The sequence below is a fragment of the Zea mays genome, chromosome 9 (genome assembly GCF_902167145.1).
Source record: "Zea mays cultivar B73 chromosome 9, Zm-B73-REFERENCE-NAM-5.0, whole genome shotgun sequence".
NCBI classification, from domain to species: domain Eukaryota; kingdom Viridiplantae; phylum Streptophyta; class Magnoliopsida; order Poales; family Poaceae; genus Zea; species Zea mays.
The window spans coordinates 91297839-91369927 of NC_050104.1; the positions used below are offsets into that span (position 1 = coordinate 91297839).

Below are 72089 nucleotides of genomic sequence, written 5' to 3' on the forward strand. Positions count from 1 at the left end.
GTCGATGACCAGATCGCCATCCACTACGCCATCAGTGGCCTTCGAGCCGGCGTCCTTTACAGCCACTGCATCAGAGATCTGCCCAAGAACCTCCAGGAGTTATATCAGCTATTTGAAAAATACGCCAAATCCGAAGAGCTCCACCAGCGCAAAGTTGAGTCTCAGAGGAAACCCAAAGACGCTCCACAGTCCAGCCGCACGTGGACGAGGACTCCACAGCCAGACTCCGGTCGGGACGGCCGCAATCAGCAGCAGGTGCACAACATCGCCAACCAGCACCCCGCTGGTGAGGCCCCTCGCCGCCAGGAATATCCCCCCAGGGCTGCGAAAACGGAACTCGCGGACGGGGCCGGGGACGTGCGCAACCGCCGCGCCGATTTTACTGCCTGTTTCACGGTGAAGACTGCGCCCATCAAACCAGAGACTGCCCAGAGACGAAGGCCACCAGAGACAGGATGGCACGGGCGCAACCAGCCGATAACCCTAGAGTTGTCGCGCACACATATCAGCAACCCCCTCCACCATACATCCACGCCCCCGCTCCGCATCCACCGCACCACGCATACCAACACACCAGGAAGTACAAATTGTACCTCCCCCACCCCCACCTCCACATCAGCAACAACAAAACATCCACCACCCCCATGCCCCAAAACAAGAGGACTTCGCCGATCAGCCGTATCGCAGAGTCATTCATATGATCAATGGGGGGTCAAGCACCGACTTCGACACGAAGCGGCAGAAGCAGGACCACTACCACAGCATCAACCATGTCGCCATCACTGGTCCGGTCGTGCAGACGAAGTGGTCCCATGTGCCACTAACCTTCGACGCTCGAGACGTCGATCTGCGCAGCGCCCCCCACATCGACGCCATGGTCATCAACTGCAGCGTGGCAGGCTGGGACCTGCACAAAGTCCTAGTCGACAATGGCAGTCAAGCAGACATCATTTTCCTCCATGCCTTCGACCGCATGGGCATAAGCCACAGCCTGCTCAAGCCTTCGGACAACCCGTTGTATGGTTTCGGCGGCAAGGGCACATTTCTCGTCGGCAAAATAGAGTTGCCTCTCTCCTTCGGTGTAGCACCCAATGCCCGAAGTGAGCAAGTGACCTTCGATATCGTCGATATGGTGTATCCGTATAATGCCATTATGGGTCGGGGCTCCATCAACAAGTTTGAGGCAGCCATTCACGGACTTTACCTGTGCATGAAGATCCGTTAGGCGCCATCACAGTCTACGGCAACCAACAGACCGCGCGCAACATAGAATGGGACTTCGTCCCCGGGCAAAGAAACATGCACTGCCTCACGGCCCAGCGCGAGGTCCCTGCGTCCGCCAGCCCAACAGACAAAGAACACGACAAAGCACAGCTACAGAGCAACGATGGGACCAAGACTGTTCCCCTTGACCAGGCCACGCCCAAGCAGACAGTCACCATCAGCGAAGACCTCACTTCGCATGACAAGGAGAAACTCCTCTGCTGCTTGTCCAAGAACAAAGACGTCTTCGCCTGGTCCGCCCTCGACCTGGTCGGGGTCAGCCGATCCATCATTGAGCACAGCTTGGGAATCGACCCTTCGGTGAGACCGAAAAACAGCGGCTCCGCAAAATGTCTGACGAGAAGACAGAAGCCGCCAAGGCCGAGGTACATTGCCTCCTGGAGGCCAAATTTATCGAGCCAGTGGCTTACCCCACATGGCTCGCCAACGTTGTGATGGTGCAGAAAAAGAGCGGCAAGTGGCGGATGTGCATCGACTTCACCAGTCTCAACAAGGCCTGCCCAAAGGACAACTTCCCGCTTCCTCGGATCGACAAAATAGTCGATAGCGCGGCCGGGTGCGAAGTCATGTCACTCCTCGACTGCTTCTCCGGTTACCATCAAATATATATGAAGGAGGAGGACAAGGCCAGCACCAGCTTCATCACACCCTTCGGCACATATTGCTTCATCAGAATGCCGGAGGGACTCAAGAACGCCGGGTCCACTTTCTCCTGACTCACCAAAACGGTGCTCGAGGGGCAAGTCGGCAGAAATATATTCACATATGTGGACGACATTGTCGTCGCCAGCAGGAGCAAAGAGGACCATCTTGCTGACCTCGCCGAGACATTTGCGAACATGCGGGACGCACGACTCCGCCTAAACCCCGAAAAGTGCATCTTCGGCGTTCGCTAGTGGAAAATATTGGGTTACCTGGTATCACACCGCGGCATCGAGGCCAACCCAACCAAAATTCAAGCCATCATCAACATGACGCCCCCGCAGTCAGCCAGAGACGTCCAGCGCCTGATGGGCAGATTGGCCGCCCTCAACAGATTCATCTCCAAATCCGCAGAGCGAAGTCTATCCTTCCTCAAAACTCTCTGCGGCGCAAAAGACTTCGCTTGGGGACCAGAGCAGGCGGCGGCCTTCGCCTCATTGAAACAGTACCTGTCGGAATTGGCGGTTCTTACAAGCCCCGACTCTTTGCTACCCCTGTTGCTTTATGTTGCGGCCTCGCCGCACGCGGTCAGCGCGGCACTGGTGCAGGAGGAGACAGTAGAGGGCGCGATCAGGCAGTGTCCAGTTTATTATGTCTCCGAAGTGCTCACACCGTCAAAATGTAACATGACGGAACTGGAAAAGATTGCCTATGCAGTCGTTATGTCCTCGCGCAAATTGCGCCACTATTTTGAAGCATTCAAGGTCCGAGTCACCTCAGATAGGGGACTCAGCGAACTGTTCAGAAACCCGGAGGCATCGGTACGGATCGCCAAATGGGCGTCCGAACTCTCCGGTTACCACATCACTTTCGAGCCCAGGACAGCCATCAAGTCACAAGTTCTAGCAGACTTCGTCGTCGACTGGACTGGGCCAATAACACTGCCGGACCCGTCCGCAGAGAAAGTTTGGACAATCCACTGTGATGGCGCATGGTGCCATATGGGGGTAGGCGCTGCTACAGTCATCACCTCACCCGCCGGGGTCAAGCACAGATATGCGGCACGCTTAAGCTTCGCTCTGGAATCTAACAGATGCACAAACAACATAGCAGAATACGAAGCCGTCATCCTCGGTCCTTGGTGTCACCACCTGCATTGTTAGAACAGACTCCAAGGTAGTCGCCGGCTAAGTCGAGAAAGACTATGCAGCAAAGGACCCCGCACTTATGCAATACCTCGCGGCCATCCGAAGTCTCGAGAGACAATTCAAGGGATCCACCTTATAGCATGTGGACCGGGCCAAGAATGAAGAAGCCGACGCATTGGCCAAGGCTGCCGCCAGAGGCGAGTCCCTGCCCTACGACGTGTTCTACCATGTTATCGGCACGCCAGCCGTCTGGAGCCCCGAAGGGCTCCAAATAACCAATGACAGCGAGGGCCACCACATAGTCAACCTTATTATGACCGAAGACTGGCGGGCACCAATAACCCTGTTCCTACAAGGGGTACTACCACCCAACCGATATCAACGAGGCCAAGCGCCTCAAACATCGAAGCTGGGACTTCGCACTGATTGAGGGCCAGCTCTACAAGAAGGGGGTCAGTCAGCCAATGCTTAAATGTGTCACCGAGACCGAAGGCGTCCAAATCCTGCGTGAAGTCCATAGTGGTACTTGCGGCTCTCACGCAGGGCCAAGGGCCCTAGCAGCAAAGGTGATCCGCCAAGGTTTCTACTGGCCCGCAATGATCTGCGCCGCAAATCGGGTCACAAGGTCCTGCGAAGCCTGCCAGAAGTTTTCTCCTCGATCAAGTAGCCCTTCGCAATTCACAAAACTGATCGCCCACACATGGCCTCTCCAGCGCTGGGGCCTGGACATCGTCGGGCCCCTGCCCACGGCTCAGGGGAACCTCAAGTTCACCTTCGTCGCTGTCGAGTATTTTACCAAATGGATCAAGGCGAGGGCTGTTTCCACAATAACATCAAAGACTGCACAGAAATTCTTCTGGCAAAACATTGTTTGCCGCTTCGGAGTACCGTCCGAACTCACAGTTGACAACGGCAAGCAGTTTGACAGCCAAGACTTTAAGGATTTCTGCTTCTCCATTGGCACCAAGCTTGCCTTCGCCTCAGTATATCACCCGCAGTCCAACGGAGTTGTGGAACGCGCCAATGGAAAATTTTTCACAGCTGTCAAGAAGATGCTCCTCGACGAAAAAAGGCAGGTGGGCCGATTTGTTACCTGAAGCGGTCTGGGCGCTAAACACGACTGAGTGCAGGGCGACTGGGTTCACCCCTTTCCGCCTTCTATATGGATCGGAGGCCATGACCCCACAAGAAATAAAACATGGGTCCCCGCGAACAGTTTCGTCAGCTGTCCCCGACGTGGACGAACCCACTTCGAAGGATCTTATCGATGGAGACCGCGTCTTTGCTCTACAGGCTCTAAATAAATACCAAGCCCAGACAAAAGCATGGCGCGACCACGCAGTCATCCCGAGGGAATTCAGCGAAGGGGACCTCGTACTCGTCCGAACAGCTCGGACAGAGTCCAGGGGCAAGCTGGAGCCCAAGTGGGAGGGCCCTTTCATTGTCAAGACGAAGGCATCCCCCAGCGCATATAGGCTCGCAACGCCAAACGGCAAAGACTTGGAGCATTCCTGGAACATCGACAATCTCCGCAAATTTTTTGTTTGACTCATCAGGGCCAGCTCGCCCTTGTAATTCGCAAAAACAATTTTATTCTGGCCCGCACTCTTTTCCTCCCGGGGGGTGAGGTTTTTAACGAGGCGGAGTCATGTAATATACAAGTGAAAAATCCCCCACAAAAATCTACGTCGAAAAAAGACCGCGCCGACGGTCTTCGACATTCGACCGATACAAAGTCACCGCGAGGCCAAGCGCTAGCTACCCTCGCGTGCGACACTCCGCGCAAAAGTCGCCTAAGGGTGTAGCCGGACTAGCACAACAAGTGCGAAAAATCGAAGTCTTCCTCAAAAAAGACTATCCGCGCAAAAGTCGCCTAAGGGTGCAGCCGGACTAGCACAACAAGTGCGAAAAATCGAAGTCTTCCTCAAAAAAGACTATCCGCGCAAAAGTCGCCTAAGGGTGCAGCCGGACTAGCACAACAAGTGCGAAAAATCGAAGTCTTCCTCAAAAAAGACTATCCGCGCAAAAGTCGCCTAAGGGTGCAGCCGGACTAGCACAACAAGTGCGAAAAATCGAAGTCTTCCTCAAAAAAGACTATCCGCGCAAAAGTCGCCTAAGGGTGCAGCCGGACTAGCACAACAAGTGCGAAAAATCGAAGTCTTCCTCAAAAAGACTATCCGTGCAAAAGTCGCCTAAGGGGGCAGCCGGATTAGCACAACAAGTGCGAAAAATCGAAGTCTTCCGCGAAGAGTATCCGTGCAAAAGTCGCCTAAGGGTGCAGCCGGACCAAGCACAACAAGTGCGAAAAAGACTACACCAAACTGTCCTCGCAAAGACCAACTACATGCGCGCCAGACAGACATAACAAATACACCAGACCAAGTGCGCAACGCCTTCGTGAGCATAGCCGAATGTGCGAAGGCACACAACCTCATCATACAAGCCATTACATATGTACAACGAGGGCATCACACTTTACATCGGCTCAACCTTCGGAATAATTCCCATCTCCCTATAGTTAAATAGCATTATCCTCAGCTCCTCACCCGCAAAAAGACCTCGTAGCTCCCCCTCACCTACACTCGCAGCGGCCGGCAAGGACAACAGTTCCTGCCTGCCAGCCCTGCCCACACGAAGTCGACCGCCGTCCGCCTCACTCACTCTACGCTTCGCAACCGCCCTTCGCCGCCTACGCCCCGCACTTGGACCAGGCACAACTTCAGCATCCACAGCACGCGGTGAAGCCTCCGCCGCTGCCACATCCAAGGCCGCTAAGTAATCCAAGTCCTCATCCGACGACTCTTCAGTCCACTCAACCGAACTCCCAGAGTCACCAAAATCAGAAAACTTAGACGCAGTTTCATCCGATTCATTCCCATCATCCACGGTCGAAGCCGTCAACCAGCTTCCGCGATATAGGACGATTCGCTCGCTATCTGAGGCGTTAATTTACCTACTAAAATATCGCCAGTTTCTACCCAGGATCCCAACCTTACAACTCCATTTCTGTCCAAATTGCGAAGTAAATGTTCTTCTAGATGTGGTATTTGTTTAGTGATTTTTTCAGCGGAGCCTAAATTAGCAGTAGCGGTTGCGTGCGCAGGCCCAAAATCTTGAACCTGCGCAACAACCAAGGTTCAGCAACATATGCAAAATTCCCTAACTACCCACACCCACTAAGCCACCTGCGAAGACCCAGCCGTCGCGGGATCCTCCGCTGCCGGCTCCGCCGCCATCTTCACAGGATCCTCAGCCCTCGGCGCAGCAGTTGGCGACGAGCCACCGCCGGCCGCAGTGGCTGCGGGGGCATCAGGGGCGCCTTCAACGGTTTCTGGGGGCGGCGCCGGGGCGACCTCGGACACAGCCGCCACCGGGTTCGACTCCGAATCAGGCTACGCGCTGTTCAAAGCCCCGAAGTCCTCCACTTTCTCGTTACGCGCCGCCTGAGACACAGCACACAGATTCAGCAAGCCCACATATAACCCACATTCAGCAACACTAAACAAGAGTCAAACATTACCTGACCCCTCGCCGTGTCGGACCGCTCCCTGACCACCTCCCGACCGTGGGGACCCCACATCCGGTCGAAGAGGGCTCCCGCGGATTCCTTCACCATAGGGTCCTCAACCTTGTAAATCTCGCGCTCGAAATCCTCATCAGATTGGTCGAAGACCTCATAGTGCTGGCACCCTTCGCGGGACAGCGCGTTCATCGCCCCTTCACAGGTGATCAGGGAGGCATAGGACATAAACCCCTCCACAATGGCGGGGAGCGCCAGCAACTACTCCTGCAGCCACTCAAGGCAGCGAAGTCCGGGCTCTTGGTCTGGCACTTCGAAGTCAGCGGTCTGCGCGCCCAGCTCGTGGTATGAATCCATAAGCTGTTTGCGCGTCCGCTCAGCCTCCGAGCGCGTCGAAGCCTCGGCCCTCTTCACACGGGTCTGCAGAGCGTTGAACCGCTCCTCCCATTCCTCGGCGCGCTGTCTGGCAAGGCTACCCTCCACCCGCGCCAAATTGGCCTCCGCCTGCGCAGACTGCGCCTTGGCGAGGGCCTCATTAGCCTCCCTTCTCTCCTCCGCCAATTGGCGCCGGAGGTCAGTCCTCTCGCCCTCCAGCACGGCCACCTTCTCCACCAGCTTGCGGCACTTGCTGTCGGCGACCGACTTTTCCCGGACGGCGTCAGCATGTTGCGCCCGAAGTCTCTCGACTTTGGCAGACAAAACCGCCGTAAGGGCCCCCGATGCCACGCGGTCAGCGAAGTCAGCCGCCTACAAGACACACATAAGACCACAATCCAAACGAAACTGGTAAAAACCGAAGTCTAGCTCAACTTACCTGACTCAATGCCTCCTTCAGCCGGCGGGACACAGCGCCCGCCTCGTCCTTGACGGCAGTGAGCGCCGGAATCTCACCACCGGCGCTGAGAGCGCTACCCCTCGCCCTAGGCACCACGACAGCCGCCACGGTCGCCACCGCAGGCGGAACAACAACAAGTTGCCCTTCGCCCGACCCTGCAACGCATCAACAGTTAAAAAACCCTCAGGCTAACGACTTACCAACGAGATAATCGTCCACGCTAATCTCGGTGGCGAAGTCGGCAACGCGCTTGCCCGGCGGAGGCAATTCTCGGGCCTTCGCAGCTCCGACCGGGGCAGGCTTGGTTCCGCCTTCACGGCCTCCGGCACCCTGCTGGACCCAGGGGCGGCAGACTTCGCCGCCAGCGTCGGTTGGCTACCGCCGGGGGCAGCAGCCTTCGCAGTCCCCCGTGACCTCTTCGGCCTAGCCTCAGGCAGCCTGACGACCGCCTGATGCTTCTGCGCAGCTCCCTGACGATCCTTGTCCATCACTGCCGACACAACAGCAGCAATATTCCGTCCATAAGAAATCACTCTCCAGTCACGAAACATGCGAGATGTAAAAAAGTCTTCGCCGGCCGTGCGGGGGATAGGAACATTCTTAGGCCACCAACCCCCGGTAACCTTCAGCATCCGCGTCGAAGACTCCTGGAGCTCGGGCGAAGACATCCTCCCCCCGGGGGCCGCGCATGTCCTCATCAATTCCCTAGCAAAACCATCGGAAACCCCCAGTCCTCCCGTAGCAGTACCTAGATTCCTCTTCTTAGAGGATGGGGCGGCCGCCGGCGCGGGGTCGTCTCCAGTCTCTGCCGCCGGCTTCTTCCCGCGACGATCCACATCGTCTTGCCCGGGATAACCGCCATACGGCAGACGGTTCAACTCGAAGACCCTGTTCAAGCGGTCGTTGGACCCGCGTATATCCCAGCTACGCTGGCCCTCCGTCTTCGGCACGTACCAACCAACAATCCGCACTGCCCCATCCTCCACCTCACGAACAAATGCGGCAGGATCGCGGCTATGCAGATCCAGTGCGAAGGCGGGACTTCACACCAGCATCCCACCATGGGAAGGCATCTGGCGAGGGCATACTTCGCCCAGCGCCCAACCATGCGCCAAAGGCCACACCCCATACACCACAAACTCCTCAACCAAATCGCGCCTGCTACTCAGGCCGGCCGCGCACCGCAGGGCCCCTCTGTCTGCATCCTCCTTCGCCACTTCAAACTGCGGGTATGCTGAGTAATAATGCGAGCACATCTCGGCCACGGGGAGCCCCGGATGGTCCTCGACTGTGCCCTCCGCAACGTAGAACCAAAACTCATACCAGTTGCCCCATTTATTGTGGGCGCAAGGAACCAACTCAACGACCTCCATCGAAGTCTTGCCGGTCTTCGGCGTAAATGTACAAGACCCAAACCGAGCAATCTTATTTCCGATCATCCTTTTCTGCCAGTGCAGACAATAGTACTTCGCGAAGACTTCGACCGATGGCTATCCGCCGTACGAAGTCGTCGCCCAGACATATTTCAACAGGGCCACCACGGCATTCGGCGTCAGCTGGTGGATCTGGACGTTGAATCTGCGCAGGACTTCTCCCACGAATCGATGCGCAGGCAGGCGAAGACCAGCGGCAAAGAACGCCTCGAAGACAACCAACTCGCCTTCTGGCTCGGGGACCTCCTCCGCCCCCGGGACACGAGCGACTCCGCCGCCAAAGTAACCAAGCTGCTGCATATCTTGCACGCGGACCGAGGACATCCGCGACACACCAAAATCCACCGTGTCGCCGGCGCGCAACTCCTCCGCCGCCACAGTGCTCAGCGTCTCCTCAGACGACGCGTCGGCCGGCGGCGTAGCGGCAGCAGAAGAAGAAGAGGTCGGCATCGCTACGTACCGTCGGCGGCGGCGGGCGGTCTGCTTCACATGGGCCAGATCTCCGGCGAACAAGAGCAAGGAGGGCAGACGAGCAGCAAGAGGTTTGAGAAGGCGGTTAGGGTTTTCGCGGAGCGCGGAAAGATAAAGAACGCGCCCCCCCCCCCCCGTCCCCTTTTATACACAGGGCGCGACGCTTCGGGAAACCCGCAATCCAACAGTACGGCGTCAATCAACGGTCATGTCAAAACCCCCCGCGGAACCACTTCGAGCGAGGGCAGCGTCTCCGCCATCTAGCGACGTCTTCGGCACCAGATGACTTAGTCGAACTGGTCCCTCGGAGGGCAAATGTTGGGGCAAGGCGAAGACGCCACCCTTCGCTCGAGGCCTTCGCCGTACTCGCTACACCAACGCTGACAAGACAACGGGCAGACTTACCCTTCGTCTCATACGCCACCGGACGAAGACTTGTGACGAGGTCGTCTCATCTTGCGACCTCATCCAGAATGGAGGCCCGCGTGTGATCCGACCCATTGTAACAGGCCCTGTGTGGCCGTTGCGCGTTACAGGCCTAATTTGTAATGGCCTCCCTGTAATTACGGTCTGTAACCCCGCTTTATGGGAATATTCCAGGGATAACCTAGGTGTCTGAGGGCACATGCGTCCTTAACACGGGACACTGGGCACTCAGATACCTATAAATACCCCCGCACAGTGCCCTTGAGAGGCTAGATTAACAGAGCTATTGCCATCTCGTGCGAAAACCCTGTTTACGTTACTACACACCCCCGTTGGATCAACTTGCGCCGGAGAGCAAGTTCCAACAGAGTCCAACCCCAACTTCAAACTTGCCAAAAAGGGAAAACTGATGAAGAATGTTAAGTATGCAAGGTTTGAGTGTTTGATTAAGTTGCATACAACTTTTACTATACATTTGGTACTTTGGTTTGCTCTCTAACTTGATTTGTAGAGAAAGTACCATTTTCGAGAATTTGATAAGAGAATATGATAGAGGTATGTTCCTGAGACTTAGTATATTGGATTACTCTCTAGTTATGTGTGTTTGTCACAAGAAAGCCCTCCAAAGAGTTGAAGTAAATTGGAGAAAGAATAGAGGAAAAAGTACTTAGAAGGTGTTGTCTAGGCACACCGGACCTTCAATAGGACTGGTCTGGTGGCGCACCGGACCCCCAACATGAACTGTATGGTCTCAGAATTTTGGGCTCAAAATCTCCGGATTGTGAACAGTGTATGGTCCGGTAGCGCACTAGACCTCGGCCATTGGCTACTTCGTGGGCGCTCTGGCTCAGCCCAATGACTAGCTGATGTGGCCTGGTCCGGTGACCACTGAAGTTGGAAGCTACCAATCAGGATCCCATGTTGGGGGCGGATGGACCTGGTCCAGTGGTGCACCGGACCGGTCCGATGCCCCTCTGTGTAGATCAACATCCCCATTTTTTCCAACGGTTGCAAGGGACATGGGGGCTATAAAAGGACCCCCTCCACGACTCGAAGGAGAACATCTAAGCAGCATACAAGTGTAGACTCATCGTGGAACAATTCTCTATCCCTCTCTTGTGTTATTATCTGTAGATTTGATGTTTGGCACAATTATAAGCCAAAGCAAGAGATGAGAGATGCTACTGTGAGTGAGCAACATCTTGAGCAAGTAGTGTTATTCTACTAGAGTGTTGTCAAGATATTGTAAACAGTCGTGGCCCTATTGTAACCCTCATCAACATATAGTGGAAGACACAGTGTGTCACCTGGTGACGAATCTGAGCAAACAGAGGAAGGAGTTGAAATAGGTCCAAGTCAGGTTGGCTAACTCCAACGTGGATTTACGCAAGCATTTCTAGCTTGGCCAAACCAAAGGATAAAATATTTGTGTCTCTATCTCTTTGTGTTGTTTCTTATTTGCTTTACTAGCACTTCACTACTTATCTTTGGTATAAGTTGTTTATGAAGTGAAGGCTATTGTGAGACATGGACTTCAAATCCATTGTGATTTACTTGACTCGACTCATTTCACTGTGTTTCATACCTCGAGTAGAGTAAGAACTTCTAAGTTCTTGGTGGAAATTATTGTTCGCCTATTCACCTTTCTAGGCGACATCTAGATCTGTGTTTCCCACAAAGGGAACTTTCAACTATATCAAACACAATATCTTTGGTTCTGGTGTTATAAACATAACCGAAGGTTACTGACATTATTACTTTTTACATTGCTTCTATCTGCTTTTCTTCGAAGCCACACAATGGATGCATGGCATATTGCATTCTGTTTTCTGGTTCTTGCATCTGTCTAAAAGCCTTTGCAAAGATAATGTCTTTTGCACTGCCTATGTCTACTAGAACATTGTGTACCACAAAGCCTTCGATGGCACAAGATATAACCATGGCATCATTGTGCGGGTAATTCTTGAGTTGAAGGTCTTCTTGATAGAATGTAATTGGGACATGAGACCATTTTGATCTGATGTAGGGCCCTTGAACCCTAACATGTCACACTCTTCTATGAGCTTCTTTCTTCGGTTTTTTGTTACTTGGTTCAAAGCTTGATTCTCCCGTAGTGGGAAGGACAAGCTTCCTTAGGCTTGATGACGAAGTGCCATGACTTGCCATGCTTTTCATCGAGGTCTTGGATTCACCAGAGGTGGTCGCCAATGTTGGTCACTTATTCTGATTCCTGAAAGGCATCCGAACAAGACAACACATTTAAGAATAAGGAGCCTTCTCCTATTTTATCTTCAAGATTGAATATAAATTGAAGGAAGAAGGTTATTAAGACATAAATTTTGATCGAAATGAAATAAATAAACATTCTCAAGAAAATTATTTACTCATGTATCTTCCATATTATCCTCTTTTTATTACAAACGAGTACAATGTACCTTCGAAGACCTGGATGATAAGATATGAGATAATGGACCTTCGGACATGGAGCTAGTCGGTGGTACGTGAGCTTGTCACTGTGTATGGGCACTATTCACCTATTTATAGGGTCACCCCAGTATACAAATTTGTATGAAATTACAATTATAACCTTAAATCCTTACAATCAAGTACGAAAACTATTGAGAACAATGTCATCATTTCTTCCAAAGCATTAGCGGACATGCTTCTGTCCTTCGTCTCTGGCTTAGTGGCTTTGGGTTTGGTGATGTGCTTCGGCTGAGTGCCCAAACCGAAGCTTCCTCTAACTCTCTTCTTACCTATGTTGACATCCATCGGCAAAACATAGGTTACTTATTTTTGCAATCATATTGTAAAATAGTTAGCATTACTTAGCTTTGAGGACCTTCAGCAGATGCATTCCCCCAACAGTATACACACAATATGTAATAAGCTTTGTTCGACCGTGGTGTACTAAAGGTCCTTTCAATATGTAATTGTTGAAAAATAGGATAATTTGTTTTAATTTAATCCAAAATAAGTATGACCATGATGACATACATGTATAGAAAAGGAACAAATCTAAACCTGTAGATCATGCCAATTAAAATTAAAACTTGCACTAGCAAAACACTCGCATGATGAGTAGACATACAAGCCATGGCGACGAAGTTGAGAGACATGATGATATGAGAGACGTGATGATAGAGAGATAGTTGTGCATCTGTTCCTTGCAGATGATCGAGTAGAGAAATCGTTCTTTCCAACGACGTGAAACACCCGCACGACGAGTAGACATACAAGCCATGGTGACGAAGTTGAAGACAACAAGGAAGCGACCGAGTAGTCACGCAGAGCACTTCCTAGAACCTTTTTTACCTTCTTTTGGTATAGGGTCGCTGAGGACGAAGGTTTCATATACCTACTCTCCCATTCACCAGTGCACACCGATGATCTGCACTAGTGTGTTATGGTTTTCGATGGCAACACCCTACATATTTATAGGACGAAACTATGTTTGGGTTATGGCTATTCAAAACCGAGTCAGTTCCATATATCCCAAAAATCTACACTAGATATAGATGTCGATGATCTGCACCAGTTAAGGATGTTGATGATCCCTCAGTAGACAAGGATTCCAAAATTAGTCATAAAACAAAACTGCAAAAGGAAGCCATAGGCACACAAGTCTTGGTGAATGGAAATGGGTCTTAAAGCCATTTCTATATTATTTTTGGTGTTTGATGAGCATAACAACCTATTGGACTAACTAATTTGCTAAATGATTGGTTACATAATTAACATATTGAATTTAGAAGACCAAATGTAAAAATACAGTTCAGACTTGAAGAAAAAAGGGCATATTGAGTAAGGAATAGACTTTGGACTATTTCAACATTTGGATAGATTCTAAAAACCCTAGCGCATTGGTATGACTTCTAAGAGCTGAGATACAAGTCATACAAGCTAGAGCAACATCTCCGACACCCCCAAGTGATACAAGTGCATCAAATTATGTAGTATGCTTAGAGATAGCATCCATTTGAGTGATAAGTGATAGAGCACTTGTGTTTGAGCTGAAGTGTGGAGTTGTTGTGATCTTTGAGCCTTGGAGCTAAGCTCCCATTAAGATTATAAAGCGATCAATAGCCTCTAAGTTGTGGAGAGCCTTGCAGAGACTCCGTCTCACATTTAAGCTGAGAGAAAGGAAACTCATGTTTGATCTTTTTGGTCACTTGAGTGAGGAAAGGGTTGAGAAAGACTCAGTCCTTAATGGACTCCTCAACTGAGATGTAGGTTTCTTTGTGAATCCGAACTCCGGTAAACAAATCACTGTCTCTTTGTGTTCTTTCTTTGTGATTTGTTTTGAGTCTTTCCTCTCAGAGATTATATTATCATTTTCATATTATATTGTTGCTAAGTTCAATTTCACACTCATACTTGTTGGCAACATATTGCAAGTATTAGACTTAGATTCATCCTAGAATAACCCCACTTATTCTAACACTTAGTATCATGTTTCTTGGATCAAGTTTTGTTGTTTTGAGTTAAAATTCAGGTCCCACCTATTCACCCCCTCTAGACGACTATCAATTGGTATCAGAGCTCGACACTTCATTTAGAGTCTTACAACCTAAAGTGATGTCGGAACAATCCGAGAAGTACAAGATGGCCACCTCGGAGGACAAGGGGAAGGACAAAGAATTCGTCCACTCGAGGTCAAAGAAGACCCATGAAAAGAAGGGTACAAGGAAGCCCAAAAAGAAGATCATAATCTCCGATGACGACGACACATCCATATCAAGCTCAAGTAGCGATGACGAGATCGTCTACACCAAGTGACAACATAGGAAGAAATCAGTTAAATCTAATTATTCCCGCATGTCGTTTAATTACAATCATGTTTCTTCTAATACGACTACTTCTCTACTATCGGTTTTACATGGAAAACCCCCACAATTTAACGAAACTAATTATTCCAAGTGGAGCCATAGTATGAGAGGACACTTATACTCACACCAATCAAGTTATTGGAATATTGTTGAAGTAGATACGGAGATACGGAATAGCAATGACAAAGACTATCACAAGCGAAGTTGGAGCAAATAATCCATTGCAACGCCTAAGACTCCATGTTCTCCTCTCCTCCCTCAACAAAGAAGAGTACGACAAGGTTGACGGGTGGGAGAGTGCCAAGGAGATTTGGAACACACTTAAGCTGGCCCATGAAGGAAACAAGGGCAATCTACAAGGCTAGTATCAAGCTTCTGGAGGGGGAGTTTGGGAGGTTTGTCATGCTTGATGATGAATCACCACAAGAGATGTTCAACTGCCTTAAGAAGATCATCAACAAGCTTTGGAGCCACGGGAGCAAGAAGTGGAGCGACCACGAAGTGGTCAAAAAGGAAGTTACACTAAATCGTGAAAGTCCCAATTATAGAAAGATCAGCTCGCAAGTAGTTGGCAAGATTATATACCCCATCTGTTCCAAATTAAAATTCGTTTTAGGTAATTATTGGATTTATACAATACTTGATGTATATGTTTTATGTACGTATATGTCTAGATTTATTATCATCCATTTAAATATAGACATAAAAATCAAGAACTAGAAATGAATACTATTTTGAAACAGAGGGAGTATTATAAGACAAGCTATGAAGAATAGAGTGTACTGGGAAATTGTTCAGTCCTGCCTGAGAGTGCACCGCTTCTTAACGAGTGCTCGAGCGATCAGATAGCATTTGGTGATGAAGTGGATTCTCGAACACTGCCTCCTGTATTCCTTGTGTCGTTGGAAGTGACAAAAGAACGTGTCCCTGCTTGGGTGTCACTCTTCACCGACAAGCCCGAGGAGTTCGCCGTCGACGAGTGGCCTGTAGTGTTGTCACTCACGGACGAAGATGTGGTACTCGACCGGTAACCACTTGAAACAGGTGGTGCGTACGTTGCCACAGGCATCTCTAGCGGGAGCTCCGGCAAAGGCACCTCAAACTGCAGCACGTTCATTGCCTGCCGGATGGAAGGCCTGGACGCGTAGTCTGGATGCATGCACCACAGCCCCACGACCAGCGTTCGCTCCATCTGCTCCACGTCAAACCCGCCGTCGTGCAGACGCGCATCCGCTACGTCGAGGAGCTGGCCTTTCCCGTGCATATCCCAGACCCAATGCACGAGCAACACCTTGCTCTCGTCCTCGTGCGGGACAACGGGCTTCCTACCGCAGGCAATCTCGAGAAGGACGGCGCCGAAGCTGTAGACATCGGACTGGACGCTCGTGCGGCTAGTCACCACGCACTCCGGGTCTATGTATCCCTTGGTGCCGGCGAGCATGGTGGTGTGCGCAGCGTGGCTGTGGTTGATGAGGCGGGCGAGGCCGAAGTCGCCAAGCTTGGCGTTGAACGACGAGTCCAGCATCACGTTGCTCGGCTTGATATCCCGGTGCACCACGCACTGCTCCCACTCCTGGTGAAGGTACAGGAGAGCAGAGCCCATGCCAAGAATGATGTCGTACCTGACACCAAAAAGAAAACGACATCAATTGAAAGAGAGACCACTTCACATTTGATTGATCATGCATGTTCGACCGTACCTGACTGGCCAAGCTAGAACGTCACTCGTGCTGTAGAGATGCATGTCGAGGCTGCCATTCGTCATGAGCTCGTACACGAGCAGGAGCTCGTCGGCCTCGTGGCACCACCCAACAAGCTGCACAAGGTTGCGATGCCTGAGACGGCTTATGATGGTCACCTCGGAGATGTACTCCTTCCTCCCTTGTTTCGACGTCTTGGAGACCCTCTTGATGGCTACATGGAGCCCCTGGTCCTGCAGGTATCCACGGTAGACTGATCCAAAACCGCCCTCGCCGAGCTTCTCCTCGTCTGAGAATCCGCGTGTCGCTCGTGACAATTGGCTGTAGGTGAACCTACGAGGCCCCGTCCCCTTCTCAAACTCATCGTCCATGTCTCCCTCGATTGGAATATGTGTGCCTTCTGGTGCCTCTTGTATTTGCTTCCCATTCTGTCTTTTTAGGCATCTGCGGCGATAGCTAAGCCACACCACTACGACAAGCAGTACAACGACGACCCCAGTGGATACCATCACTTCGGCTATTAGGCTTGTCTTTCTCGTCTTCGCACTTTTGTTATCTGTCATTTACAAACACATTAAGATAGATGCATAAAATGTAAATAGTTATATAATTACATAACCACAAAAATCAACTGCAGATGAGGATTCTCAGTGGTTTTGCAGAAACGCCATGCATAATTAGAGTGCAAATATTGTCGATGACTATTTCAGCAGTGTATTTAGGAGGTAAGTCACGAGAGCAAGAACTTAAGGTAATGTGTAAGGATACATGAGAATTTAGATAGGTTCGACCTCTCGATGCGAGATAATACTCTACGTCATTTATGCTGGTGGCTATTGCTTATGATTTGATCATATGCCTTCCTAGGACATCCCTATCCCAATAGAGGGGGTGGTTACATGTTTAATTGGAGTCATTTACAAATTGCGTATCATGATCAGTTATCAAATATGGATAATCGCTTAGCCTAACCAAATCTATCTCCAACTATCAGGAGTCATACCATTATGACTACATGATTTTGTCTTATTTACAATATATCAATCTGGTGGCATAATCTGATTATATCTTTACCATCTTAATCTTTCGAAGACTTCCTTTCATGTAGGGGGTTTCTTTCTGGCTCGTGAGCCAAGTACTTAAGCACCTTGGCCGATCTCTTGATTTTCATAGTTAATGAACCTAGGATACCCCTGGTGTATATCCTTGACAGTAGCCTTTGAGGCTTAAAGTCCATGACTCGAACACTAAAGACTCTCCACTTAACTTTGTATGAACAACTTATTCTTGTTGTGGTAGCATGACTATGCTTTTTGGCTAAGTCCTCGGCCTGGCCAAAACAGCCTCTGAGTCCATAGACTCAGGCTTTCACTGTTCAGGACTCTGTCACTTCACTAGTCTTCCTTATTGGCTTTGTAGTTTCATAGTGCTTCAGTTCACAATGTCATGGTGATTATAAAAAAGGCCTCCCAGTGGTTTTGACCACCCTAGGCAAGTTGTTAGCATACTAGCTTTCTAGCGGACCCTCGCAATTGCCACTTTATCTCCTAAGCTTTTGAGTAGAACCCTAGCTTCCACTACCAATTTGAGTGATGACTTCCATGGCAGTGTCGCATCTACATGAACTCATAGTTGTGATGCTCAGCATGAAGGATTTGAAAACATTAGGGGTAGCAAGGTTGCTTCGGGAGAAAAATCTCATTCAATGCAAACTTCTAGGTAAGGACCCATTCCCTATGCCTGATGTGAATCATATCATAATCTTTCCAAGCTCTTATATCATGGATTTGGCCTCTTGGCCTCACAATTCTACCGTGATTTGATTCACTAGTATTAGATCGAACTGATTCATCTCGATCCCAATTCCATTCTTCACATTGCAATCTTCGTACACCTCTACAAGGCGTTCTTAGGAATTCGTCCTTTCTTTCCCCTCTTTTATAGTTCAAAAGATACATAGTGGACTTGTACTACGACAATGAGGAGATCAATACCTCAAAGAAGTCATTATAAGTCATATTGAAGACCTTAAGACATGCTAAGAGTCAAATACACTAAGAAGTAGGAGTCTGGACGCAAATACACAAACAAAAGTGAAGTCATCAAAGTTGAGACAAAGAGGCGACTGAATTTGAAGTGTCTCATAATTTTGGATCTACTCAAATTGACATGGCATCAACTCAAGATTGTATAGCTTTTAATTAGGTTTCCAAAAAGACGAAGATCAACAAAATCAGAGTTTAGAGCTAAAAGTTATCCCCGCAATATGAAATTAGGTGGTGTTGAAAAAACAACACCTAACAAGTCTAGTGTGCAAATATGATCAAATTTACATGGCTTCAACTCTAGGCTGTAGAACTTTTCATTAACTTTCCAAACATCCAAGATCATTAAAATCAGAGTATAGAGCTAAATGTTATACCCAAAATACAAGAAGGGTTGTGTTGTGCATAGGACAGCAGAGGCCCCAACGGCTGTTTCCAACGACTAGTCCACATGGAAGGCATCATATAGGTCTAGTGCACCATAGGTGGCACACACAGCAGGTCCAGTGTGTACGCAGACTGCAACAACTTTTTTGCAATGACTCTTTTGGGCTTGGGGCTATGAATAATACCCAACCGGTCATTTGCATGCGTGGAGAGCTGAGAAATATAGTGTGTGAGTTGAGACACCAACCCATAGCTCAAAACACTGAAGTGTTCGATAGAATCAATATGTGATTAGCATAGGAGCTTTGTGAATTGATTAGGTTAGTTAGACCACTTTATAGCACTTGCTCTAGATTTGTTCTGAGTTGATTAAAGTGAGGTTAAACACCCAAATAGCCCTCGGCTCTTGCGTGAGTCATTGTAATTGTATCGAGTGGGCGAGAGTCTTGCGAGACCACAACAACCATGTTTACGGTGTGGCCACTAATGTGTACCTGAGAAAACGAGACCCACGACATTTTGGCTAGAAGGTTGATAGTGAAGACGACGGAGAGCATCCAAGAGAGGCCTGAAGTGGAGCACCACTTGGGCATGGAGAAGGCCCGCGACTATCTATGAAGTTATCTTGTCCACGTGCTTGGCCCTCATATGGGCCTCCCTTTATGTAGGGGCACCAACAAGGATTATTAAGAACCTTGTGCGGTTCTTGATACCTTGATAAAAATATCAGCGCGTCAACGTTAGTTTGCTTCTCTATTTCATTTAAGCTTCCACATTTATATTGCTTCCATTGGTTGTATGCTTTACCTTTCCTAGCTTAGATTTTGGGCTAGTTAGTAAGACTAGAACCTAGGTTGCATAACTTTGTTTTGCAGTAGAGATAGCAACACTTAAACAAAGCATTAGTTGCACTAGCTTGTTTGGTTATGCGACTAGGTTTTATTTAAGTCGTTAAATTAGAAGCCTAGATTAGCTTGAGAAATAGAGGTCCTAATTCGCCCCCTCTTAGGCGTCCATGTTCCTTTGAATTGGTATTAGAGCTAGGCTCATTAGGAACCTTTTTGGCTTAACTGCCATTGAGCTGACACAATTAAGAGTGGGGTGGATGGATACCCATAGGTCATCTCACTTTAGCGGCACTAACTTTCCTTATTATAGTGCTAGAATGGCTTGCTACCTAGAAGCTGTAACACCCCAGGTGTTACTATACGTAAACAATGAATATGGACGTAAGTACGGGAATATTAATAAGAATAACAGTCTCTCTGTCTTAATCTGTTTCGTCTGTCGTGAGTTCGACATAGTTTTTATTTTTATCTATTCGGGCTCTTCCTAAATTTTCGTGATGTTTGGAACATAGTTGTTTCGAAAATCGGTGCGTCCGGTGACTATTTAAAATTCATCGCTCGCGCAAATACGAATTTGGAAATTTAGTCCAGTCCTCCGATTTCATCCCAAACAGATTCAATAGAACTCGACGACTAAAGTTTTCAGTGCCAAATAATTCAGTCCTCGCTCTTTCACAGAGAAATCGCATTTAAGGATTTTAAATTGGATTGTTTCCTCGGCACACTATTTTGGCGATGAAATCATGTGTGCATTAGCAGATATGGTTTTAGCTAGTTTTAGTCGAATCACGCAGAGCAAATTATTGAAGCCGAAATCCATTTAATTCGGTTCGTTGCTTCTCGCCTCGATCTAAATCATAACCCTAGAACTCAGATTAGGTTTGTGCGGCTCGTGTCGCAATAATTCGGACTGGCGTGTGTTGAATTTAAAATTCAAGAGTAAAGCTGAGTCAAACACAGATTGTGTAAAATATTGCAGTATAAATTCTAATCATGATAAATCATAGCCATGGGATTCAAACCGGAAATAATTATTGTGCTAAAAATACACTGGAGAGAAGATTATAGAATAATTAAAAAAGAAATTAAACAAATCCCAAAAAATCTGCAGCCGCCCTCCCTCCGATTTTTTCCCGCCGCTCTTCTTCTCCCTGTTAATTCCTCAGCCGTCGGTCTTATCCCCGTCGTGGGATATTTTCTGCTCACTTCCCTTCTTCTCCCACGCGCACAGGCTCCTCCCTCTGCGCATCTCCCTGCGCCCTGCTTCTACTGCACGTGCGCCTGGCTAGCCCTAGCTCGGACCGAGCCGTCTCCACCCGTCCGCGCTGTGCCCTGCCCCTACTCCTCGCTCCTCCCAGCGCCCGGCCGGAGTTCCTCTTCTTGGCCATGGTCACCGTCGAGCTTCCTGCTTGCGCCTATATCCCTCCCATGGCACGCCCTCCCTGCTCGCCCTCCAGCTCGCCCTCCAGCAGCGGCCTTCCCCGTGCCGTGCGCCCCTCTCCGCAGAGCTCCCTACTCCCACTCGAGCTCCCCTGCGCGCTCTGCTCCCATGCGTGTGCTAGCTCGCCGGTAATCCCGGACCCAGCTCGAATCTCGCTCCTGTTCGCCGACCGCCCCTTCTCTCTGCTCCAGCTCGCCGGCGCTTGGTTTCCAGCTCGGCCTGCGCCCTACTCTCTGCTCTCGGCATCCCAATCTTGGCCGCGCCTCCCCTGTCCTTGGAGCTCGCCAGCGCCATCACCTCGCCGGTGTTTTCTCTGTCATGCCATGATGCTTGGCCGCGTCCTGCGTGCAGAGTTGTTCCTGTCGCGTCCTTGGCGAACTCGCGTCCTCCAAGTAGCTTGCGCGCTATCTACTCGATGAAATGTGAAACCAGGTGGCCGATCTCGCTCCCGCCGTTAACTTCGCTTCGCAGCTCGCCTGCTGTTATGGTGCTGCTATGCCACGACACTCGTGCCGGTGCATCGTCACCTGGCCGAGAGTTGTCGCCGCTAGCTCGCTTTCATCCAAATAGTCACCGCGGATGCTTGGGTCTCTAGTCGCGCGTCTTTCTATCTCGCGCTCGTCTCGTCCGATGCCTCGGCAACACCGTGGTCGTCCTCCCTCGTGGTGTTGTTGTTTACCCCGCTATTGTAGTCGTGCCTCATGCACTGCTCGTTTGTAATACCCAAACCAAGTGAGCATCCTGCGCGACTCAAGTTCGGTTCGTCCAGATTATTCAGTCAAGGAGAGATTCCAAGAGTTGTGGATTGAGGAGAAAGTGAAGCTCAGTTCAATACTCGTCAGGTGTTTGATCGAAAACTTCAATCGGAGACTGTCGTCGTTCTCGCAAATATTGACTCGAGTTGATTATGGTGAGCCGATTCACTATTTTTACTATTAATTTTATGATCATGAAATAAGACGCTTAATTTGCGTATGAAGTTAAGTTAGAAATACCAGTGATGCGAGGTGTGCTTCGATGAGTTTAGTTGCCGAGTATATTTGAAATAGTTCTATTTTGTAGAGTGTGGTATTTCGGTGACGCGTAGGTTATGTTTAGTATTTAAGCAATTACCGATAAGTCTGTCGATGCTAATTGTGTTCAGTGCGCGTAAGATGAAGTCGATGTCCTGCACTAGTAGTTAGTATCATCTATGTTGGTGATCGATAATGTTGGAGTCGGATATTGATTAGTTTGATTGATAGCTATGAATAAATAGTTGTTATCTTGTTTTTGGTTGTCCAAATTAATTGGAGGCGAACAACATTATTTGGTCCGCTTCAGTTGAAATCTAAAAAAAGACTACTCAATGGACATGGTTCTTTTGTATTTTAAGTCTTTAGGATTTAAGTGGTGTACAAAATTCATTAATATGATTCCTTACTCTAAATTGTCGGTATTCAAAAATAGTGAATGAAAATGTGACGAGTAATTTGATATTGGGTGTTTTGACAAAAGACTTGTACGCTAGAAAGGTGTGATAATTGGGCGTAGTCGTATATCGATAACTAGTGTTTCCGTATGAAATGGTACAACGCCTCGCCGCTAGGTGTTTAATTCGCTATTGTGTAGCATTATTTAGGTTTGTGATATTCCTGTTTATATGCATTCATGTGCATTATGCAAATCATTTAGGTACGTTTATTGACTACGTGATATGGAGGACCAAAGTTGAGTCGACCACAAGATATCGCTACGCATGAGCTTCTACAAAAGATAATGCTGATGAACGAACCTGAAGATGGATAATCTGAACGAGTGCCAAGACAAAGAATGATCGCCAAGTGGTCGCCACTTAACCAACACTAACCTAGTGTTCTTCCAGGCAAGCCCCGGTGCATTTGCCACCTCCTTGCTGTTTTAAAATCTTTATCACCTTATATGATGCATTAGGTGATAGGAGTTGTGTGCTAAACAATTGATGCATTTCCTTCCTTGAAAAATTTATTACCCTTCCTTGATACCCTTTTTGAAAAGGATTTTTATGATGCTTAGCCTTGCTTTAGAAAAACAAAATGTTTTGTTTTAAAATAAAAAGTGATTCTTCACATGGAATGGGATGTTTTCAAAAATAAAACTTATGATGGTGGATCCATCATGGCTGTGATGGTTCAACATATAAAAAGATGTACCTCTGCTAGGTACCAAACTTTGGGTTTTAAATAATAAAGCTGAGACCGGACATGTGACTTGCACGAGAAGGAGGTCTCGGTGTAGTGTCTCTGTCTGAGTCGATTAAGGACTGTGCCGATGTAGGCTTGCGGATTGAGGACCTTTTAACTGGCCACATGCCTCGTCACGGGTAAGCTTTGCCTTGGGCAGACTAATACCAGCAAGGCCAACACGCAATGAGAGTGGAGAGATGGCGAGAGTAGCGTGTACCCTCCGTGGCAAGAGGCTGGATGGTGGTGTATCTGTGCTCTCGGTTGGCGTGAACCCGGTCTGGTCTTAAGAAACCCGGTAGCGAGTTGACATATGCAAGGGTTTAGTGCTACATATGTCATGTGGTTGGAGATCCCCAGCTAGGTATTAATCGATTCGGATTGTCGTTACTTCTAGGATATGAAGACTTGGTCACTGCCCTACACGTAGCAATCCAGTGAACTGAAGGGATGATAAAAAGACGGCTAGTATAGGCCAAGTGCTTGAACTAGGATAGAAAGAACTCTAGATGTAGGTAATTTTACTTAACCTGACAAGTAAAAATGGATTTTTAAGGATCCACTCATAGAAAGCTTTTCTGCAAATAGAGTCTTTGATTCTTGTTGAACCATACCTTGATTCCCAAAAGGCCAGCATATCCTTGAGAGTCTTTTTCTTTAGACGGTTAAGACTTGCGAAAGTACATTTCGTAGTCAGCGTTTTTGAACCCATGTTGTTGCAGTTACTAGAATTATGCTGTTGTGGATGGTGTTAAGCGCCGGTGGGCATGACCTTCTTATAAGTCTAAGTACCTCTCCTATACTTCTTATTGAGGACTGTCACTAAGCTAGCATATATTTTAAACATATAAAAGTTTATACATTCAAAACATAGTGTAATCACTCCGATCATGTACATTGTACACTTGATGTAACTTGTAGAATTTGGTAATAAAATTTCCGCTGCAAAAATATTGGTGTGTGTTTGTGTTTACTTAATTTTGTGATCCTGGTTGTAAGTGGTTTATTCGCGGTCCTTGGGTCACTCGGACAGATCCTGTTAAGTTATCTGGTGCACACGCATAGCCGTCTGAGGTCTTTGAGACAAGGGCAGGTGCATGTGGGCACAATAACTTGGGAGGTTCTGCCACAACTGATATCGAAGCAAGATTAAGTATAATACAATCACATACGTATTTCAAAACAAAGTTTTGGTTTCGAAAAAATCTATTTTCAACTAAACACATTGTTTGGTTTTGAAAAAACAGATTTGAAAACTATAATGCTAGCGACATCCTCTGTTAAGCCCTAAAGTAAGGACTATCAGGTGGCTTAGATTAAAACACTAACCCACAACCGGGTGGATATTGCATACATGTGTAATGTTGTTTTTGAGGCCATTCAATTTTGAATGGATCGACGCTCAGGTAAGGTGAGATGTGAGAGCATGACCGAACAACCATCGGTCTAGGGGAGTGCTTAATTGTGGCGCTTGACTATACACATGTTCTACATATGTATATACGAAAGCTGCGATGTGGAGTAATTACTTTTCGGGGAATTCAGTACCCCATGGATGTGTATGGGTATGCAGACATGGGAATACTGAGAAGTGTAATGTACTTGTAACGACGCACCTACGTTCAGGTAAGAAGGTAAGTTACCATAATGGGTTGCCCTATGGTTAAAGTGTGGCAGCGGCGCCTATGCATGGCTCGACGCTTAATGATGAGCTGGCCACCATATAGCAATATATGGAGTATAAACTGTGATAAACTGTCATGTGTGAACTGCATCATGGGAAATTGGGCTGTGATGGAATTTTCTGCAGGTACACTAACCTCGAAAACGTATGTGTAGCTGACGACTAGCAAATTACCGAGAGAGTCATAAGTATGCCACCGATATAGAACGCTATTGCCACATTATGTTGGCAAAATTTGTGAGGACGCATAGGACGAGCATGCATCCTGATTGTTGCATCATGTTTGTCACCTATACACCCAAAATGCTTCTCTTATCTTTATTCCAGTAGCCGGTGCTTGTAGATAATGTGGTGTAATGTTGTATTATGAACTTCAATGAAATAGTTGTCCTCTGTTCCTTAGGTTGTTTAGGTGTTATACGTGTTTGCCCTTGTACTTGATGTGTCGATAGTGGGTTGGTGACTTGTTTGCCTAAACCCAAAACTAGGCCATGTTCTTATTAAGTGAACCATGACCCAAATTTGAATTTTTCCATTATCACTCCATGACCCAAACTCATACAAATAAATTCTTAGATAATTTCTTTGTTGGACATAAAGTGTACCTGGGCTTAAAACAAGAATCTCGAGTTATATCTCCTTCCAAAACCATTCCCTTGTTCGGTTGGTGCAAGTGATATCTCTATTCTATTTTGCCTCTCCTGGAGGATTGCATTCTCACTTTATCAACCTAACTCAGGAAAGACATGTCCGATCATTTTCTTGAGTTTGATGCCTTTGGTTTCCTCATATCTATCAAAGGCGTACCAACTTCATCTTGTGATTGTTTTCCCTCTGCATGTAGTCAGATACTAATCATTGACCTTGTAATCTCTGCGATGGGCATAGAAATATTCTTGGGCTGAAATAATAGTCTCCCATCGTACTCCTTTCATTAAGTTAGGTTATGGCCATGTCTTGTTCATTTCATCGGGCCATGATCCATTTGGCTCTCTACTTGTAACCATTCTTATAGGTGGAGTATCTCTTTGTATATTGTCACCCTTGCCCAATCCATTGGTGTCGTGTGAGATTTATTATTGGTTACGTCTGGTAATGGTGTTATGAATAAAACTGATGGTGCCGCGACGAAACCGAGGGCCTCCTATGGACGATCGGCACACGATTGTACTGCTCGGCACACATTGGTATCACAGTTAGTAGTCATAATCCATTATGAGACTATATCGATATGTTATCTCTGCACAAATTGTTCTTACCATGTGAGGTTCATTATTGGTGGCAGTTCGATAATGGTGTCATGATTAAGGACTTATGGTGCCACAGCGAAACTGAGAGCCTCCTGTGAATGCGCACACAGGATTGTGCTACTCGTCGGATGCTGGTATCAAGGTCTCTTGTCATGATCCGTTATGGAATTACACTGATGTGTTATCTTCCGTGGACTTTCGCTTGAAACAATTTCTATATTGTTTTTCGAGTTATCAGGCAACATCTATCATCTCTGTCGAATCAAAAGAGTATATAACTCTGATGTATTCCTTAAGTAAATTTCTTACCAATTCAGAAGTCTTCATCAAAAATCGAAATTTGCTTTCTCTCCTACTAAGATGCAGGAGTTTGTTCATTCGCTCTCTTATTTAATCCATGCATTCCCGAACCAAGTCAGTTCATCCCGCATGGAAGAAATTGATGAACAACCTGACCAAATGGATTTTTACCCAAGTGCATGATCTCTTGTTAACCAAAGTGAACTCTCAACCTTTGGATTGTCGATGAATAATAAGAGGACTTACCCAATGTCAAAAGTAGTTCAACAAGTTGGTTTTACTAACTTGTAACTGCCCAATGAACAAAGGTTGAGTTTAGAGATCGTTTTATCGAGTTGTCTAAACATCGAATATGGACGTAAGTACGGGAATATTAATAAGAATAACAGTCTCTCTATCTTAATCTGTTTCGTCTGTCACGAGTTCGACATCGTTTTTATTTTTATCTATCCGGGCTCTTCCTAAATTTTCGTGATGTTTGGAACATAGTTGTTCCGAAAATTGGTGCGTCCGGTAATTTCAAATTCATCGCTCGCGCAAATACGAATTTGGAAATTTAGTCCAGTCCTCCGATTTCATCCCAAACAGATTCAATAGAACTCGACAACTAAAGTTTTCAGTGCCAAATAATTCAGTCCTCGCTCTTTCACAGAGAAATCGCATTTAAGGATTTTAAATTGGCTTGTTTCTTCAGCACACTATTTTGGTGATGAAATCATGTGTGCATTAGCAGATATGGTTTTGGCTAGTTTTAGTCGAATCACGCAGAGCAAATTATTGAAGCTGAAATCCGTTTAATTTGGTCTGTTGCTTCTCGCCTCGATCTAAATCATAACCCTAGAACTCAGATTAGGTTTTCGCGGCTCGTGTCGCAATAATTCGGACTGACGTGTGTTGAATTTAAAATTCGAGAGTAAAGCTGAGTCAAACACGGATTATGTAAAATATTGCAGTATAAATTCTAATGAAGATAAATCATAGCCATGGGATTCAAACTAGAAATAATTATTGTGCTAAAAATACACTGGAGAGAAGATTATAGAATAATTAAAAAAATAAAAAAATCCCAAAAAATCTGCAGCCGCCCTCCCTCCAATTTTTTTTCGCCGCTCTTCTTCTCCCTAATAATTCCTCAGCCGTCGGTCTTATCCCCGTCGTGGGATATTTTCTGCTCACTCCTCTTCTTCTCCCACGCGCACAGGCTCCTCCCTCTGCGCATCTCCCTGCGCCTTGCTTCTCCCGCGCGCGCGCCTGCCTAGCCCCAGCTCGGACCGAGCCGTCTCCACCCGTCCGCGCTCTGCCCAGCCCCTGCTCCTCGCTCCTTCCTGCGCCCGGCCGGAGTTCCTCTGCTCGGCCATGGCCGCCGTCGAGCTTCCTGCTCGCGCCTATCTCCCTGTAACACCCTGAATTTGGGGTATAAAATTTCTTTTCTAATATCCACCAAATTAAGGTGTTACCCTCTCTTTTCCAGGCTCTTCTTTCTTTTGCCTAAAGAGTGAGAAAATATTTTGTTTTATATCTATGTGTAAACCTAATAAATTAAAACCCTAGGGGGTGCTTTGGTTGTTGCATCATGCTGGAGTATATTTTCGCTTTGGTTGAGGAGTGAATTTGTGAAGCATGTGTTTAATAAGGAAATAAAGAAAAGGAAATAAGTAAGAAATGGAGAAATAGAAAGCCCCAATGTCCCCAGCTGGACCGACCCCTCTTCCCTGTGGCCCATCTCTTCTCCCCATCCTTTCCCTGCTCGGCCCACTCTGTGCCTCACCCCCTCCGCGGCCCACTTCGCCTGGCCTGCTCGACCAGGCGCGCCCGCGCCGCCCAGTGGCTCTCCCCCTCCGCGCCTGCACGCTCAGCTGCTCGGCCCAGCGCCATGCTCTCCCTCCCCGGCCCACCAGGCCACTCCCGCCCCTCTCCTCCATTCTCCCCTCTCTTGGGCCACGTGGCCAGCCCACCTCGCGCGCGCCACACCCCCTACAGCAGCTGCTGCGCCCTAGCGCGCGACCGCGCCAGCAGTGCCCCATCCCCGGCTCAATAGCCGCGTGTGCAGCCCACCCGTGCTCGAGCGCCACCGCGCGGCCCAGCGCGCCCCAGCCGCTGCGCGCGTTCGCAACCCACCTAGCGCGCGCCCTAGCTCTCCCCAGCCACACGCTCGCGCGTGGGAGCGCCGCCGCCGCTAGAAAATTGCCCACGACGTGATTTTCTCACCCGAACCACCCACAACGCGCTCCTCTTGCCCGTTCTCGCTCAGCAGCACGACACCCACGCCCCTCTCCACATTTTCTCTCCTAGAGCCACACCCTCGTCTACCCAACGCCCATGCCAAGCCACTCCACGCACAGCAACCACCCGAAGTCACCTTGCGTCGCGCGCCGGACCTTCACCGAGTCGACCTGCGCTGTGCTACGCCCGACGCCCAGCACGCCGGAGTTCCATTCGTCTCGACGTCGCGCACCCGGCGCCCATCCAGTTCCACCTCATCGTCGGCGTCCGTGCCGAGGTGAGCTCCGTCTACCCCCTAGCCTCCCACCGCTTGTAATCTAATGAACGTTGGCGAGCTCTTTGTGCTGTGTTGTGGTGGTTGCATCCCGACAGCTTCACCCAGCCACAACTCGCCTTGCCGCAGCGCCGCAGTCCGCACCCATCGTAGCCCTGCAGACCGCGTCGACGCCGGCCAAGCCCCGCCCCGTTGAGCGCGTCAGGCGCAGCCGTGCCGCGTGTGGCGTCTAGCCTGGTGAGCCGTGTTGCTGTGTTCGACCCGCTGCCCGCGGATGGCGCGGTTGGTCCGGCCATGGTGTGGCCCGTGTGTGTGCCCCGACACGGCCTCGCGCTCGCGTCTAGCGTGGCCCGCGTGTGTGCCCCGGCGCGGCCTGTGCAGCCCTAGCTCGGATTTTGCGTGGCCCCGGCGCAACAGCAATCTCGCCGTTCTCATGCCTCGCCGCTAACTAGTCTGGTCGTCCGCTATCGTTGCGGTGTGAGCATCGTCTACGCGTTGGTAACCTTGTTTCACTATGTCGTCCGCTGTCGTTGCGATGTGAGCATCGTCTACGCGTTGGTAACCTTGTTTCACTATGTCGCACGTTTTAAATAATTAATTATATTTTTGTTTGACTAACGTTAGTCAATTAGACTTTTCAATTAAACTAATTTATAGTAGTTAACTCATGCTTTATAAATCCATGTCGACATAATTAATAGTAACTCAAATGTATTGCTCTAATATTTGTTTAATATAAATGTGATGACTATTTAGTTTTTATCGTGTTTCGCGTGTGTCATTCGCGTGTATAGCGCGTGCTGCTCGCTCGCTTCGTCGTCTCTCAGTAAAATGTTATTTGCGCGCTTTAATAACATCACTTCGCCATATCGTTCATGTTAATCACTTGATTAATTGTTTAGTAGTTAGTTATTAAAACAACAGCTCAATCGAATCTAGTTTATAAATTTAATTAGGCGTTTGTAGATAGCTGGTAACGTGTTGATGCTGACTTAAAGGTTATATTTAACACTTGGTTAATATATATAAGAAAAACGACGTAGTTTAGTAGTTTCGCATGTCGCGCCGTTTTCGCGAGTCGCGCTCTTTTTGCGAGTCGTCGTTGTTGGTTTGCGCGTTTGCACCGCGCGCCTGGCACGCGCGTTGTCGCGTGCTGTTCGCGCACATCGTCATGCATCATTTGCTCTTAGTCACACGTGGTTGTGCGCGCTTTCCGTGTGCTCCTTCGCACGAGACGCGCGCGCTGTTCCCACGTGTGACGCTCGTTGCCAACGTGTCGCATGTTTTAGTTGAATAATTGATTATTGGTTTGTTCCAGGGTTAATAAAATAACAATTTAATTAGAACGAGTCTATAGTTGTAACTCGTGCTTTTATAAATATAAATGTTAATTAACTTGATTAATACCAGCTTAAATACTTTTAACTAATTATTTGTTGGTTGTTGTTCGCGCACGACATCGTTTGCGCATCATCGTGTTGTTCGCGTGCGTAGTCGCGTTGACTCACACATGTCGCGCGCTATCGAGCGCATTGTCTCGCGTGCCGCAGTGTTGTTTCGCGCATGTTGTTGCACGCGATTCACGTGTGTCGCGCGACGTCTGCGCGTGATAATAAATTGTTTTCCGCTTATAAAGGCTCATGTTAATAACGTTAATTCGTCAGGTCATATAGTTTAGATACTTAACTTAAGGTTCGCTCGACTAATATTTATTAGATTAATATTCTAATTAGATTAAATGTGTAGTGTTCAATTTGGCTTTTATAATAAATATTAACATGGCTAATATTAATTTAACTACTTTCTATTTAATTAACACTTGTTTAGTATAAATACGTCACCGATTTAGTTTTTCTCGCCTGTTGCGCGTGCTGTTCAGCACACGGTTGTGTGCTGCTTCGCGCGTCGTTCACGTGTTGTCTGCGCGTTGTTCGTGCGTGATGTGCTCGTGGTCGCGTGCTGATTCATGCGTCATTCGCGCTGGTCGCGCGCACTGTTCGTGTGTCGTCAGTGTGCTATGACGCGCATGTCCGCGCGTCGTTTGCACGTTGTCGTATTGTTTTGTGCGTCATAAATTCGTCTCGCTTAGAATCTCTCGTGCTAATTATATTAGTTATTTATATGACAACTGATGGTGTAGCAGATTTGATCAAAACTAAATAACAGTTATAATTTATATTTGATCATGTCGAATTAAATGTCCTGATTATTATTTGCGTAGCGTAAACGTTATGACTTCTCGAATGTAGCTTCGACCATCACGTTTCTTATCCCCGCGTAACCGTAGAAGCGCTCTCTATTTTATACTGCATATTTTTATCACATTTTATCTTGTATGGTGTAATGTTCTTATGCACATATATATATATATAAGATAAAATGTATGTATGTATATATATATATGTTTGTTTGCTTGTGCCTGTTCGTCTTCGCTTTGCATTGCAAGTAGATTGCGATTCGTTTCTGAGCTTCGAGGAAATCGACGGCCAAGCATTGGAGTCCAAGTGGTCAGGTTCTTCGAGTTCTACAAGGTTGAAGACTCTGAGCATCTGTTTGGTGAAGGCAAGTGTCCTCTGACCCATTATGTCCTATTTACTTTATAATTCACGGCCTCGCATACCATGATCAACCTAAGGATTTGACTACCTTTGTATTTACCTTGTCCTTGATTACATTTTGAGTTATTATGGTTAGCTTCATGCTATTGCTTTACTTTAATCAATGAACATGATGTGAATATTTATGATATGATGATGTTATCCCGATGATGATATTGTTATACTTTAGGGGACTCAGGCCATTTTCCTTAGTACCTCTTCGTAAGGACCTGTTCGTGGATTGACCACCCGGGATAACAGTGCAGCCATGAGGGTGGAATGGGACGCCCTTAGCTGATTAATTAGATGAACCTGGGGGTATAGTTGGCTTTGCCGGAGGGCCCTCAATGGGGGCCGGGGGCGTAGTGCTCGCTCTGCCAAGGGGGGGTACAGAGGTTCATTCGATTTGGTTTTGTTAGTCACCCACCTTCGGGAGGTGTACTACGTTTGTACGACTGGCAAAACCTAACAAGCAGCTATTCACCAGGGGAGTCTTTGTAAAGGCTATGTAGTGATACCCTGCCACGCCACCTAGGTAGTGGTCAATGGGGATTAGCTCTCCCCGGGCAGAAAGGGAATCATGACTCGTGGGTAAAGTGTGCGACCTCTGCAGAGGATTAGAAACTGATATATCAGCCGTGCTCACGGTTATGAGTGGCCTTGGGATCCTCTTTGATTAGAGATACATATGGTTCAATATACAATGGTTCTATTTATTATTTTGGTTCGATGATGATAATGATGTTTCCTCGATGAGGAAATGGTTCACGGGTTGGTTATATGATAAAACTTGGCTTCCACTAATAATAAATACCTGACCAATTAAAAGTAACTGCTTGAGCTTAACCCCACATAAAGCTAGTCCACCTTAGCCAAACAGGACATTTGCTGAGTACGTTGATGTGTACTCACCCTTGCTTTCACAAAACCCAGGTTGCCTTTGGTGCAATCTATGCTCAGGTAAAGAAGAAGGTGTCGAGGCGGATCTCCAGGAGTTCCAGGACTTCGACGAGTTCAAGGATTAGGATAGCGACCTCCCCCAGTCAGCTGCCTATGGTGGGTTTATTTACGTTGGCTACGTTTCTATTCTGTGTACTTTTATTTATATTATGTAAATGACTCTAGTCTTTCATATTATTAATTACTCTTTATTGTTATTCGAAGTATTGTGCTATGATGAGTCATTTATGTAATCGCCGTGTACGTGAATTTCTGATCTCGGCACGTACATGGTTCGCATTCGGTTTACCTTCCAAAACTGGGTGTGACACTCCCTCCTGTGGCGTGCCCTCCCTTCTCGCCCTGTAGCTCGGCCTCTAGCAGCGGCCATCCCCGTGCCGTGCACCCCTCTCCCCAGAGCTCCCTCCCCCCGCTCCAGCTCCCCTACGCGCTCTGCTCCCATGTGCGCGTGAGCTCACCGGTAATCCCGGTCCCAGCTCGGATCTCGCTCTTGTTCGCCGGCCACCCCTTCTCTCTGCTCTAGCTCGCCGGCGCTTGGTTTCCATCTCGGCCTACGCCCTACTCCCTGCTCTCGGCGTCCCAATCTTGGCCGCGCCTCCCCTGCCCTTGGAGCTCGCTAGCGCCAGCACCTAGCCGGTGTTTTCCACGTCATGCCATGATGCTTGGCCGCGTCCTGCGCGCAGAGCTGTTCCTGTCGCGTCCTTGGTGGACTCGCGTCCTCCCGGTAGCTTGCGTGCTACCTACTTGATGAAATGTGAAACCAGGTGGCTGATCTCGCTCCCGCCGTTAACTTCGCTTCGCAGCTCGCCTGCTCTTATGGTGCTGCTATGCCACGACACTCGTGTCGGTGCATCGTCACTTGGCCGGGAGTTGTCGCCGCTAGCTCGCTTTCATCCAAATCGTCACCGCGGATGCTTGGGTCTCTGGTCGCGCGTCTTTCTATCTCGCGCTCGACTCGTACGATGCCTCGGCAACACCGTGGTCGTCCTCCCTCACAGTGTTGTTGTTTACCTCGCTATTGTAGTCGTGCCTCATGCGCTGCTGGTCTGAAATACCCAAGCCAAGTGAGCATCCTGCGCGACTCAAGTTTGGTTCATCCAGATTATTCAGTCAAGGAGAGATTCCAAGAGTTGTGGATTGAGGAGAAAGTGAAGCTCAGTTCAATACTCATCAGGTGTTTGATCGAAGACTTCAATCGGAGACTGTCGTCGTTCTCGCAAATATTGAGTCGAGTTGATTATGGTGAGCCGATTCACTATTTTTACTATTAATTTTATGATCGTGAAATAAGACGCTTAGTTTGCGTATGAAGTTAAGTTAGAAATACCAGTGATGCGAGGTGTGCTTCGATGAGTTTAGTTGCCGAGTATATTCGAACTAGTTCTATTTTGCAGAGTGTGGTATTTTGGTGACGCGTAGGTTAAGTTTAGTATTTAAGCAATTATCGATAAGTCTGTCGATGCTAATTGTGTTCAGTGCGCGTAAGATGAAGTCGATGTCTTACGCTAGTAGTTAGTATCATCTATGTTTGTGATCGATAATGTTGGAGTCGGATATTGATTAGTTAGATTGATAGCTATGAATAAATAGTTGTTATCTTGTTTTCGGTTGTCCAAATTAATTGGAGGCGAACAACATTATTTGGTCCGCTTCAGTTGAAATCTAAAAAAAGACTACTCAGTGGACATGGTTCTTTAGTATTTTAAGTCTTTAGGATTTAAGTGGTGTACAAAATTCATTAATATGCTTCCTTACTCTAAATTGTCGGTATTCAAAAATAGTGAATGAAAATGTGACGAGTAATTTGATATTGGGTGTTTTGACAAAAGACTTGTGCTTAGCTTATTATTACTTGATGTTTGAGGTAGATGCGATTACGCTAGAAACGTGTGATAAATGGGCATAGTCGTATATCGATAACTAGTGTTTTCGTATGAAATGGTACAACGCCTCGCCGCTAGGTGTTTAATTCGCTATTGTGTAGCATTATTCAGGTTTGTGATATTCCTGTTTATATGCATTCATGTGCATTATGTAAATCATTTAGGTACGTTTATTGATTACATGATATGGAGGACCAAAGTTGAGTTGACCACAAGATATCGCTACGCGTGAGCTTCTCCAAAAGATAATGCTGATGAACGAACCTGAAGATGGATAATCTGAACGAGTGCCAAGATAAAGAATGATCGCCAGGTCGCCACTTAACCAACACTAACCTAGTGTTCTTCCAGGCAAGCCCCGATGTAGGCTTGCTGATTTAGGACCTTTTAACTGGCCACATGCCTCATCATGGGTAAGCTTTGCCTCAGGAAGACTAATACTAGAAAGGCCAACACGCAATGGGAGTGGAGAGATGGTGAGAGTAGCGTGTACCCTCCGTGGCAAGAGGCTGGACGATGGTGTATCTATGCTCTCGGTTGGCGTGAACCCGGTCTGGTCTTAAGAAACCCGGTGGCGAGTTGACATATGCAAGGGTTAAGTGCTACATATGTCGTGTGGTTGGAGATCCCCAGCTGGGTATTAATCGATTCGGATCGCCGTTACTTCTAGGATATGAAGACTTGGTCACTGCCCTACACGTAGCAATCTAGTGAACTGAAGGGATGATAAAAGATAGCTAGTATAGGCCAAGTGCTTGAACTAGGACAGAAAGGACTCTAGATGTAGGTAATTTTACTTAACCTGACAAGTAAAAATGGATTTTTAAGGAACCACTCATAGTAAGCTTTTCTGCAAACGGAGTCTTTGATTCTTGTTGAACCATACCTTGATTCCCAAAAGGCCAGCTTATCCTTGAGAGTCTTTTTCTTTAGACGGGTAAGACTTGCGAAAGTACACTTCGTACTCAGGGTTTTCGAACCCATGTTGTTGCAGGTACTAGAATTGTGCTGCCGTGGATGGTGTTAAGCGCCGGTGGACACGACCTTCTTATAAGTCTAAGTACCTCTCCTATACTTCTTATTGAGGACTGTCACTGAGCTAGCATATATTTTAAACATATAAATGTTTATACATTCAAAACATAGTGTAATCACTCTGATCATGTACATTGTACACTTGATGTAACTAGTAGAATTTGGTAATAAAATTTCCGCTGCAAAAATGTTGGTGTGTGATTTGTGTTTACATAATTTTGCGATCCTGGTTGTAAGTGGTTTATCCGGGGTCCTTGGGGCACTCGGACGGATCCTGTTAATTTATCTGGTGCACATGTATAGCCGTCTGAGGTCTTTGAGACAAGGGAAGGTGCATGTGGGCCCAATAACTTGGGACGTTCTACCACAGAAGCTATTGATCTAGGTGTTCACTCATGATGGGATGAAACCCCCTTGTAATCCCAATAAGCTCACAATGAGTGAAGAAAAAGAAATTCATTTGAATGCTCAAACTAAAAATTACTTGTATGAATATATTAGCGTGGACATATTCAATCAAATATATACAATGAAAAATGCTAATGAGATATGGCTTAAATTACATGAGCCCCATTATGGCACAAGCAATGTCCATGAGCAAAAAACATTGTCTCGCTTTGAATGAATACAATTCTTTTACCATGAAAATTAATGAGCTTGTTCAACATATGTATTATGGATTAAATTAAATTATTAAAGAGATTAATTATATTAGCATTAATATGCTAGATGATGTGAACATTGCACGAAAGATCATCTCCCCATTACCACAACATAAATATGGGAGCAACATCACCATACTTCATAATATGGAGGACTTGAGCCAAATAACCCCGGTGCTATTGATCGACTAGAATGTGGCATTTGAGATGCTACGATAGATGGGTGAAGAAAAAGCTGCTTAGTCTGGGACATGCTTTCACATGTGAAGAGCATAAAAAGATGAAGGGCAAGAAAAATGTGGAAAACTCAAGTTTTAAAGTGAAGAATAGAAATCTAAAGAAGAAGATGATGAAGATGATCAACTCGCTTCATCATCCTTCAAGGACGAAGATACAATATAATGGGTTAGAAAGGTAATGGGGATTATTCATGAGATTAATCTTGTTGATGTGCCCTTGCAGTTCGACGCTATTATCTTTAACATTGACATGAAAGAACAAAGAAAAATAGGATGCTTCACTTGTGGGGAGAAGGGTGATTTTTGGGATAATTGCCTAAACAAGACCACACCCAAGAAGAGAAGGAGCAAAGGCAAAGGGCTCACTTCATTCAAGATATGGGATGATACATCAAATGAAGATGGCACCCCACCTAACAGTTGCGGTCATCACTCTTCATCATGCTCATCTCACAAATGCCTTATGGCACGAGGTAACACAAGTAATCCATTCTCTAGTGAGTATGATAGTGATAGTAGTAGCAATGATCAAAACCCTCTCTAGTTGAATTTACGCATGCCATAATTTTTTTGAGGAAGTATGCATTTAACAAAAAGGTTAATTAAAACTACGTAAGTCTAAATTGATTAGCTCACGAAATGATTACACAAATTTGCTAGAGAAATTTAAATCCTTTGCAAATTTGAATGTTGAGCTAACAACTAAAATTGAGCATTTAGAATCTAGTGCACCATCCTCAACTATCGATGAGAGCTCGATTAAAAATAATGAGAAACTTAAGGCTAAGTTAGTTAGCTTAGAAAATGCTATTGATAACTTGCTACGTAAACTAGAAATCCTTCGCATAACAATGAACTAACTACAAAGCTAGAAAGCATCAGTAGCACCCTAGAAGCGTCTAAATTTGGAACTCCTAAAATTATTAAGAAGGATACTTCTACTTCTTGCTTGGATTTAATTGATAATAACCCTAACCCTTGCAAAAAAAGTCTTGGTTGGGAGTGTAATTGTAGAAACATGCTTAGATTAGATTTTGCAAGGGAAATGTGGAATTAAGGCAAGAAGTGGCTCACCTTGGTAAGACCCTGTACAACAAGAAAAGCAAAGCCATACAAACCCAATCTCACTAGGATAACACCAATGTGGGTGTGAAGAAGCTGGATGAGGGAGAAATTGTGATTTGTTAGTTATACCACAAGGAAGGACACAAGTCTTACCAATAGAAGGTAATGACCGAGGGAGATAAGAAAAACCAAACAAGAAAGCTCTCAACACCTATACCAACAAGGTGGACAACAATCATACAACACCATATCTTCTTAAGAAGAAAAATAACAACAAGGTGATAGCCATCAAGGTCAATAAGGAAGCCAGCAAAGGTAAATGGGCCAAACAGATTTAGGTGTCAAAGGACATTATTTCAAACATGAGAGCACCAAAAAATTTTGGGTCCTAAGAGGGAAGTGAAAAGTCTGATGGACTACAGGGAATTTGGAGACTTGGAAAAAATGGGATGTATATCATGGGGTACATTATATTGGATCAAGTTTATTGCCAAGTGGGTTAGTTATGATTATGGACCCAAATTCCCCGCCCATGATGAGGTAGATTTATTGTTATTCCTTGTTTTTGATATGCTTATCTTCCTTTATGCAGCTAGTTTACCTTTCATGCCTAGTATTGCTTTCAATTGTTATGTTTTTCAATTGGTATATCATATGCTTTCAATTGTGCACTTTCAATTTGTATTTACTTTCAATTGATTAGCATGCATACTAGGAGAATTATATCATAGGTTTGCTCGGTTTAATTCCTACCCTTGGAGCAAAACCTACATGGTTTTAAAATGCTAAAGAAAGAACAACACATAGCTTAATCAAATTCCTAAATGAATGATATCCACACTTTTATTTCAATTGTTATTGTTTCAATTGCTTTTTAATGAAGTATCTTTCAATTCAATACCATGAAATTTTTAGTTAGTATAAATAAGTGCCAAAGTTTAAATTATATATAATTTGCCCCTAAGGATCAACTAAGGTAATGATGTTATGGCATTATCCTTTGAAGTGGTATTTTGACCTTAAAAGTCTAAGTGCATGTCTCCTACAAGTATTCACAACTTGTATGCACACTTTTAGGGGAGGTTACTCTATAGTTTGATTTCTTTGAAGACTAACACAATTTCCAAGCTTATCATGTATGAAGTAGTCTCATTGAAGGAAAATGGAATCCTTAGAGTAAGACAACGCACTTCCACTGTAAATTGGTGCATTAGTATTTCAATATGATAGATCTTCAATCGGTATTATTTACATACCTTCTCCATTTATATAGACTATAATAACATGTTAGATTTCATTTAACCCCCATATTATGCATATGGTTTAAATTTCTTTTGGTATCTATATACTATTCTTTATCTTCTAAATATGTAGAGAATAGGGGGTCTACTCTATATATCCATATGTCAAAATTATTGGATCCTATTTAGTTCTAAATTAAAGTTTTTCAAGGGGGAGAGTTTTTCGATAGGGGGAATATATATATATATTTCACACTAGGGCGATTACTTCACCATAGGGGGGAACTTTCTTCAAGGGAGAACATCTTTTTATGAAGCTACAAGGTTTTTACCCTTCCTACATGCTTTAAATGTCTTCTTTTTTGGTTCTTGATTCCAAAGGGGGACAAATTCAAGGACCAAAGGAAACCAAAGTGTAGTATATCAAATACCAAAATCACTCTCTTTTAAAATTTTCATAAGTTTTAAAGTGATTGTTTTTGTTGGTTTTGGACCAAAATAGGAAAGATGTGGATTATGGAGTTAGGGGGAGGCTTAAGTCCATAATTCCACATCATGGGGATAATTTTGCATCAGCAAGAATGTTTATCAAATGTTTACAGTTGACATATCTATCCAATTGATACCACATACATCTTGTCTAAGCACATGCATCCTAGCAAGTAGATTGCATATTTTTATTTGGTATTTAAACTATTTGCTTGCTTTTGTTGTGTTGTCATAAATCACCAATAAGAGAAATATTGTAAGGAAAATAAGCATTATAAGTCATATTAAAGACCTTCGAACATGCTAAGAGTCCAATACACAAAGAAGTAGAAGTCCAGATGCAAAGAGACAAACAAAAGTAAAGTCACCAAAGTCGAGACAAAAGGATGCTTGAATTGGAAGTATCTCATGATTTTGGATCTACTCAAATTGACATGACTTCAACTCTAGGTTGTATATCTTTCCATTAGTTTTCCAAAAAAGTCTAAGATCATCAAAATCTAAGTTCGAAGCTAAAAGTTATGCCCATAATACGAAATTGGGTGGTGCTAAAAAACGACACCTGATAGGTCCGGTGCAAGGCCTGGTCCGCAAATCTGATCAAATTGACATGGCTTAAACTATGGGTCATAGAGATTTTCCTTATCTTTTCAAAAGTCCAAGATCATCAAATTTGGAGTTTAGAGCTAAAAGTTATGCCCAAAATACAAGCAGGAACATGTTGTGCATAGGACAGGTCTAGTGTGCCATAGGATAGGTCCACAACTAGTGCACAAGATAGGTCTGGTGCATACGCAGACTGCACCAACTTTTTGACAATGGCTCTTTTGGGCTTGTGGAGCTACAAATATCACCCCAACCAGCCATTTGCATGTGTGGAGAACTAAGAAACATAATGTATGAGTTGAGACATTAATTCATAGCTCAAAACACTCAAGTGTGTAATAGAATCACTCAGTGATTAGCATAGGTGCTTTTGCGAAGTGCTTAGGTTAGTTAGACCAATGCATAGCACTTGCTCTAGGTCTATTCCTAGTTGATTAGAGTGAGGTTAAACACCTACATACCCCTCAGCTCTTGCATGAGTTGTTGTAATAATATCTTGTGGGGCGAGAGTCTTGCGATACCACACCAATCGCATTTGTGGTGTGGCCGCCACCGTGTACCAGAGGGACCGAGGCCCACGGCATTTCAACCAGAAGCTCAATAGTGAAGACGATGGGGAGCATTAGAGAGAGGCCTAAAGCAGAGCACCGCTTGTGCATAGAGAAGGCTTGGGTCTATCTACGGAGTTACCTTTGTTTAGGTGTTTGGCCTTCACGTGGACTTCCCTTTGCATAGGGGAACCAACGAGAATTTGTAAGAATCTTGCATGATTCTTGATACCACAATTAAAATTTTAGTGCGTCAACGGAAGTTTGCATCTCTATCTCATCTAAGCTTCCACATTTATATTGCTTTCTTTGGTTGTATGGTTTACCTTTCCTAGCTTAGATTTTGGGCTAGTTGTTAGGAGTAGAACCTAGGTTGCATAACTTCGTTTTGCGTTAGAGATAGCAACACTTAAACAAAACCTTAGTTGCACTAGCTTATTTGGTTATCCACATAGGTTTTGTTTAAGAGGTTAAATTAGAGGCCTACATTAGTGCGAGAAATAGAAGTTCTATTTCATCCCCCTCTTTGGCATCCACATTCATTTCATGGTGGTGGGAGGATGTTTTTGCAAAAGACCACAAGCCAAAGATGTGAACGCCATTTTGTTGGCTTCAACTCTCTAATAGAAAAGGAAGGAGTGATTGTTACCAAAACCATCTATTAAATTGCTATTTGGTACGGCTTATAAAAAATGTGAAGCCATAGTACAAGCCGGTGGAGAGAAGCCCTGCCAAAAGAGGCCATAGTTGTGCAAGTACCGAGGCGTCCGCTTTAAGCCACTAGCTGCCATGGAGAATAAAGATGATATCAACAGGATGTGGCTGGGAACTCCACCATCGACAAGTTTAGAGTCCAGTTGAAACGAAGTTGGCAAAAATGGCTAGAAGGTTGCCCGTGTCCATGCAGACTTGGTTCCAATATCTTAACAAGCCAACTCAAATAAATGAGCCAACTCAAGCTCAAGAAAAATGGCTAGAAGGTTGCCCGTGTCCATGGAGACTTGGTTCCAGTATGTTAACAAGCCAACTCAAATTAATGAGCCAACTCAAGCTCAAGAATGAGCCAAGCTAAGCTATTCCCCCAGCTCGCTTCATTAATAAGCTGGACCGCGTTGTTCCTCGAACTCGTTGCATTAACTTTAGAGCAACTCCAGTAATTCTCTAAAAGACTTACTAAATCAATAATTTAGTTAGTTAACATAAAAACTCATCTCCAACGGTTCTTTAAATGAAATTACTAAATTTAGCAACTTCTTATCTAACCTCATTTCCTCTCTACATTTGACAACCATTTAGCAACTCTCTATACAAAAATATTGAGTGCATTATGTAGATAATGAAGTTAATTGATGACATTTGTGACTTATTTTTTTATGTGGATAGATACAAAATAAAACTACAACCTATTTTTAGAGAACTATTGGTGAACTCATATTTTTTACTCACAAAGTTATTTAGTAACTTTTTAAATCTATGATTTAGAGAGCTAAAATTTACATAACTATTGAAGTTGTATGTTCTTGCATGTTGTTGACACCTTTTCGGGCGCCAATCACTATAACAAGAACCGGCGGTGGTGCCCTCTGCAGAGGCGCGAACGGTCCGCGGCCAGGAGCCAGACAGTCCATGATCTCGTACAGGGGCTTGGATTCCCTGCCTGATGGCCGGACGGTCCGCGCCTAAAGGCCGGATAGTCCGCGTGTGCGCAGGGGCGGCAAAGGTTGTCGGCGGCGCCTGGATCTCGCTCCCGGGAGGGACCCATCGGGGAGGAGAGATCCTAGATGTTGTCTAGGCTCGGCAGGTCGACCTAGACTGCTCTAATCGACATAGAGCCGAAGAGAAGCAGAAAATTTGGGGATTGGAATACTAAACTAGAACTAAACTTTAGCTACTCCTAATGCATAAGGTAAAAACGAGAAATAGACTTGATTTGATCGATTGTTGGGGGTTCAATCAGTTGTAGACCTTCATCTATATAAAGGGGGAGGTCTGGATCCGCTTCAAACCGTTTCCCGAGTTAATCCCGCAGTTTTAGGTAACAAATCCCGCGAGAAACTAGGAACCCTAATTGACTCTGCGCACGCGTGGGCAGTCCGCGCCACCACCGCGGACCGTCCGGCCTCAGGGCCGGCCCGTCCGTGAGCTCCTTTTGGTGTCCAACATATGCCCCCTTGCCTTTTGGTGAAGGTTGACGAACCAAAAGCATATGAACTAAATCTGATGTAAGTCACCAGCTTTTCAAAATGGAGATCATTCAATAAAGCACTAATGTATAAAGGCCGTTTCGGAATGTATCTTCCTCGGCCACGACCATTTGATCAATGGATCAAAAGGAATATAATAGAGGTGCCCCCAGTCTGGATAGACAAAGGGACTATACATGTGCCATGGATTCATCGTCGTACCATTCCATATTTGAACAGGATAATATACCGATGATGAATAAACGGGTGTAAAGTACCCTGGTCTCATAGGATGAACAAGCGATGCTTGTTGTGTCGCCTTTTGGGCCATTTTGTTCGGCCGTTTCGTTTTAGCAGGTAACCGGGGTTTCTTCGTTGACCGATCACATGGAACAGTCTTCTTGCTAGCATTTTTTGCTAGCAATTGATCGAAAGTAGGGCCGATATTTACTAGCCGACCATGTGCGTCGTGTTGTCTTTGACCTCGCGTCTCTTTCCTTGCTTTGTGTGTACGCTGACGCCTCTGGCCATGGGCGGCCTGTCTGGCTGAGCCAGTCGGACCATCTTGATGAGCACCGGACTGCCCGCACATAGGTGCCAGACCGTCCGTGATGCTCAGGTCAGGTTGTCGTGCCCAACTCCTTAATTGTGTCTGACCCCCGGCGCTTCCGGATTTGTTAGTCTTATTGTCCAGAGCTTTTCGAGCAACCTCCTTCTATGATATATTTGACACGCGAGGATCGTCAATGATGATGTCTTTGCTTTTGCTTTTATCGGCCATTTCGGGCCGAACTAAGACCTTTTCGCATGCGACATCTATTGTATTAACAGGAAATGGCTGTGTGTCTACTTGCATTTCCTGAAAAGCCAACCGGCCCTCATTTATGGTCGTTGTACCTATCGACGAAAAACATTATAGTCATTGGTGGCATGAGAAAAAGAATTATGTCACTTACAATAAGCACGTCTCTTTAATTCATCTATAGGAGGGATAGTATGAGTTAATTTAATGTTGCCATTTTTAAGTAGCTCATCAAATATCTTATCGCATTTGGCAACATTAAAGGTAAATTTAATCTCATCTTGTCGATTCTTTTGAACCAGCTGTAAGGAAGAACATGCTGAAGATTTGGCCTTTGTTGGACAAATAAACTCTGCGGTATATACATCTGCGGATTCATCATCTGAACTATCACGCTCAATTAGATGTATAGTACGAACAGCCGATTTTGATGTCTCTTTAAATCAGTTTTCACAAGCTAAAGCCCGCTGATGTAGTTGGGCTATCGAAAAGAACTGAGTCCCATCTAATTTGTCTTTTAAGTAGGATAGCAACCCATTAAAAGCTAACCCTGCTAGCTCTTTGTCTGTGACATGGATCCAAAAGCATCGGTTTCTAGTGTCCTGGAACCTCCGGATATAATCATTAACCCATTCTTCGCGTCCTTGGTGGACTGAAGCTAAGTCAGCTAGCCCTAATTCATATTCCCCAACAAAGAAATGTTCATGAAATTTACTTTCTAACTCATTCCAGAAATTAATGGAATTAGGAGGCAGGGCGGCGTACCATGCAAAAGCGGTACCGGTATGGGATAAAGAAAATAACCGAACACGAAATGCTTCTCCATTGGCCAATTCACCTAGGTGTGCTAGGAACTGGCCTATGTGTTCGTGTGTGCTTCTCCCATGCTCACCAGAAAACTTATAAAATTCCGGTATCCTTGCCCCTTTGTGGATATGGGTCAGCGTCAAACCGTTGATTATACGACTTTTGTTATGATTGCCCCACTCTGGCTAAACTAACTCCGAACTTATCTCGAAATAGTTTAGTCATGTCTTCCCAAATTTTTTTCCATTGCACCCGGTGGCAAACCACCAGATCCTGGGCTGTGGGGCTCATTTGGTCGGGTATTAGTATACCGACCTTCTTGCCATGACCGATCGATAGTGTTGATCGGTCTGTGATTGTATGGTGTGTTATGGTTTAAATATGTAGAGGGCGAAACATACTGCTCCTGTGGTGTGTAATAATTTGGTGCATGGTGTGCAACAACAGGTTCTGCATATGCGTATCCATTTTGTCCGGTGGTAAATCCAAACTGACCGGTTGCGTTCGCCATTATCGGAACGCCACGTGGTAGTCCTGGTGCGGCCCCGGACTGTCCGGCAGGGAAAGTCGGACGGTCCGCATAAGGGCCGGACGGTTCGGGCAGAAGCTCGGACGGTCCGACCGCGTCCAGGGTTGCCGATCTGCCAATCAGGGACGGCGGTGGTCCTAGGGCGGTCCCGGACTGTCCGGCAGAGCAAGCCGTACGGTCCGCGTATGGGCCGGACGGTCCAGGAAGAGGCACGGATGGTCCAACTGTGTTCAGGGGCACCGATCTGCCATGCAGGGACGACGGTGGTTGTATTTGCCCTGAATATGAGTTCATCGGCATACCATATAAAGGTTGGGGCTGCGAATCCCCATTTGTTGTCGATGCATCAGACATAAATACCCTATTACTAGTTTCATATGATGGAAAACTAGGAGCAACAGACTTTTCCAACGTACGTGTTAATTTTCTAATTGACTCTTCTAACCCTATAATCTGTTGTTTCATTTGATCCTGCCGCTGATCCACATAATATTTAATAGATTGAATATCGTCGGGTTTACTTACGTTGGGGACTTGAATCGAAGATAGAAGAGATGCGACGTCGGTCTCTCCATGTTTGATAACCTTTTGGTGGCGATCCACTGTGTATTGTGGTAAGAATTTCTCCTTCGCTTGACGCATGTAGTCCTCATATTGTTATTGCTCATCGGCCGTTAGATTTTCAACAGTCGTCTTGAGGATATTATCTGAGGAGATATCGGTATGATCTTTAGAACCGGCCACTTGAGGGCCTGATTTTTAGTAGATCTAGACACCAGATTCCCCAACGGAGTCGCCAAAAATATGTTGACACCTTTTCGGGCGCCAATTACTATAACGAGAACCGGTGGCGGTGCCCTCTGTAGAGGCGCGAACGGTCCGCGACCAGGGCTCGGATAGTCCGCGACCTGGTACAAGGGCTTGGGTTCCCTGCCTGACGGCCGGACGGTCCGTGCGTGCGCAGGGGCGGCGAAGGTTGCCGGCGGCGCCTGGATCTCGCTCTCGGGAGGGACCCCGTCGGGGAGGAGAGATCCTAGATGTTGTCTAGGCTCGGCAGGTTGACCTAGACTACTCTAATCGACGTAGAGCCGAAGAGAAGCGGAAAATTTGGGGATGGAATACTAAACTAGAACTAAACTAGAGCTACTCCTAATGCATAAGGTAAAAACGAGAAATAGATTTGATTTGATCGATTGTTGGGGGTTCAATCGGCCGTATCCCTTCATCTATATAAAGTGGAGGTCTGGATCCGCTTCAAACTGTTTTTCGAGTTAATACCGTGGTTTTAGATAACAAATGCTGCGAGAAAATAGGAACTCTAACTGACTCTGCGCACGCGCGGGCAGTCCGTGCCACCACCGCAGACTGTCCGGACCGTGGACCGTCCGGCCCGTCCGCGAGCTCCTTTTGGTGTCCAACACATGTATTTGATTTCAGCAAAGCAATTGCATATAAATACATAATATATGTTTGTGGCCCACCTAAGATCCAACTAAACCATTGACCAACGGTATAGATTATCATGACGAAGATTCCTTTAATTTTCTTTTTGCAATAAAATAGCTAAAGATAATAAAGACAGGGAGAGGCACTTGCCGGTGTTGTTGACGTTGACGACGACGCCGGTGAGAGTAGACTCGAACGACCAAGAAAGGATCTGGTGTCGTTCGATGAAATCACCGGTGGCTCCCGAGAAACCGACCGCGGCGTATGGCGGCAGCCCGGCGTCCTTGAAGTCCACGATCGCGCTGACGTTGTAGAGGCCCAGCTGCGGCAGATCGTCGAACCGAAGGGTCGCCGACAGCGTGCTCACGTTGGCGTCGTATCTGACCCACGCCGACATGGTCCCGTTGAAGCTCCCGTCCGGCAGCGGCGTGTACGCACGGGACGTGATGCTTTTGACGTCCACGCCAATATGGTTCATGGTGTTGTTGGGGTCCCAGTCGTTCCTGAACGCGTCGAACTCCACTGCGATGGTCGGCGGGAAGTCAATGTTCGTGCCGATGGGGTTGTTGAAGAGACCGAGGAAGCCGCCGTTGGAGTCCTCCGGCAGTTTTGGGGGCCACGGCCCGACGTAGAACGCCATACCGTCGGCCTGCAGTGCGCAGCAAGTGTCACCTTCATTCCAACGAGTGCTCGGAGCTTACCAAGCTGGGAACACGGAGAAAGCTTAAAGAGAAGTTTTTTTGGGTAAGTTGCCTGATTGGTGCTGTTGTGTGGCTTGATAGCGAAGGTGAAGTTGGAGGTGAAGCTGGCGACCTTGGCGGTATCGTCCCAGAGCTGCAAAGGCTGCCCGTACGCCACCCGGCCGGTGCTCCAGATCGCGTCCTTGGTCAGGTCGATCCGATCGGTGCCTCGACTGCCGTTAGACATGTACTTGATGTTTGCGCTAGTGAGAACGCCGGGGATGGAGAAGTTGTAGTCGAAGCTAATCGAGGTGACATGGGCAATACACAGCAGGTAGACGAAGCTGAGGAGGGGAGTGCTCTTGGCCATGGCCGGGTGCTAACAGCTCTTTGTGCAAGTATGTACACTACGGGGTTATTATGATAAAACTCCGATCGGTGGGAGGTAAACTCACGCGAACACACAGTGGATACAATCGTATTTGTTGCTGTCGAAGGGCTGCTTACTCTCTATTTAAAAGAAAAAACAAACGTCTGTACATGGGAATAGAAGACCGAGGCAATCACGGCATAATCATGATTGATGGTTGCCATCCCAATCACCTAGACGTTGCCGCAATCTTTGCCCTGCCGCTAATGGCGCTAGCCGCCTGTTACTATCTATAGTTAGCTTGTGGACTTATTCAAACATTCTCGTCCTAAGTCCTAGAGCAACTACTTTAATTTCTTCATGCCGATCTGACCACGAAGCTCATGTAACCGAGTGTGCCCAAGTGCTTTTGTCAGTATGTCACCTAGTTGTAGCTCAGTGCCGACGAACTCGACGTCGATCAGCTTCCTGTCACAGCACTCCTGGATGAAGTGAAACTTCACGTCAATGTGCTTACTCCGGTCGTGACGCACATGGTTCTTCATCAAAGCAATGGCGGACTTGTTGTCCACCTTGAGCTTGGGAGCGAGTACCGCTCCTACGATGAGCTCAGCCAGCAGCCGTGCCAACCAGACTGCTTCGCACGCGGCCGCAGCGGCTGCGATATACTCCGCCTCACAAGAAGACAGAGCAACAACCTTTTGTTTCGCCGATTGCCAAGCAACCGGCCCTCCAGCCAGGAAGAAGATGAGACCGTTGGTGCTCTTTTGGTCATTGACATCTCCTGCCAAGTCACTGTCAGAGTAACCCAGCAGCAGTGGCGCTCCTTCATTCTTCCTCCTCGGATGGTAGTGCAGGCCCCAGTGCAGCGTGCCTGCGACATACCGAAGAATACGCTTGACTGCAGCAAGGTGCTCTTGACGCGGCGCCTCCATCAATCGGCTAAGATATCCCACCGGATACGCCAAGTCCGACCTAGAGTTGCACAGGTACCTGAGACTGCTGATAAGACTGCGATATTCTGTGACATCCACACTCGGTGTCGTCCCCTCCTTGAGCAGCTTCAGCTTCGGCTCCATGGGTGTGGCACTGGCATTGCAGCCAGCTAAGCCCGCCTTCTTGAGCACTTTGGTGGCGTAGGCGCTCTGACGCAGCGTGATCCCTTGTGCTACCTGGGTGACCTCGAGCCCCAGGTAATAGGAGAGGAGCCCAAGATCACTCATCTTAAAGATCTTCTGCATCTGCACCTTGAACTTCGCCACAGCTCCTGCATCGCCACCTGTGATCAACATATACGCCCACGATCAGGCTTGCTTCTCCCTTGCCTCAGTGTACATTCCATGCTCATCAACACAGCGCGCGAAGCCAAGGGCCAGCAGCTCGGCATCAAGCTTCTGGTTCCAGGCGCGTGGGGCTTGGCGAAGCCCGTACAAAGCTTTGTGAAGCCAGAGCACCTTATACTTGTGCTTGTCGTCGACGAAGCCAGGGGGTTGCTGGACGTAGACTTCTTCTTGGAGCTCCCCGTTCAAAAAATGACGACTTCACGTCCATGTGATGGACAACCCAGCCGTAGTGGGCTGCAATGGCGAGTAGCAAGCGCACAGACTCCTGTCGTGCAACCGGCGCGAAGACCTTGTAGAAGTCGACGCCAGGCTGCTGCACATAGCCCTTGGCAACGAGGCGGGTCTTGTACTTGACAATGTTGTCATTCTCATCACGCTTGACTTTGTACATCCACTTGAGGCCTATGGCACGGTGACCACGCGGGAGCTCGGCCAGCGACCATGTCTTGTTGTCACGGATCGACGCCAGCTCCTCCTCCATCGCGGCAACCCAATTTGGGTCACCATCGGCCTCCTTCAAGGTCCTGGGTTCCTCCACGCTCACGACATGTAGCTTAGCCTCCTCGTCATGGTGCACCAGCCCGGGCGCTGCACCCACGCTATGGATGTTGTCCAGCGTCCGGTACCAGAGCTCCCTCTTTCCTTTGTCATCAGTGTCGAAGTTTAGGTCGGTGGTGAGCAGCGTCGCAAACTTGATGAGTGGGCCGGCAGCAGGTGTTGCTATCCGCGGAGTCACAGCTCGTGGAGCAGTCAATGGTGAAGTAGGTGTAGACGTCGTGCCCGGTGCAGCCTGTGTGCTTGTAGAAGGTGGTGTGCCCGGTGAGGACGGTGTCCCCAACGATGATGACATGGGTACAACCACCTCATCGTGGCTCCTCAGGTTGTAGTCGTACTCCATCGTGAAGGAGTCCTCGCTCCCTATCGTCAATGCTTCTCCCTAGTTCCAGCGCGCGCTCTCGTCAAAAATAGCGTCGCATGAGACATGGACGCGCTCGGTGACGGGGTCGTAGAAATGATACGCCTTTGACCCGAACTGGTAGCCGATGAAGACGACCTTCTGCCCGCGGTCATCGAGCTTGCTGTGGTGTGGACGCAGGTTCTTGATGTAGGCAACACACCCGAACACCTTGAGGAAGCGCACGGGCGGCTTCTTCTTGTACCATGCCTGGTACGGTATCAGCCCGTCGAGCACGCTGGTGGGCGCCTGGTTGAGGAGGAAGACAACAGTATGTACCGCCTCTCCCCAAAAGTACCCTGACATGCTCCATGCACGTAGGATACTCCTCGCCGTGTTCACTATCATCTGGTTTCGCCGCTCTACAACGCCATTTTGTTACGGCGAGTACGGCGCTGAGTAGTGCCGTTGGATGCCTTCTCCTGCATAGTATTTGCCAAACTGCAAATATGTGAACTCACCACCATTGTCGGTACGAAGTACCTTCAGCTTCTTGCCGGTTTCACGCTCAACACGCGCCTGGAACACCATGATTGCTGCTGGTGCATCTGCCTTTGACCGCAACAGCGTGAGCCACATGTAACGGCTCATGTCGTCGACCAACAACAGGAAGTAGGCATTCCTGGCCGGTGTAGGTGGCGAGATCGGGCCACAGAGGTCACCATGTACGAGTTCGAGCTCCTCCTGAGCCCAGTACTTGGCAGCCTGCGAGAACGGCGTCCTCTTTTGTTTTGCTAGAACGCAGTCCTCACAGGCTTGGTCGACGCGGTCAATCGCCGGTAACCCATGCACCATGTCCGCACGTCCGAGCTTGCACAGCGACTAGAAGTTGAGGTGACCGTAGCGATCATGCCAGCGCCACACCACGTCGCCAACCCACGCAGTGAGACACACTAGGGCAGCGATGTTCATGTCGAGGAAGTACAGCTGGCTAGGTGATCGATGCACTTTCGCCAGTAGTTTGCGCTGCAGGTCGTAGAGGCGTAGTACGCCCGACTCGATGGCGACCTTGAACCCGTCCTCGTCCATATGGCCGAGGCTCATGATGTTGGTGGTGAGGCGCGGGATGTAGTAGACCCCATCAAGACGACGGTGCTCGTCGGACTTGCACACGCAGAGGACAGTGCCCTTGCCCTTGATGTCGACCACCGACCCGTCGCCAAATTTTACAGTGCCGATGAAAGCGGTGTTCAGCTCGGCGAAGACAGCCCGCGAGTCTGTCATGTGATTCGTCGCAGCAGTGTCGAGCACCCAGCGGCGAGAAATCGTAGTCTCCTCCTGGCTGAGATGGAGGAGCACCTTCAGTTCATCGAGGTGGACATGAACCGATAGCTTGACGAGGTGCAGCGGTGACCTGTGAGGTGAGCACGACATTGTTACCTCGGCATCGGCGGCGATGTACATGAGCGCGTGCTCATCTTCCTCGACCTGCGCGACATGAGCCGCGCCCTCACTACACGACGGTTCACTTACAGCGACCTACGGTTGGTTGCTAAAACGGCCTTCAGCGACCTACGGTTGGTCGCTAAAAACTTTTAGCGACCCATAAGGATGGTCGCTGTAAGTGCCGTCGCTAAAGGCTTTAGCGACCGACATCTTTTTAGCGACCGACCGTCCGTTGCTAATATTGTATATTTAGCGACCAACCGTGGGTTGCTGTACTATAGATTTAGCAACCAACTGTAAGTCGTCATACTATACATTTAGCAACCAACAGAAAGTCGCCCTTTTTACAGTTGTTATTAATAATAATATACATTTAATTAAGCACCACAAATCACATATTTTTATACACAAATCATAAAGACATACGCAGTTAATCAGTATACCACAATCATAGATCCATCACATAAACACAAAAGCACCACAATTATAAATTCACAAAAGCATCATAATTATAATATCATTCACAACTAGATCAGTTATGGATAGCTAGCTAGATCATTCACAAAAGCTCCAGAGATGATCAGTCACAAAAGCACCACAGCGACATCACTCCAGCTTGAAGTAGTTCAAAAGCCCACAACTACATCACTAATGTTTTATATCACTCCAGCTATTGTTCAAAAGCCCACAACTACATCACTCTAGCTGCTCCAGAGCTGATCAGTCACAAAAGCATTTGTTCACTCTAGTAGCTTTTGATGCTCTATTTTCACACCCATAGCAGAACCTTGCAACTAGCTCAAATGACTTGGCACCCCAGGAATGTCATTTAGTTTGATGATGCATTCTTCTTGGTCAGAATTTTCTTCAATTGACCATTCAAGAAAGGCACTTTTGAAAGTAAAGGGAACTGCAATGAAACAGACACTGTTATGGAGGAAATAATCAACATGTAAAAAGGTTAATTAAAGGCATACAAGGCAAGAAAGTGAAGCAAAAGCATTGGAACAGAAATAAAAGGTTATAACCATTTTCATATTCTTTCATAAATGCCAGTAGAAGAAGCTTTACACAGGAAATACCAAGTCAAACAAAGTATGATGAAAGTTTCATTCAAAGCAAGGAACTGTTAATTGTTGCAACAGGATATGGACAGAGAACATTTGCTAGACGGGAACAAGCAGCAAAAGGGATATAACTATTTTTGCTTTATTTCTTGCACACACCAGGAAAATACAGGAATCCAGAATATGACCAGGAAAAAACGACAGTACCTTATGAAGGTGGAAAGACATATCCCCAACCTCAACGGTGACATCGCTAGGAAGTCATGTTGTGCAGAACCTAAAAGGTTCACAAGCATAAAAACAATCGAAATTCAGATAAATTTGTGTATTCAGTAAGAACTGGAAAATGAGACTCCTTATGGTAAAAACAATGATGGGTGGCCACCTAGTGGTTAATGCCAATTTCAAATTATTTGTACAACCTATTCCTGCATATAAACAATTCGAGCGATGTCCTATATATTGCAGAGTCAGGTGTAGATATATATATATAGAGAGAGAGATTTTGCAATATATTTCTCACAAAAACACACAATATATACCAAACAGGCGTTAAGATAAAAGCACATGTTTTTGTTGTATACTACCACGAGCACAAAATCACGATGATCCCTCTAAGTACAGGCACATCACTTCCCAAACTAATAGGTTTAGAGCACACATTAAGAAAGAAAAAACTCAACCATATGCAACTAGACATTTGGAGAAACATTTCAAATGCCACAAGTCTTCATCACTCAAGAATCAAAAACTAATAATTCCTACTTAGCCAAACAAGAACAAAATCAAGTGCTCAATTGCAGATTTTCTGGACAGCACACAGTAATCAATTGTTTTGTTCATAACTCACAAAATATTCATCCAAAAATAGTGAACTAAGACTTTCTGGAAAGCCTAAGAAATCCTATACAACTTTGGTATTATCATCACTATGAGATTAGACACTTAAAAAGGTCAATCAGTATTAAATGATAATGCTGTCCAGATTTGGACGGAATTCGACTACTCACTTCAAAACTCCATAACTGGAGATTTAGGCATCCAAAACAGGTGATCCAAGAATTTCTAGAAAGCTTATAAAATTGTCTACAACTCATTTATAAACATCTTAGGTTGTATGAAACACCCGACTAAATATGATCTTGGGAAGCATGACTAGATCATACCAAAGTTCCTAGTAGAAGCGACAGCACAGATCCAATCTTGAGATAAGATGCATGCTTCTACTCAGATAAACATACCTTAAATATGGGTTCCACTTTGCTGATCCGCAAAACTATTAACCCACCGAAAGGCCTCGTGCGGAGAAGAGGATACGAACTTCAAGTCCGTTTGGGTTCTTCTAGGCTTCATAAAGCAGGAGAGTCCACTGGATATTTTTTCAAGAGGACAAGCATGCACGGTGAAATACCGGAGACCAGAATTATATGATACCTGCACGGTCATTTCATATATATTGAACTGGTTCCAAATGTTGTGGAGTGTGGACACAGTAGAAGTGAAAATTATAGACGCGAGTTTTGCAAGTCAATGAGATAACTTACAGATACAATATCCTCAAGCTTAAGGATGTTAGAACCCCATATTAGGGCTTCAGTGCTGAGCCTAGCATCAAAGCAATTGCTACTAGATCCTGATCCAGACTGTTCATTTGATGAACTTTTTGTTTTGTTATCTAATGTAAGCTTTCCAGAATAAATTTCAGACCCTAGCAAATCAGATTTCTCATCTTCAATTCTGATAGTATGTGTGCTCAGCTTTTCTGAATCCTTGATGGCATCATCAACATCCTTTTGCTTTGAGAATATTGATGAGTTGCTTGTTTCTGGAGATACAGGAGAAGGTTGTTGGTCAGCTGCAGTGGGAGAACGCTTGCTATTTGTACGACGAAGTATCTTATGGATTAACCCTCTTAGTGAAGTTAGCTTCTGCTCATGATGATCAGACTTCTGCATCTCTGACTTCTAAGGATATATCCAGTACATGGATAACATCGGGAGATGTTGCATGTTAGAAAACATATGAAGCATCACTTAGGGAAGCTCATGAGAAGCCCACTCATGACTGAACCTGTAAATTGTGAGTTTGTGACTGGACATCAGCTTTACAAAAGGATGTTCTAAGTTATTAAACAATAAAACAAATGCTAAAAGCATATGTAATCTAATCTGACTAAAATATTATAAGTTTTTAAATGACTGTTAGTAGATGTACATGCACCTAAATAGCCCCAAAAGTTTAGATTTCTAGGGTCATACAGTTTAAGAAGCCATGACTGAGTACTGACTTTACTGCCATCTGAAGCACCCCTGGCGTGGTGTTCTCCGCACTCGATCGGCTCTGATCCAATCCACCCCGACGCGTGACGGAGAGAGCACGCACGTACAAGCAGCAGGCGTGACGCGATGCTGCACACGGACACGGCAAGCACATCATTACATCAACGCATCGCCGTGAACTCGTGACTCATGAACTGGCATTGCCGTCGGCGTCGCCCCTGCACACGCTGCCATCCCCGTCCACCTGGCCCTTGTGCTCCAGAGCCGGCCGCCCCATCCTCTGCGCCCGCACGCAACGCCGGGAGCGAGGCCGAGGCGTCGGTGGCGTGGCACTGGCACACGGTGCGGTACGTCCGTCCGGTCTGGTGCCGGTGCCAGCATCCAACGCGGCACTATCCGTGTCCTCATAGCTGCAGGGCAGGCAGCAGCCGCTGTCCATGGCGCCACATGCGCTGCACCTGGAGCCGTCCGTCGTCCCCGTCGCCTCGCAACGCATTAACAAGTGCCCCGATTCCACGGTCGACGGTCGGCCCTGCGATGCCCGGGGACACCGTCATGTGCAGCTCACATGCTCCTAACCCCAGGCTGTACTGTGCCTCGCTTGCCCAGCCAGCCAGGGCCCAGAGTTTAGATTTCTAGGGAGTTAGGGTTTGGGTGCTCGGTTTGGCACCGCAGGAAGGGAAGACGGGGTTGGGAGTACCTGGTGGTGCTTGTCGCCGGCGAAGGGTCTCAAGAAGACCTGGGCACATGCCGCCCAGTCGTCGCCAAGAGGAGAGAGAGGGGGGGCGTCGGCCACCAAGAAGGGGAGGGCGCCATGGGAACCAGGGAGGAGATGGTGAGCAGAGGGGGGGGGCGAGCTGCAGCACCAGAGAGAGGGCGTGAGGGAGATGAGAGGGGCGGCGGTGGGAAGATGCCAGGGAGAGGGTGGAGACAGGGACGACGTGGGAGAGAGAGTTAGGTAGATGGGCCCTAGTGGGCCTTAGGGATAGGGAGGGTTTTCTTTTTTTATTTATTTCGAAATGTATTTTTAAATTACTCAAAAATTCATAAAAAATTTACCAAATAAATACTAAACATTTGAATAAATTATTATAAATGCAAATAAATAATAAACATTTGAAACGATTTTCAACTCGAATCTAATATCATATAAGCACAAAGAACACAATTGCATACTATAGTCATGTCCATACATAAACAAACCATGAAATAAACATACAAGCAATATTAAAAAGAAATAAATCATCACATAATTTAGCGATCAATGTTTACTTGTTTTAATTAATTTTTAGTCACTAACATCTACAGGTACGTTCAGGCTATAAGATTAGATAGTGATCCTTGCTCTATAGCGACCCACTGCTAGTCCCCGACGACATCTATAGCGACCAACCATAAGTTGTTACATTTCTAGACTTTTAGCAACCAACCGACCGTTGCTACAAAAGGATTTAGCGACTGATCGCCGGTCTCTAACCTTTAGCAACCAACAGTTGGTACCTAATAAGGGTCGCTAAAGATCAACCGTCGTGTAGTGCCTTCTTCCACCCGCGGCAATTTTTGGCCCAATGGCCAGTTTTGCCGCAGCTGTTGCAGCGATCGCTCGGGGGCGGCTTGCTGCCAGCATGCCTGGTCGCTGTGTTCTGGCCGTCACGGCCGCCGCCGCCTCGTCCGCGTCCGCGTCCATGGCGCTTGCCGCGGCCGCTAGACCCAGATCCGCTCCCTGAGTTTTCCTGCTCACGGTAACTTTTGCGGCAGGCCTCCCAGTCCTCCTCACAGAGCATCAGGCGCCCCATGGCGTCCGTGACCTCCTTGGGCTTGGAGCGTTCCTCGAACACGAGCAGCCGTCCGACGACCTCCTCGATCGACACCTTGTTCAGATCGAGGAACATCTCGAGGGAGACCGTAGCCTGCGACAGGCTCTGGGACTACCTGCAACATTTTCTTCACTACCTCGGCATCCAAGATGTTGTCCCCGAGGGTGCAAAGATTGGTGGCAAGCGTCATGATGCGGATTCCGAACTCGGTGACGCTCTCCCCCTCCTTGAAGGCAAGTATACCGAATTCACGGCGGAGTTGCTGCGCGCTGGCGTCGCGCGCGCGATCGTCCCCGATCTACAGTACCTTGACCGCGTCCCACGCCTCCTTCACGCTCCGCTTGCGGGCGAGGGTGCTCCACATCTTGGAGGGGACTGAGCGTAGAAGGCCGGCCATCGCCTGACGGTCGTCATGGTACTCACCTTCGTCGGGGTCTTCGTCGATGTTGAGGTGGACGGCGTCCCATACATGGAGTTTCTAGAAATTCACCTCCATCACCAAGGCCCATTCTGATAGTTGGTCCGGGTCAGCATCGGCCACGCGACGTTCGCGGTAGATCGCTCGATGATGCGCTCAACGATGCGCGATCCGGAGTCCCGGTGGCGCGAGCGGCGGCTGCTCGAGCGATCACGATGACGTGGCGGCGAACGTGATGGCTGGACCTTCTTCTCGCCAGAGTCATCACCGGTCTGTAACTTCTTCTTGAGAGGCGACTGCGATACCATGACTACGACGGAACTCGGCTCTGGTACCAATTGATAAAACTCCGATCGGTGGGAGGTAAACTCACGCGAACACACAGTGGACACAATCGTATTTGTTGCTGCCGAAGGGCTACTTTTCTCTGTTGATTGTACTCTCTATTTAAAGGAAAAACAAGCGTCTGTACACGGGAATAGGAGACTGAGGCAATCACGGCATAATCATGATCGATGGTTGCCATCCCAACCACCTAGACGTTGCCGCAATCTTTGCCCTGTCGCTAATGGCGCTAGCCGCCTGTTACTTTCTATAGTTAGCTTGTGGACTTATTCAAACATATTAAAGCACACCACGATACACAACTGCAACCAACACCGAGGAACTTTCAGTCGCGATGTAACTCTTGCGTCGTTTCACCGAAATTAAATTTTCGCCAGCTGACAACTTACCAAAAAATTAAATTATTATTTTTGGTTGATAATAGTAAAGAATATCAGAGGCGCTGGAAGAGATTGGAAAACACCGTGATGCCCCTGGCCGGTGTGCTGCATGTTTATATATGGGCAATAACAACCATTGTCGTGGTTTACATTTGGATAATCATGAGTCTGTTTCAGATAATCACGCAGAGTTGGTTACACGAGATAAACTCTAATACAACCGACTATATGAGATAAGATTGATATACTAACTCCGCGTTATCTGTTACAGGCGTTTTGCTTTACACGCCCCCTCAATCACAACTTTCTCAAGTTGAGATTGTATTTAAAGTTTTCTAATTTCTTCACTGTAAGAGCTTTGGTAAAACCATCTGCAATTTGATCTCCTGTGGGAACATAGTCAATGTCCAGTAATTTCCTGGCGACACGCTCCCTAACAAAATGATAATCCACCTCAATGTGTTTTGTTCTGGCATGAAAGACAGGATTAAATGATAAATACTTGGCACCCATATTGTCTACCCAAAGTTTTGCGTCTGAGGGGCTTGAAACTTTCAGTTCATTCAAGAGAGTTTGAATCCACATGATCTCAGCTGTGGCATTAGCTAGAGCTTTATATTCTGCTTCAGTGCTGGATCGAGATACTGTAGCTTGCTTCTTTGCATTCCATGACACTAAATTATTTCCAAGAAAGATAGCAAAACCTCCGGTGGATCTCCTGTCATCGAGGCATCCTGCCCAGTCTGCATCTGAAAATCCGCTCACTAGAAAGGAGGAAGATTTGCACAAGCTTAGCCCAAGACTAATACTAGATTTAACATATCTCAAAATTCTTTTTACTGCTGTCCAGTGAGATGTGGTTGGAGCATGTAGAAATTGGCACACTTTGTTTACTGGAAATGCAATATCTGGTCTTGTTAAGGTCAAATACTGCAGGGCCCCAACTACACTTCGATACTGAGTAGCATCATTTGGCCCAAGTAGAGAACCTTCATGAAGATGTAATTTTTCACTTGTGGATAACGGAGTACTCTCAGGTTTACAATTCGCCATGTTTGTCCTCCATAGTAAATCAGTTGCATATTTTTCCTGTGTTAACAGTATACCGTTTTGTGTCTTGTTTACCGCTATACCAAGGAAGTAGTGAAGATTCCCTAAGTCCTTTAGAGCAAACTCTTCCTGCAGATTTTTCAGTAGTGCTGAAACAGCTTCTTGCTTTGAGCTTGCCACAATTATGTCATCTACATATATAAGGATAAACATAGACACATCTTTGCTATTATAGAAAAATAGGGAAGTGTCGGCCTTGGAACTTCTAAAACCAAGATCAAAAAGTTTCTTACTCAACCTTGCATACCAGGCTCGAGGAGCTTGTTTTAGACCATAAAGAGCTTTGTCTAGTTTGCAAACATAACTTGGCTTCTCTTTGTCCTCATATCCAGGAGGTTGTTTCATGTACACTTCCTCTTCAAGGATTCCATGAAGAAAAGCATTTTGCACATCCAATTGACGAAGAGACCACCCCCTAGAGATAGCAATAGAGAGAACAATCCTGATAGTAGTTGGCTTGACCACAGGGCTAAAACTGTCCTCATAATCAATACCATACCTTTGTTTAAATCCTTTTGCAACCAGGCGAGCTTTATATCTATCTAAGCTTCCATCTTGTTTTCTTTTAATTTTATAAACCCATTTACAGTCAATTATATTCCTGCCTTTTTGAGGTGGAACTAAGTGCCAGGTTCTATTCTTTTCTAGTGCCATAAATTCAGCATCCATAGCATTTTTCCAGTTTTTATCACTCAAGGCGTCTTCTAAGTTTCGTGGTTCACCAGAAGTTGTAAGAAAATTGTACTTGATAGTGCCATCAGTATAAACTTTGGGCTTACGGATTCCATGTTGGAGACGTGTACTCGGGCGCCGCTGTTCCATATGCTGCGACTACTGTTGGTCCCCCCCGGGTGCAGAGGATCCAAGAGGCGGGGCGTCCGTGGCTGCAGGCGGATCGTGTATGGCGCTCTCATCCAACTGCATGGCGGGCAGGGCAGCATCGTCAACAGGAGCTGGCATAGGTGACTCGGCCTCAGTACTTGGGCCGGAAGCATCATTTGACCCGGCTGTGTCCTGCACAGGTGGAGAGCTCAAAGCACATGGATTAGTAGTGTTAGTAGAACATGTAGGCACATGATTATCCACATGTTGCCCCCCATAACCGGTGATAATATCAGAATGTTGAAGGGATGGAGGAAGAAGGGAAATTTCTTGTTGGTGACGACGACCAGCATTGGGGCGGAGAGAGGAGAAGGGAAAAATTGTTTCATCAAAGATGACATCCCTTGAAATATAGACTCGTCCTGAAGAAAGATCAAGACATTTGAAACCTTTGTGAAAATTACTATATCCTAGAAAGACACATTGACGGGAGCGGAATTGAAGCTTTTGAGAATTATAGGGACGAAGGTTAGGCCAGCAAGCACAACCAAAAATGCACAAAAAGGAGTAATTTGGTTTTTGGTGAAAAAGACGCTCCAAAGGTGTTTCATAATTTATGGTTTTGCTAGGAGTACGGTTGATCAAATAAATAGCTGCAAGGAAGGCGTCATCCCAGTATTTCAGGGGCATAGAAGCATGAGCAAGAAGGGCTAGACCAACTTCAACAATATGGCGGTGTTTTCTCTCCGCCGACCCATTCTGTTGATGTGCATAAGGACAGGAGATATGATGGCTAATTCCAACTTTAGCAAAGAAGGAATGAAGTTTTTGATATTCTCCGCCCCAATCGGTTTGCATGGTTATTATTTTGCGATCGAAAAGACGCTCAACGAGAGTCTGAAATTCAACAAACTTTTGAAAGACTTCGGATTTGAATTTGAGAGGATAAATCCAAGTAAATTTACTATAATCATCGATAAAACTGACATAATATTTATTGCCTCCTATAGAGTTGGGTGCATGACCCCAAACATCAGAGAAAACGAGTTCTAAGGGATGACTCGACACATGACTTGACTTGGGATAAGGTAACTGATGACTCTTAGCCTTTTGATAGGCGTCACAAACAGACTGTTTATTCTTCTCACTAGAACAAGGGAGATTAAAACGACGAATAACTTTTTCTACTATAGGAACAGAGGGATGACCTAGACGACTATGCCATTTTTCAATAGATGGTCTAGTGGCTCCATATGCTTGCTTGGATGATGTCAATGGCAAAGGATAGAGCCCTTTGTGGCAGCGTCCTTTAAGCAGAGGTCTCTTCGTGGCCTGATCCTTGATCACAAAGAAATTGGGATGAAATTCAAGAAAGGCTGAGTTATCGGTGGCTAGTTTATGAACTGAGACAAGATTCTTTGTAACTTGAGGAACATAAAGAATGTTATTGAGTTTAAGATCACGGTTATGAGTTGGAACAGTTGAATAACCAATGCGACTAATGTTCATACCTGCACCACTTGCCGTGTGGATCTGATCATGGCCTCTGTATTGGTCATGTACTGCTAGCCTCTCAAGATCTCCGGTGATGTGATCTGTGGCTCCAGTATCTACATACCAGTTTGAGTCTGCTCCATATGATGTGGCTGCTGCCCCTGCATATTTTTCATTGGGAACAAAATTTTCGTCAAAGCGATGCCAACACTTCATTACCAGATGTCCTCTTTTGCCACAGAGCTGGCACTTGGGCCTGCTGTCTTGTTGTGGAGCGTTTCTGTTGCCGATGCCAATCTGGCGAGACTGAGATCCGCCATGTCCTCGGCCTCTAGAATCTCTACTTCCTCCACCACGGTTGCCGCTTCTTCCTCGGGAACTTCCTCTTCCACGGGTGGCAGCGTTGACGGAGTAGGAGTCTGACTCGCGTAGGAGATCCAGCCGTTGCTCATAACTGAGCAGTTGGGAGTACACCTCCCCAATGGTGAGCGGATCAGCTCGCGCGACGAGGGAGGTGATGACCGGATTGTAGTCGTAGTCGAGGCCGGTGATGATGTACGAAATGAGCTCGTCGTCGTCGATCGGCTTGCCGGAGTTTGCCATCTCATCTCCCAGGGCCCTCATCTTGCCGACATATTCAGCAATTGTGAGGTCCCCTTTCTTGGTGGTGGCGAGGGCGATTCTTGTGTTGATGGAGCGTGCCTTGGTCATGGAGGAGTAAATTGTTTCGATGACCTTCCAGGTTTCTGTGGCAGTTTTGCATGCCGCTACCTGGGTGAGGGCTTCCTTGGTCATGGATGACAGCAAGAATCCTAGGACCTGTTGGTCTGTGGTCTTCCAGTCCTCCCATGCCGGATTGGGAACGTCGACGTCCTTGTCCTTGATGGTGGTCGCCAGAGCTGCAGCAGCACCCGTGAGGTAACCCTCCAGGCGCACACCCCTGACGGCGGCTAGGACTTGCATCTTCCAGAGTTGATAGTTCCCCTTGGCCAGTTTCTCAGAAACAGCTTGACCGACGAGGGGATTGATAATTGCAGCAGTGCTCGACATGATGATTCTCTGGTGGATTTTGGTGTTTATGGATTGGCTCTGATTACCATAAAGAATATCAGAGGCGTTGGAAGAGATTGGAAAACACCGTGATGCCCCTGGCCGGTGTGCTGCATGTTTATATATGGGCAATAACAACCATTGCCGTGGTTTACATTTGGATAATCATGAGTCTGTTTCAGATAATCAAGCAGAGTTGGTTACACGAGATAAACTCTAATACAACCGACTATATGAGATAAGATTGATATACTAACTCTGCGTTATCTGTTACAGGCGTTTTGCTTTACAAATAGACCATCCAAATCTAACTTATTTTTGGTAGCTGACAACAAGCCCTCCAATGACTCCACCAGTGCCCACCTATACCTATGTCCGTGGATCACCACGCCCAAGCAGCCTCCACGCAACTATCGATTCATGGCTACCTGTGCCACACCGTTATGTTCTTATTAGTCCTCTGTCGCATACTTCAATAATAATCATAAATAGTATGACTTGGTCATGCACAACATTATTTAACTGTTTTAATATTACATTAATAGATAATTATTTTAATATTATTTCAGTAGAGTAACGAAACCTCTGTGTTACCCATTTTGAACCGACAATTGTCACAAGCGTCACACATGCGAGATTTGCCAATCCAAAATTGTCCCTTACTTGGAAAGCCTCCAAATGACCAATATAACATGGTATTTATGAGGATCTATGTGGTTCGAATAAAATTTTAATGGCATAACCTATATTATTCTCCACTGCACCAAATTTGAAAGTAGAAGTGGAGAACAACGGTATTATACTGCTGAAATTTTGATCGAACCTTATAGGCTTGTCATAAATCCGCTCTATGCCGGTCACTCTAGGGTGGATTTAGAATATATCTTTACCTATAGCCAATATAAAACACTCATCATTGTATACCTTGCTTTATTCTATAGTCTCAAATATAGATGAGAACCATCTGTCGATGTATGATGGTTGGAATAAAAGTCGGGTGACTCAGCTGAAAGGATTGCTAAAACTAACAATTTTATCAATCGTGATATTTCTTTGTCAACTATCGATAAGGTCCAATGTCTGTGCAACAACTATCAAAACGTAAAGTTATTTGCATGGCTTTAGGTTACGAATGCGTTCATGAAGCATGTGAAAGGGCTACTGGTTAATAATTTTCAGAAGTATTCAGATACATACTTGATCGTGGAGTATCTATAGGTATATAATATTTGGAAACAAGATTACTTAATTAAGATATTACTTTTGTTTTAATACATTAACAAATGTGTAGGCCCAACTCCTATCGTTGGAGGTTCATCCAAATGCTCATCATTCATTGGGTTTTAAAGAATTTCAAGAGAAAACAATGATGAAAAGAAGCTAAGTGAACAAGGGTGGAAAGTATATGTTTGGAGGCGATGGATACATTCGTATGGCTAGACGAATGGTAAGACATGTCAAATAAGATTTTCAGAAACATATCTATGTAGTCAGCAAGCATCATAACGATTGTTCATTTTTTAATATCTAGAATTAGTTGTGATACATTAAGATCTATGTTTTAAGTTTGTTTTTCTAATTGTAGTAGCGATATGGGTAGGAGATGGTTTGACGGCAAGGCAAAAACTACAATTGGCAGAATATATTGACTAACCTGATGGCAGTGCATGCTAGTGGCGGTGGAAAAACGTATGGACAATGATATCATAATTTCTATTACTTAAACTAAAATTTTGTTTACCTAGGTGACAGACTCAATAAATACCATCACGAGAGGATCTTCCACTTAGAATTTGGGTGGGTAGTTACTGATGTTGCCGCATGGAGCAAGACATAGTAATCAAGAATCAGCATTAGGCACTGAAGGCACAAAATGAGTACAACATGAGGTGACAAGATTGTTACAGACAACAAGAGTACTATAGGTAGCATCAAGAGTAATTTGCTAACTACACCGCTCACAAACAAAATTGGATTATCGTAAATTTGATTCTAGGAAAATTAGTAATTCGACCATTTAGCACTACTAACTAGTTGCTTTTTTAGGGAATATTACCACAGCAGCATGCCCATATAAATATCTTATCACGGTGGCATCCATTGCCACCATTGTCACACCCGAGTTTTAGAGCACCAAGACCCGGGAACGGACATAATCACCAGATATGCTGGGACCAAGTCTCACACATATGATGAATAGTGGTACAAAAACGAATGTCACATCTTTACTATATAATAGGGGCTCTGTACAAAATAAATAAATAATTACATCATATGAAGACACGATCCAGCCACCCAAAGTTGACTGGAAGACAACGGCCTAGACCTCTCACAACTCGTCACAACATCCTCCAAACGCCTCATCATGTGGTACCTGTTCTTGACCTGGGGGTGAGACAGTAAGAGTGAGCTCACATACGTTCATCGCTCAACAAGTTGTGAGGAATAATGTGCATGAACTCGCCAAAGGTGGGAGCTCATGTGAAGTGTAAGGCTTACCAAAGAGGATGGTTAAAGCTGAGCATTGCTTTTAAAGTTGGTCAAAATTTTATTAGCAATTACTAAGTATAAGTAAATACCAAACCCAATTAAGTAGTAAAACAAAAGTAATAACAACACCTGCGATGCAATGCGTATGACAAATTGAATTTAGTTCCATAAATTAATCATGTGAGTGTCCGAGCTGCTCATGACCGTGAGCACGACTAGTATACCAGTTTTACACTCTGCAGAGGTTGCACATCTTTACGCACAAATGTTACCCATCTGCCAAGGGATCGCGACTTCTCATACACCTCTATTGAGGAGGCGAGGCAGGGTAACACTACGAGGCCTTTACAAAGTTCCACTAGCTTCAGAAAACCCGCTACAGTTTCTAGGAAGCTCCAATGCAGGGACCCCTCGCCTGACCGCCATCGCAGCAAAATCAACCCAAGGACCTCCCTACACTGACCACTCCCCTACTGCCCTTGCCCCTTTCGGGTAAGGTAGTCCTCCACTAGCTTTTCTAATTAGTCAGCCAAGGACGACTCATACCACCCTTGTGGTAGCACTGTTTTTCCGGCTGGTTCTCCATGTTCCAATTAACAGAATGATCTTATCATGAATAGTAAATAACAAGCTGATAACAAAAGTATGATCATGAATAATGTATATCTCCATACCTAAAACCACATAAAGCAATAGCATATACTACCCAAAAATTCAGTGGTAAACAAGGTATAAAGATAGCCAAACTAGGGTAACCTATTGGGTCCCATTAAAATTAACCTATGCAGATCATTATGATTAATAAGAACATGATTGAGTAAAAAGAAATGATCAAGGGCACAATTTGCCTGGGACTTGAGATTTCAGGTATCAACTTGCTCTTCAATGACTTGTAACCTCGCGCTAGACGTAGCAATACAAATAAACAGGGTATAGGCAAAATTAACATTACACCATACATAAGAACAAACTGCATAATAATAATATACGCGTCGCTACGAGATCGTAGGTTCAAAAACCATTAAAATAGGAGTTAAAACGAAGAATTTATGGATAAAATGATTTTTTAGACGCAATAAATCTAATAGATGCGGTCTAACAGAAATTGCATTTAAACTAGGCAGGTGTTAAATTAAAATATTTGAGTTCATATTAATTATTAACAATTATTTATATAATACGTAGGTTAGAACTATAAATTAGATTAACTAGGTTATCTAGCTAATTAACATTAATTAAACAAGTAATTCATTAATTATTAATTAACTATGTCATGTGGCATAATTAAAAAATATTATTACTGCGTACAAAAAATTAATATGAGTCTAACACAACTTGAACATATTAAAATAAAATATTTGACTAGAAGATATTACATTTTTAATAAATTAGTAGGGCTATATAGAAATATGTGACATGACGCAATCTGATTAGTTAGATCGTGATCACATAAAAAATTACAGAGTTAATAGATGTAATATATAGAATCTTGGTGTGACCATATTGTACCTATGGGTGGATATTAAGCCAGCTCAGCTCGTTATGATTCGTTACTGTAACGAGCCAGCTCGACTCGGCTCATTATACTAACGAGTTAAACATCTGGCTCGGCTCGGCTCGTTAGGAAGCTCGAGCCAGCTCGTTAGGCTCGCGAGCCACACAACTAAATACATAAATCTATGTACATAAATATATATAACCGAAAAATCATATTTTAAGTGTTTAACACTACAAACCCAAAACATTTATAATATTATTATCATATCATCGCCCTAGCTTCAAACTTTTAATATTAAATTAAATAACCAAATATGTACTAACTTACAGATTTACAAACCCTTATTATAATAAGACAACAACAAGCATCATTGTAAAGCAATTCATCATCCATTCCACAAACATGTAACATTTTATTGCACAACACTAACATCATATGCTGCTAGAAATAAAGTTCACAAAACCATAATCAATAATAAAATATTAAATATGTAATGTAGGTATGTAGCCATACAATAATGCAAATATTTAAGCACATGGCACATCCACACATGTCCATATTATAGATCATAACTACGAGAAAACAAGGCTATGAGAGATGAAACGACACCAACAACTAGACAAACTTGTGTTGTGGCTTGGCTCGTTTGGCTCACGAGCTAGCTCACGAGTTAACCTGAGCTGGCTCATTAGAGAACCGAGCTAGAATGCTAACTTGACTCGCTACAAAATTAAAACGAGCCGAGTCGAGCCGATCTACTAACGAGCCGAGTCGATCGAGTTATCGAGCCCAAGTATTTCGTCCAGCCCTAATTGTACCTTCCTTCCTTGTTTCCTCAGCAGCCGCAGAGAACAGGAACGCACAACATTTACCAACGACACCCGTGACCGTGAATGCAACATTCCTATTTTTTTTTACTGGTAACGCGGCCGCACTGGGCACTGTCCCGCTTGACCGGCAACGCGGCCAGGTCCACCCCGGAGCACGGGCGATGACGACTGGCCGTCCACCACGATTCCACGAAGACTCGGAAGTCCCATCTTGGCAAGGAGGGAGAGGGTGCAGAAAAAAAAGTGGTCCAAAGATGCGGGCTCCACACACTGCCATGACGCCATGACGGCAATGCCTTCGTCAAAGGGGTCTAGCTGGACTAGCTACCGCAAGGGGGAAAAGGCTTGGCTATACATCTCCAAATGGACGTGCCGGGCCAGCCCGGCACGGGCACGATTAGGCACGGCCTGACTCAGTCGTGCCTAGGCACGACACGCCAGTTGGACGGGCCGGGCTGGGCTGACACGTGGGCCAAATGTGCTGCTCAGGCACGACACGCCCACGGTTAAACGGGTTGGGCTGGGCCGGCGGCACGGTTAGCTTGTTAGTGTCGGGCTAGGCTCGAGCCTAGTAACCAAATTCACAGAATATATCAAATTTAATAGAAATGTAAATAAAACATCACATTAAAACCATACATGTACACAGAATATATCAAATTTAACATAAATACTTGTGGAGCCTTAGTACAATGCTGCCTCATTAAAAACCTTCCTATATAAAAACTCACACCTCGTGAGAAAACCCTAGGAAGGAAATAAGTACAGCCAGCTCCTTAAATTATTTATAGGTTCATAGTTCAGTCCACAGTCCATATGAGCATACTACAAATAAGAGAACATAAATAGGTAGAAAAAGAAAGAGAATAAGTTTAAGGTTGTTTGCTTTTTGAACTCTTTGGTGCTGCTTCCTTTCTCGTATCTCCTCCTCCTTCATGTTCCTTTCTTTTGCTACCTGGTGATACTCGTTGCTCATCATCTAGGTACATATCTTCAAAGGTTGCTTCAAGGTCTTTGGTTTTCTTCTTCACAGTATGTTGCTTGTGCTAGTCAGCCAACTCCCAATCCTTGATACATGAGAGCACTTCCACCATGTCTGTCGTCAACCGTCGTCGCCGCTCCTCGAGCATCCTGCTAGCTAGACTGAAAGTAGATTCTTAAGATATTGTAGAAACAGGGACAGTCATAACATCTTTAGCTAGTATAGAAAGAATAGGGTAAGTTCGATTGTGGCGTTGCCACCACATAAGAATGTTGAAATCATGCCCAAATTTAGTTTCAGTGTCACTATCAAGGTAAGAAGTTAACTCAGATAAACCAGTAGATGTACCAGCTGTACCAGTATTGCTGTAATTTTCATCATCACCATATATATCATCTCATGCCTCTGTGGCCTTACTAGAACCACTACCTGATTGTGGTTGAGGAGTCAAGCAAACTCCTTCAAATTTGGCCTCATAAATTTGATACATCTTAGTTAACTTGCATCTAACACATGAAGGATATCTACTATAGTCAGTCCCATTAAGAGAAGATAATCTTTGAAGAACTTTATGAAAGCCCCTCATCTTTGCTCTAGGATCAAGAATGAAAGCAAATGCATAAAGAATGGGTATTTCCCTCCAATATTTCAGAAATTTTGTCATCATAGGTACAACAGCATTTCTTAAAAGTTCATGATTCTCATATGCATTTAGATGTCTAGCAATTTTCAAAATATGATGCAGCATTAAAAGTGATGTAGGGTAATATATCCCAGAAAGTGCAACAGTTGAGTCATAGAATAATTGAAGGAAACACAACAATTTTTCAGCAACAACCCAATGATTATCACTCAATGAAAAAGACCCATCCTCTTTGCAAGTATAATTAGTTCTAATCCACACAGAGAAAGTGCTATGATAAGGAACTAAATGTTTAAGCATCAGGAATGTTGAATTCCACCTAACATCCATATCTACTCCAAATTTACGTGGTCTAACGCCAACACTCATGCAGTACTGTTTATAAGAAGCAATTCTTTGATTTGAAGAGTTTAAAAATGTTATAGCAGTCCTAAAGACTTCAAGATATGGTTGCAAACGTTTCAAACAACTTTTAACAATCAGATTTGTAATATGGCAAGCGCAACGCTGATGCAAAAAGATATTACTCAAATCACTCTCATTCCTACTAGGTGCAGGTATCAAATGGCCAATATAACCAGAAAATACAAGTTTCAGAACATCAATAGCAGTTTTGTTAGATGAGGCATTATCAAGCACAATAGCAAAAATCTTATCAGTAATGCTATAGTCATTTGCAACCATTTCAACACGCTCAGCAATGTTAAGACCTATATGAGCTACCTCTATAGGTCCAAGACCAAGCAATCTCTTTTCTAAACACCAATCAGAGTTCACAAAATGAGCAACAACACTAATATAGTCCTCTTTAGCTTTACCAGACCATATATCAGATGTCAAAGCAATAGATGAAACATGTTTAAGGACTTCAATAAGTAGTTCAACACAATCATTAAACAGTTGAATCAAGTCTCTAGCAGTAGTTTTCCTAGAAGATTTAATAAACCTTGGATTATGGGCACGAGTTATATACTCCTGAAAAGCACTAGATTCACCAAAACAAAGTGGCAGGTCTAGCCTAGTTATTAAGCGACAAAGCTCAGTTCTAGCAACAGAAGGGGAATACTCCCAATGATTAACAGATCCATCTGAATTATATTTAAGCAAAGACTGAGATTTCCCAGATCTATCCTTCTCTTTCTTAGCAGGGCAAAGATCCAAGTGTCTGATCAAATGGCCAGTTCTAGATGAAGATTTAGCAGACATGCTATTCTTGCAGTGAAGACAAATGGCAGATACTCTTACCTCCTTACCATTTTGCATCGCAGTTACCTCCTCAAAGTGTAGCCATACCTTAGAGGTCAGAGCTCTCCTCCTAGAACGTTTACCAGGCACAGGGACAGAGTTGCTCACGTCGGCCATTGGGCTTGTGGAGCCCATGTATGTTCGGGTCGTTTGGGCCCCAGCGCCGTCCAGATCGATGGTAGTGGGACCAAGGAGGAGGCACCGGGCATCCTCTACCTCATTATGTGCTTCAAGTCGCTGCTCCTCGACCATGACATTGAGATTGAGCTCATCGTCAGCCGAGTCCGTGGACATGGCCACCGCCTTAGTCGGCTTCTCCGGCTCCTCACGGTGCGTGGCGCACACACACGGCGCACACCTGAACAAATCGAGCTTAGGTTTAGGGTTACGTGCTCACGGCGGTGGAGCGAGAGAACGAGAAAGGAAGACGAGACGTCGAGACCTAGAGACCGAGAAGGAAGACGACACACACACAAATGACTCATGGCGACGGAGCGAGAAAGGAAGAAAGGACCGAAAGAACGAGATTTAGGGTTACCTGCAACACCGGAGCACCGGATCCACCAACCACAAGGCAGACGACAGAGTCGCAGAGGTAGAGGAGCGAGCTTGGCGCAGATCGAGGTTTAGCCATTTAGGGTTAGGGTTAGGGTGCACCGTTACAGTGAACAAGCGGAGCGAGAAAGGAAGAGGATAGGACGGACCGAGAGAGGAAGAGGAAGATTAGCGTCGGTCGTCGGTAGGAGTTCTTCTCCACCGGCGGCGGCCACCAACAAGTGCTAACGGCGGGCGGCGGCACAAAAATCGCCAAGCCAAGTCGCCTGAGACCGCGAGAGGAGAGCAGGGTTCTGAAATTAGGAGAAAGGAGCAACCGCGGGTCGTCGCGTGTGACGGCGTCATTTTTGATCGGGCTGATGTCGTGCCTGCGCTTAACCGGGCCGGGCTCGTGCCACCACCGCGTGCCAAGCCGCCTGCCCAAGCACGGCACACGCACCGGACCGAGCCGGCACGGGCAGGGCGGCCTGCATGCCGGGCCGGGCCTGGGCCGTGCTAAGGCGTGCCGGGCCATGGGCTGCACATCGGGCCGGCCCGGTTTGGACATGTATAGGCTTGGCTATATAGTTGCATGGGGTGAGCTAGAATCGCAACCGTCGACAAGATATGTGGAGGTTGTTACCAGCATGACAATCCAGCATTTAGTTCCAACAGAATCCCCCACGAAGGAGATCGAGCAGGCAATAGTGGCCCACCGATCAATGGCATGCACACGTGAACACATTCCTGTTGTGGCCGCATGAATTTTCAGCCCAGGTTCAGCTTATTCTTTTATTCCTCCTATTTCCAGTCTTCTTCTCCCTTTTCTTATTTTTTATCTTAATTTTAAATTTCAAATCCAGGATTTCAAAAATGGATGCACAATCAAAACATCAGCATGTGATGCAAGGATTTATTATATATATATTGTCGGAGAGAAAATCCTCCGGCCGGGTGGCGGAACTCACCCGCCCTAATCCTAAGATGAAGAGGGGCCTAAGCGTTTTGCCTGTCTATTGGAAGGTGGAAGAAACACACGAGGACACGAGAGTTTAGAGTGGTTCAGGCCGCCGGAGCGTAATACCCAACCTCCACTGTGTGAGTAGTATTGAGAGTGTGAGAGCTTGTGAGCTTGAGAGTCTGTGTGAACCTGAGAGAGCTTGTCCTTGTAACGCTGTGTGCCTTCCCTTTTATAGTCTAAGGGAAGGCACATACAAGAATACTGAGCCCCGACATGTGGGCCCAGGAACATAACGGAAGGAATACATTATGTGAGTAGTTAATGCTAGTAATGTCTGAGCAATCACCGGGAGTCTTGATGTCCGCAATCGATGCCACATTGATGGGCAGTTACCGTACGAGTAATACGGGAGTAATGGTGAGTAACTGTGTTGCCCACGTATCATGGACTGAGCATGCTGCCTGTCAGTGGAATGGATAGGCGCACGTCTTATCAGTCGTGAAGGCACGCATAGCCCAGAGGCGTCACGCTGGGTTCCACTCGTTGGCTTATGCCGCACGCAGTATGCCACGTGGCAGCATCGGGGCTCCACCTGAGCGGGGAGTAGGAGTGTATGCGGATAGGTCCGGAGCGCACCAGAGCAGATCTAGACACGTGTCAGCTCCGGACCCCCGCCTGGACCTTAAGTAAGGTCTTGGGACCCCAATGTGGGCGGTCTGGACCCCATACAGAGGGGTCTGGATCCCATTCTAGGGGTCCGGTCCGTACACGTGGGGTCCTGGACCATCTTGGAGGTCCGAATTGTATATCCAGGGGTCCGACACTTTCCCATGGGGGTCCGGACTCACTGTTGACGCCTTCGAGTATATCACTTTCTCTGGCCACGTGGCAGCCCCGGAGCCACCCACGTGGTGGCGTCAGGTGCTGTTGCTGGCCCAGAGTAGTCGCCTGAGGCTGGGGCGAGTCATGGTCTGGTCCCGCGTACAACTCCTTTACCACACGACTAAAGATAGCCCGCGTGGGTACTGGGTCTTCATACAGTAGTAATGAGTACCCTAGTTTTAGGGTACCGACAGTGGCCTCCAGGCCCACCTCAGGGGAGGATGTGAGCCTGCAGGTGGGGCCAAAGCTTGTACTTCGCTTCAACATTGCCTGATTAGCGATTGGCGCGCCGTTTCCGCGCGTCTGCTGACGTATTCACCATCAATCCGCCTTCAGTCACGCCAACTGCCATATTTGTCCTCGCGGTGACTGACCCGCGACCCCCACACCTGGTGGTTTCGTCGGGCCACGTGCGGGGTGCCTCGATACCGCTGCATTGGTTTTTTAAAAAATTACCTTCTCTGTCTTCTGCCGC

At 46.3% G+C, this 72089-nt stretch overlaps 2 protein-coding genes and 1 non-coding gene across 3 annotated transcripts; all 3 read right to left on the minus strand.

Annotated features, from left to right (window-relative positions):
• Positions 1–15306: 15306 nt before the first annotated feature.
• On the minus strand, positions 15307–47169 carry LOC100501776 (putative lectin-domain receptor-like protein kinase family protein). The gene is made up of 4 exons (NM_001196437.1): positions 46787–47169; positions 46184–46682; positions 16289–16844; positions 15307–16210 (listed from the first exon to the last, which is right to left on the minus strand). The coding sequence occupies exons 1-4, from the start codon at positions 47081–47083 to the stop codon at positions 15430–15432; spliced, it is 2133 nt and encodes a 710-aa protein (NP_001183366.1). The 5' UTR covers positions 47084–47169; the 3' UTR covers positions 15307–15429.
• A 5907-nt stretch (positions 47170–53076) lies between these two features.
• Positions 53077–53840, minus strand: LOC103640071 (sphingoid long-chain bases kinase 1-like). Its single transcript, XM_020544649.2, has 2 exons — positions 53379–53840; positions 53077–53268 (listed from the first exon to the last, which is right to left on the minus strand). The coding sequence occupies exons 1-2, from the start codon at positions 53787–53789 to the stop codon at positions 53077–53079; spliced, it is 603 nt and encodes a 200-aa protein (XP_020400238.1). The 5' UTR covers positions 53790–53840.
• Positions 53841–60945: 7105 nt separating this feature from the next.
• LOC111590193 (small nucleolar RNA Z247) lies at positions 60946–61084 on the minus strand. Its single transcript, XR_004852906.1, has one exon. It is a non-coding gene; the product is annotated as a small nucleolar RNA Z247 (small nucleolar RNA).
• Between the last annotated feature and the right edge of the window lie 11005 nt (positions 61085–72089).

Coding starts and splice junctions, on each gene's coding strand:
- LOC100501776 (NM_001196437.1), bottom strand. CDS start 47,083: ATGGCCAAGAGCACTCCCCTCCTCAGCTTCGTCTACCTGCTGTGTATT. Junction 16,845..46,183: donor CGTCAACGTCAACAACACCG/GCAAGTGCCTCT, acceptor TGTAAATGACAG/ATAACAAAAGTGCGAAGACG. Junction 16,211..16,288: donor GTTCTAGCTTGGCCAGTCAG/GTACGGTCGAAC, acceptor TTTTGGTGTCAG/GTACGACATCATTCTTGGCA.
- LOC103640071 (XM_020544649.2), bottom strand. CDS start 53,789: ATGCAGAAGTCTGATCATCATGAGCAGAAGCTAACTTCACTAAGAGGG. Junction 53,269..53,378: donor AGCTTGAGGATATTGTATCT/GTAAGTTATCTC, acceptor ATGACCGTGCAG/GTATCATATAATTCTGGTCT.